Raw genomic sequence first — 72089 nt, 5'->3', positions numbered from 1 at the left:
TGCAAAGCCTGTCCCATAGGGGAACAGTAAAGTATATAGTCAGGTTGGTCTACACAACATGGTAAGCCATATCAGAGAGCTGACAGACCCTCCCTAAAGTAAAGAGTCTCCAATATCTATTCTTAATACCTGGTGCAGAATGTCAGAAAAAAATATGATTGAGATGTCATATGCCAAATAGTAGGCTTGGAAAATACAGTAAGTAGACCCAGAACTCCCAAGACTGTACTCGTCGTGAGAAGAGACCTCTTAATGCAGGCATGTCCAAACTTTGGCCCTCCAGCTGTTGTGAAACTACATATCCCAGCATGCCCTAACACAGTTTTGCTGTCAGTGAATGCTAAAGCTGTGTCAGGGCATGCTGGGATGTGTAGTTTATCAACAGCTGGAGGGCCGCAGTTTGGACATGTCTGTCTTAATGCAAGGTTTATGTCCAGCCCATATGTACTTTACTTTGTACACATTTTCTGCAAGGAGGCAAGGTCATACCTGATACTGCAACAGGAATAGTTTGAAAAAGGTATAATAAACAGGGAAAGAAATTCCTTTTAAAAATATGAACTCTTCCTACTCATTAAATATACATGTGATTCAGGGCCGGTTCTAAGACTTGTGGCGCCCCGGGCAAAATATGGGGGCGTGGCTTCAATTGGGGGCGTGGTCACGAAGCTGCAAGAAAAAAATAAAATAAATAAAAAGTATACTTACCATCCCCGTTCCTGATCCAGACCCCCTCCGCCGGCGGCGCCGCTCTTCTCCTCTCCTCTCTTCTCTTCGATCTATGGGAGAGACGTTATTACGTCTCTCCCATAGAACAGCATAGACACTAGAGGTCAATTATGACCCCTAGTGTCTGTGCCACTATGCTGTGCAGTGCGCGATGACGTCATCGCGCATCGCACAGCAAAGGTCCTCTACACGAAGGGAAACTAGACCGTAGCGTCTAGTTTCCCCTCATGGAGAGGACCTTTGCTGTGCGGTGCGCGATGACGTCATCGCGCACCGCACAACTAAGGTCCTCTCAATGAAGGGAAACTAGACGCTATGCGTCTGGTTCCCTTCAAAGCGGGGGGGCACAGCAGGGCATTGCGGGGGGCACAGTGGCGGATCTTGCCCTGGTGCGGCGCCCTCCGGATGGCGCCGGCGCCCTCCGGATGGCGCCGGCGCCCTCCGGAAGGCGGCGCCCCGGGCAAAAGTACCGCTTGCCCGTGGCAAGAACCGCCACTGATGTGATTCCATCTATCCAGGTCTTGTGTGAGAGTCTTAATCATTGGAACATAATAGAGGGAGGAGTAGGCTTTAGCAATGAATACCCTAGGTGTTTAATGTGTTCCATTATACAATGTAAACCATGGAGAACAAAGACCATTGGTCATGGAGCTTTCACTGCTCACATAAATTGACCTTGAAAACAAAAAAGTAGATAATGTAGAAAATAAAAAAGGCCAGGATCAAATACTTTCTTCTCAAGGACAGGACAACTGAGGGTAGTTTAGTAGGATTTATATGGTGAATCACAATGAAGCTCGCTTTGTTAGGGTCAACTAGGAAACTAAACACATCATTCAGTCTGGTGGCTAAGATTTTGGCAAATAGTTTAAGGTCAGTATTCAATAATGAGATGGGTCATTAGTTGGCAAAGAGGTAAAGGCACTTACCTGGTTTCAGAATGGCAATAATCCAGGAGGTAGTCAAGTCGGAAAGAAATGAGACTTCATTCATAGTTTTGTTAAAAAGTTGGATCATATAGTGATATCTGTGCCAAATTATTTATTCTATACCATAGGATAACCATCTTTACCTGGCACCTTGGATGAATTACTGATATTTGAATGCAGCTTCTTGTTTATCTACTGAAATATATGTGTTTAGCATTTGGCAAGAATCTATGTTGATTTGTGGTAACTCACAATTTTCTAAATACCTTTGACTTTCTTGATCATGAGCAGGATTATATAATTCTTGATATTATTTAGAATATATGTCATAAATTCATTTGTGGTCATATGTAGATTGCCCTTTGCAGTCCCTTATGAAGTGGATAGCTTGGGAAGCACATTAATCTAAAAGTTTGTTACTAATATCAGACAACTTTTGGTTAGTCCAACGTAGAGAGTGTTCAACTTTCTAAGCCAGAAGGGATTATGTGGGCCTGGGAAAGGTGGAAGATATTTTTTTCCGAATGGGTGCAGTTGTGTACCCTATCCAAGATTTCAATAGTGGAAATCAAAGAATAACTGCATTGTTCCTGCTCCTTTTTCTTACAGGAAGCGGCGTATTGAATAATAGCCCTCCATATAACATGCTTTTTGGGCCTCCCAGATTGTCCACATGCTACATTCACCAGGAGCATTTAAAGTAAAATACTGTAGTCTTGGATTTTGGCTTTAATCAGTTCTTGGACCTGAGGGATTTTTAACAAAGTTTCACTAAGCCTCCAGGGAGGTCTACCTTCTTTCACTTCTAAAAGATTTAAAGATGCCACTAAAATAGAATGGTCTGAACAAGTGTTTGGAAAACTAGAGGAGTGATTAGCATTCTGCAAGAGGGAGACTCAACAGGACAACAGATCTTTACAGAAATAGATATTGTGGTGGTTAAATAAAATGTATCATCTTAGGTGGTTGGGTAAAGGGAGTGCCAAAAGTCAAACAGACCAGCCTTAGCCAAACACCTGTGGAGTGTGGAGGAATTAATTGCAGCATCACTTCAAGAGGGGTAGCCTGAGCAGTATGATGAGGAGTGAGGACTGTGTTAAAATCACCACCTACCAGTGTTTTCAATTTGTAGAGGTCAAGTTCATGGAAAAAATGATGTAACAATTATTTCTGGGCAGTGTTAGGGGCATACAGGTTAGGCAATGTAACTGCCTCTCCATTCTTACAATGTATCATAACATATCTGCCTTCAGCATCTCATTTTGAGTCCAGGAATTGGAACAGAGGAGGGAACCACAAAGAAGTATTCCCCCCATTACATTTAGAGACATGTTTGGAGTACCACACAATTGAAAATGTTTTGGATGACAGTGAGGGATGGGTATCTTTTTTCATGTGAGTTTCCTGTAAGAAAATCTTCCTGCAATTTGTAATGGTCATATTGAGAGGTAAATGCTTCTGAGGGGTGTTCAGGCCCTTTGCATTTATGGTTATGAATGTGAGTGGCATAGCAATAGGTAATAAAAGGGCCACCTACAAAGTGAAACAGTACCACGGACTCTGCATCTAAGAAAAAGAAAAAGAGGAATGTATGGGACAGACCAAAAGCAATAGGAGAAGAAAATGACTCCAAATAAGAATAATAAGTGGCAAGAAACACCCATATTACCTGGCATACAACCACTAAGTTTGAGCTTCATGGAGATAGGAGCTCATGTATTAGATTAACGATGATACATATCTAAGGGCTCACTATGGAGACACATCAAGAACAGTAATTCCTATACTGGGGAGTGGAGTGGCCAGAGGAAAACCTACTAAATCCCACCAGAGCTAAAACTAGGCTAATACTAAATACTGTACTGTTAAATATCAGATGATATTTATACTAAAGGTGGAGTGGGAACATAGGAAGGAATATTAGAGAATGGTAGGGGAAAAAAATGACTACTGTTCTAATTATATTAGTATGATATGTAAACAGGCAAGCAATGAAAAACAATAAAAATCAGCACTAAAAAAACTATTACATTAGTTATGTAAGTCATATATGGCATAGCGAATGGAGCCAACAGCGCAGATACATCAAAGAAAGAAGAATACAGAAGCACAATAATACATAAAACAAGTGTTAGATATCAAACCTGAGTCAGAAACAAGTCAGGTGGCTGTGGAGGCACCAGATCCTTCAGGTCAGAGAACAGAGGATGGAGTGAGGCAAAGCTTGCAAAGCAACTGTATCCATTGGTCTACTAAATGTATGTTATGAATGTGACCCCCACTAATATTTATTGCTAATTGTCCTGAAGTACAGTAGTGTCCACATAAAGGTCATGTCTCTTGGTTATGGGGGTAAGTGTCAGGACCTGATAAACCTGTATCCAGGAACTTTCAAATATAATAGAGGTAGCTATTCTGCTGGCCATTGTGATCTGATTCTTGCTTTGAAAAGAGGAGTTTTTAGAACCATATCACATGGGGGGAGATTTCTTGGGTTTGGGCCACAATGTTTGATGGGCCCTATTATATTTGATTTGAATTGTAACCACAGTCAATGACAGTACCAGAGAGTTAAATAGTCTCTTAAATTATGATTCCAGGTCAGAGGCAGAGGCTGATTCATGCACATGACATATGAGCAGATTGTTCCACCTCTCATAGTTTTCTAGGTCCTCTGATTGTCTTGGAGGAATACTACTTCACTGTGTTTAGTCCATGTCTTGGCTGACCCTCTCTTCAAACTCTTGATGTTTATCCACATGAATTTCCAAGGATGAGATGCAAGTGTCCAGGGTGGCTAAATCAGATTTGAGTTCTTCAATGGCTGACTGGAGGGCAGTGGTGAAGGAGTTCTTAAGGTCCAAGATCATAGCTTGGAGATAGTGTATGCCCTCTTTGGTGGAGGGAGCAGACATAGGAGAGAGTTCTGAGTGATGTCTTGTGTGCCGCCTTTATTGACTCATAATATCTTATGAAAAGGTGCCAGATTAAGATAAAACAACAAATATAACCCAATTGATCATGCTATTAGCTCTGGGGTAGGAATACCATCAGATAGGGAGTCATATCACATCTGTTACAATTAATGCAGGAGGTCCAGTAGATGGTGTGCAAACTGGAGCCTATAGGAATTTACACCTCATTGATGTCAGGGAAACCCCAGGTGTAATAATTGTGTTCACCAATACAGCTCTTGTCTGTGGGATGATAGCAGTAAACACAACTTATAACAATCTCTAAACAAACATAGCTATACAAGTGGTCAAAGGTCAACTTGTATTTACCAGGGCCTCTGGGTTACCATGAGGGGAAGGTGGAAAGAAGCACAGACAATAAGGCAGAGATGATAAAGTTTTCTCCAATTGGGCATAAAAGAGACTAAAACTCTGTAGGGGGTAATAACTGCTATACCCTGTACAGTGCTGGAGCAACATGAAGTCCAGAATAGCTGCTGGGGAGATGTGCTGAGTGTCACTGTCAAGCATATGAAGCAGATAGTCCAGTTAATCAAATGGCCAGGTACAACAAGGAGAAAAAGTGGGTCTCGTTACTGCTGTCAGTGTCTCCAAAATGGCAGATCTAATACAGCACTGCTGTGGGAGCGGTCACAACATTGAGTGTCAGCAGTGCATTATTTCCTACTAGAGAAGCTTCAAGGTACAGCCAGGAGTCAGAAGCCAGTATAAGCTGTGAGAGCACAGTCAGAGTTATAGCAAGGCACTGCAGCATCTGTAGGGACCAGAGCTGGCAGGTCAGGCTCTCGAGTCACATTCTCCAGCTTGACACCTGGGATCAGAAGCAGATGACAGTGGCGGGCAATGGGAGCATGCACCAGTATCCCTAGTAATTGTAGACAGCATAAGGAACTGACAAGCAGATCCAACACATGTGCAGGGCAGATTTATGGCACAAAATGCTCAGAGCCCACAGATGGTGCAACGGCACAGATGACTATCCAAGACACTCCCCCATGTACCATTTGTTTTAATAAAATTACATTGATCTTTAATGATTTAACACTTGTTTTTAATTGTAAATTATATTTTTATAGAGATAATAATAGCAGCATTTGTTTGTGGTTTATTCAATGAACTTGACAGTAAATACCTTAAACTGAGAAATTTCTGTACTAGCATTGCAAAGGGAAGGAAATAGAAGTTCAGAAGACACACACAGATTGTATAAGTTTGCAAACAGCATTATTCTCTTGTTTAGTAGCATAGTTGTCAAGTGAAATAAACCATAAAATAGCAGAACAGTTCTAAAACAGATATGCATATCTAAACGACTTCTGTGCCACTGAGTAGCACAAAGCTCCAGAATGTTACAAGTTGAATGTATGAGACATGGTGGTGGTTTGAAAGATAGCAACAGCCCAGAAATCTTCTACTTTTCATCTCCCATTTAAAGTCAAATCATATTTTGCTAGCACTGAATTAATTGTGCATTGAAAACAAAAGGATGCATTAATTATATTTTTACATTGTTCGCTTTCTGCATGCTTGATATTACTTATCTTAAATTCTTTAAAGCTTTCCATAATCTTTTATATGCTGATAACATGAGCCTAACTTTTAGAAAATACTGGCATACAATTTATCTAAATGACATTGGTAAGCGCTGAAATCACTTAGAAACACAAAATGTATAGCTCTTTGGCAAATAAAAGACAAGTAGCTCATTTTGATGTATAACACATTACATAACATTATACTGATTACATAGCACTGAATTATAGTGCAATAATTTCTTTCACATTTTAACTGTTAGATACCAGAAAACAGCAACTCGAGTAAGCAAGGCTAATTAAAAAAAGTTCTCAGTTTCATTTTTTATTGTACTGTATCAGTCTTCCAAAAAAAAAATATTCCTATTAAAGATCAAATGTTATAATACAGTATACAATTGCATTCTTTCTATACAAGAAACATTGTCATCACATTCTTGGTGTAAGACATTTAAAATGTATTTTTAAAAAGCATCTTAAAATGTTATTTAAATCATCTATGAAGTTGTATAATACAATTATTAAGCCTACTCTTAATATAAGCCTAGCGTGTATAGGAGCCCAAAACTTTTCTATGGTTTTCCAACAGGGAGGGGGAAGTGCAATTATTTTTAAATCTCTGTTTTTTTCATGGATTTCTTGGAAAAGTGAGCTGTCAGTTGTATTAAATACATAGGGCCTAATTCAGCATGAGTTGTAGTTTTGCAGGAAATTACAAAACTACAACTCTTTTCACTAGCATGCAGAGGGCTGCCCAGCATAGGGCAAGGCCTCCTCGCATGCCGGGTCCCCCCCCCCCCCTCCCTGCTGAAATGCAAGTGCATTTCTAAACAGCAATGCGCTCGCATCTTAAATGTAGCCTCCTGCCTTTGCAGCCAAGCTGCGAAGGCAGTCGTCGGGCTGCCAAGTTTTGTGACACAGCGGCTACGTGTGTTCTCACGCAGCCACCATGGCCCATCCAGCAAACAGTGCAGACATGCTTCCATTGTCTGGACCACACCCCCAACACCACAACTTCGCCCACAAAATGATGTGATGCCGCCTCATTGCCACGCCCACCAGGACTTAGATTGTGATCGCGTGCAGGGGTGATCCTCATGCATGTGCACAGCGGTGTGCATGAATAGCGATTTCCGTACTTCTGCTAATGATGCTGAATCGGGACCATATTTGCTAGAAAGTTGCCAGAAAACTGATATCCAAACATGACTGAGCTCAAATCATCATCCTGATTTTTTAAGTGTTCAGAATAAAATGTACAGATGGGTCCACGTTTATCTTGACCATTAATAGGATTAACTGAGACTGGCCAGTCAGACTTAATCCCCTGCTGTAATGATTTAGGGGGTAATTCCGACCCGATCATTCTCTGCAGTTTGTCGCAGCGCAGCAATTGGGTCGGAACTACACATGCACCAGCAGAAACCGTCGCTGGGCGGGAGAGGGCTGAACGGCGGCGCTTAGCCGCCACTTAGGGGGAGCAGTCCGGCCAACACAGGGATGGCCAAACCGTTGGGGGGGCGGGCTGCGGTGGCTGTGTGACGTCTCACGCAGCCACTGCGGCCAGTGGCAGTGACAATTTACTCCCGGCCAGCCGCAGGAGCTGTGCTGGCTGGGATTTACTCCTCAAATTCAATGGCATCACCGCTGTGCGATGCTTTTGTATTTGTGCGGGGGAAGGGGGGGCGGCACTGACATGTGGGGCAGGCTAGCCCTGTGCTGGGCGTACCCCAGCATGTCAGGGAAGATGATCGCATCACTGCTTAATTTAGCACAGCTACGATCAACTCGGAATGACCCCCTTAATCCCCTGCTGTATTGTTCTCTGTATTGTATTGCAGCTGAGAACAATATATGAAGGGTTTATGCTAATAAGTCATGTTGTACCTAGGTGCAGAAAACTAGTCAAGATAACCATGGACCCATCTGTACAATGTAATAAGCTGCAAGTTAGCAAATTGGGGGCAAGCACTCCAAAATAAAAATGCTGAACAATCAAAATCCTACAAGTATGGACTGAAAGTTATGTAATTGTTAAGGCCCTGGAGTTTGATTGGATCCAGTAAATATACCCACTTAGTTTCTAACTGCAATATTTTTTTTATGACTAGGGCCACCTCTCCTGTCTTCTGGGTATATGGTCTATAATAATATGTCTAAATCTAGATCGAGCCTCACTCACAGCAATCTTCATCTAGCACCCTTCATCCAGCACAGCACTCTTCATACAGAACCCTTTTCCCAGTACAAAACCCCTCACCCAGCAACACGTATCACAGCATCAGCGAGCAATACCCACCACTAAGCCAACACATAGCACCCCTCACAACAGTTAGCTCAGCCCTCATTACTCATTCATGCTGAGCTGACTTAGTCAAAAACTAACTCGTAGTAGCTGACAGGCTGCCTGTGACGCTAATTGCTGAAGCACAATATAAGAATGCAGTGTCACGCTCTGGAGTTTGAAATTTAACTTTTTACGTTTGCGGTGTCTATCCCGGCTGGTGATGAGATCAGCTCACGCTTCACATTGCTCCCACCTGGTAGTAAGTTCTGTTCATGCTGTCACTGCTCAGCACTCCCAGCTTTCTGTTAATTATCCGAAGTGTGTCTTTATCTGAGACTCATCATTCTGCTGCACAGATTGAATTCCAGAGTTCCCTCCAAAACACCAGTATGGGTGAAGCCATGTTGGAATCAGTCATCTGACTCTCCTCAGCCACTCAGAGTGCGGCTCCCAGACCAGCTGATCACAGCTTCCAGAACTCACAGTGCTATAAAGGGGACTTCCTGACTGGCCCAAATTATCAGTACAATGTTGCTTCTGCTAAGCAACAGCTCTGTACTGAGCTCCCTGGTACTTTGTATCAGCACTGTTCCAGTCCATACAATTCAGTTCCAGTATGGTTAATTTCAAGTCTCATCTCTGCTACTGCTTACAGTTCCAGTCTGGTTATTCAGGTGACTTGTTCTCAGCAATACCTATCTGGCTGCAAACCAGTCATTGTCTTTACAGTTCAGTCACCTATCCAGTTCCAGTTTGGTCATCAATCTGGTCCCAGTCTGGTTCCAGTTACTATCAATCTGGTTCCAGTTACTAAACCAGTTCCAGTTTCAGTCATCAATCCAGGTTCCAGTCCAGTTCTGTTACCAGTCTATTTCCAGTTCAGTTACAAATCCAGTTCCAGTTCAGTAATCGACCCAGTTCCACCCTACTCCAGATCCTGTACATTAAAGTTTATAGTTATTTTCTTTTCATGCCTGTGTTGCAACAACTGCTAGAACAACATTACTTCTTAATTCCACTAGCTAGCAGTTTCTACAGTCTTCCCTAAAGCTCCATGAGTAGGAGCTGGATTGAGCCTCCCAGCTTCTTCCACATTACTTCAGCTCCAGCTTCAGCTTCCCACACCTACCCAAGCCAGACCCAACTCTCAGGCATGACATGCAGCTGTCATGCATCAGCCCCTGCAGTTGTTTCCTGGTTCCAAGTCCTTCCTGTGCTTGGTGGCTGGCAGGCTTCAGGTAGTCAGTACTGCCTGCTGTACCCCACAGAGGCCTATGGGAGAAGTAGCTGCTGGGGCTGGTCAAGTGCAGCAGCCCTCCAGAGTCCAGTGACCATTTTAGTTGCTTCCCACTGTCAGCCTCCCAGTTTCCGCAGCTGGCTGCCCGCTGCATACTGAGCTGCCCAAACAGATTTAATCTCTGACTGTGGTAGCCCAAGCTGCCAAAACAAATCGGGTACCTGGTGCCCCCAACCACTGCCAGTCATAGAGTTGGCTTACTGCTTCCCATTGTCTGCTCCCTGCTGTCAGCTGCATGCTGAACTGCCCAATGGGAGCTTAATGTAATTATTGAAGTTATAAAGCCTGGACAGTACCACTCTAATTGGAAAAATGTTTAAGCCCATAAGCATGCAGCACAGCAATAGACACCATTGGGGAGAGTGCTGACTGTTGGTTATGTGAGTGATCACCAGCACTCAACTACATCCAGCTATTTTCTGCACTGATGTCCTCATGGTTACATACATAATAAAACATATCCAGTGAAGAGCCAGCACTCAATGGATTTTCACAAAAACAATAAAACAACAGCCTGTGTCCCTTGTTTGACATTACAGTTAGTGAAGACTTTTATCAAGAACATTTAACCTATATTATTGATAAAAATTATCACTGACTGACACGTCAAACAAGGGGAACAAGCTGTCATGTTATTCTTTTGGTGAAGGTCCTGTGAGTGACTCGTTTACAGTAAAATGGCATGGTATAATGACAGAAACTCACTAACATGATTGGACACAGTAGGTCATGTGCAGTGGCCCTGAAAGGGGGGGAGAGGGTACAAATTACCCGGACCCAGGTCTGATGAAGGTACCAGTGAGGGCCCAGAGTGGGCCCCGGGCCCCCTCCCCTTACCTGGCAGCAGCAGCTGCAGCTCTTTTCCTCAACCCAGCACATGCTGCTGTGTGCTGGGCTGCAGTGTGGTCATGGAGGTGCTTAAAATCCCTTTTTTTCAGTATTTTTTTCTAAGGGTGCATAACCACACCACTTGTGATTAGGCCACTCCCCCTGAAAAGTACCTGGTCCCAGGTGGGCTCTCAATTGCCTGATCATGTGACAGTGCAAAATTTCCCAACCACATTTTCCAGCGTAACTACACACTGGAACTAATTACAACTGTCTGTCACCATACCTTCTGTAAACAAATCCAACTGTATACACTAGCATAACTCACAGAGACACTACTATCTCACAGAGCAAGCGCATCCCTGTCTCACTGACAGCAGCACATTACTCACTAAGAAATACATATTTTATTCATTTACACTGTTATCCAGTTTAATATTTTTTTCATTAACTGTTAACTATTAAATGTTTTTTCTGAACTATATCTCCTCCTATTCTGTATCTGTTTCACCATTTTGTCACAACACATATTTCTAAGCTAGAAATACAACTACAGCCTTGTGCCTACATCAGACTACACTTAAGAGTAGTATATCTATTCCAGGTATGCGGACAGATCCCCACGGACGGAATCCCGGCGGTCGGAATACCGACACCGGGATCCCGACCGGCACAATCCCGACATATTCTCTTTCTGTGGGTGTCCACGACACCCATAGAGGGAGAATAAATTAGTGTGCAGAGCATAGCGAGGCACCGTACCTGCAGCGTGGTAAGTGCAACAAGCCCACAAGGGGCTGCGTTGCACTCGCCCCCCTGTCAGGATTGTGCTGGTCGGGATTCCGGTGTTGGTATTCCGACCGCCGGGATTCCGTCCGGCGGTAATACGTACTGATCCCATATTCCACATGTGTGTGTTTGTTTGTCACAATAATATATAAATGTATTACTGGAATCAGAAAAATATTTTAATTAAGTGAATAATATTACATTTAATAAATAAATAAATAAGCAAATTAATATTTATGGGTCAAATTTATAAATTAAGTAACAAAACCAATGTATTTGGGCCATGCTAATTAAGTAATGCTAAAGTTTGATCTCTCCACAAAAACAACACTCCATTACATATCCCCTGAAATCTGTAATTAATAGGTATCATTTACACAGCATTGAGACTCTTGATATCTTTTGATTAATTTACTCTACTTTTTTTTCTTCTTAATTTGCTATGAAAATGAAACTAATGGGGAAATTCTATGAGTTAGCCCTCTTTATGATATCTTTTAAAAATTATGACAGTGCTATCTTATTAATTTTAAACATGATGAAACATAATTTTTAAAACTCGTCCATTTTTGGTGCATTTAACATTCTGAATATACAAACAGAGGTAGGTGGTTGTATTGTTTTTGACAAGACAGGTGAAATTGTGTTTGTGGGAGCCATTTTACTTTTTCAATATTTACCACATTAATACATACCTCCCAACTTTATTCTTGGCAGGCGTGGCCTCGAAAAGGTGCGTGGCTTCACGGTAATGCCACAATTGTAAACCATGCCTCCCCTGCCCATCACTGAAGGGGGCATGCTCAGCGCTCTGTGAGCTGCTGGCATGCCCCTTCTCCCTCTGTCACTCGTAAATAGATGCTATGCGCATGTGATCAATGTCTATTTACCGCTGCTCTGCAAAGCAGTGAATGACAGGATCCTCCCAACTGACCCCACCGGCCCCCACTGCGGGACACTGCGGCCCGCAAGTGGGACAGTGGGACAGTCCCATAAAAACGGGAAATATGAAACAGTCTTATAGACATGCATTACATAACACCACATATAAGATACTCCTTTGCCCATATCAATTCCCTTATACATCATGGGGCTTCAGGGTTGTATTTACTAAAGTGCAGGTTTTCAGATGTAGCAATGTTGCCCATATCAACCAACCAAATTCTATTTGTCATTTATCTAGCACCTTCTATAAGATAATGGCCTAACTGATTTGTTGCTATGGGCAACATCTCCAGATCTGAAAACCCGTACATTAGTAAATATACCCCTCAGAGTGTATCTTGCATGCAGTGGTGGATCTAGGCTTAACTTTTAGGGGGGCTGTTTAAGAATTATGACTGCTCCCCCTAATCATAGCTCCTCCCACTTAGAAATGCCCCTCCCGGTTGCTTCTAAAATTTCCTATTGTTGCCGTTACTAATAAAATGTTGCCAGTTAGTGGAAAGAACCCTGCGCACTGGTGATACAGACTGGTGAATCGCCATTCCAGCATGGATCTGCACATTCGTAGATCACACATGCACAATCATGCAGCCCATGAGAGAGAAAAAGGTGAAATAAATTTATTTTATCAGGAAAAAATGCCGTATATAAATACTAGTTTTTTTTAATAGATCCTGTGATGGCATAAGTAATAGGACAATAACACATGGTATGAGCTGAAATTCACATTATAGCACACAAAGGGGGTAATTCCAAGTTGATCGCAGCAGGAATTTTGTTAGCAGTTGGGCAAAACCATGTGCACTGCAGGGGAGGCAGATATAACATGTGCAGAAGGAGTTAGATTTAAGTGGGTTATTTTATTTCTGTGCAGGGTAAATACTGGCTGCTTTATTTTTACACTGCAAATTAGATTGCAGATTGAACACACCACACCCAAATCTAACTCTCTCTGCACATGTTAAATCTGCCTCCCCTGAAGTGCACATTGTTTTGCCCAACTGCTAACAAAATTCCTGCTGCGATCAACTTGGAATTACCCCCAAAATGAGCCAAAATTCACATTATAGCACACGATATGAGCCGAAGTTCACATTGTAGCACAAAGAATGAGCTGAAATTTACATAATACCGCAAGGTATGAGCCGAATTTGACATGAATGCACACAGAATGAGCTGAAATTCACATTATAGCACACAGAATGAGCCGAAATTCACATTATACCACACAAAATGAGCCAAAATTCACATTATAGCACACAGTATGAGCCAAAATTCAAATTATAGCACACAAAATGAACCAAAATTCATATTATAGCATACAGAATGAGCCAAAATTACCATTACAGCACACGGTATGAGTCGAAATTCACATTATAGCACACAGAATGAGCCGAATTTCAAATTATATCACACAGAATGAGACGAAATTCACATTATAGCACACAGAATGAATCGAAATTCACATAATACCACACAGAATGAGCCAAAATTCACATTATACCACATGGTGTGAGACGAAAATTCACATTATAGCACACTGTATGAGCAGAAATTCACATTATAGCACACAGAATGAGCCAAAATTCACATTATAGCACATGGTATGAGCCGAAATTAACATTATAGCACACGGTATGAGCTGAAATTCACATTATAGCACATGGTATGTGCCATAATTCACATTATAGCACACAGAATGAGCCAAAGTTCACATTATACCACACAGAATGAGCCGAATTTCACATTATAGCACACAATATGAGCTGAAATTCACATTAGAGCACACGGTATGAGCCAAAATTCCCATTATAGCACATGGTGTGAGCCTAAATTCACATTATAGCATACAGTATGAGCCAAAATTCACATTATAGCACACAGTAAGAGCTGAAATTAACATTATAGCACACAGAATGAGCCGAAATTCACATTATGCCAGATGGAATGAGACAAAATTCAGGGAGAGTGACATCAGGGACATAGGGACAGGGAGAGTGACAGGGAAAATAACAGCAAGGGCATACAGTAGGGATTAGGGAAAGAGAAAGGCAGCAGGGTAAGATTATATATGGAGAAATAATTTGCAATCCTTTAAAAAGGTAGAAAAAAGGAGCGCTAGTGGTATATTTAAATAAAATACAATTTATTCACATAATATAATATAATACTTGTTTAGCAACAATTTTAAAACAGCAGTTATATCAAATACAGAGAATCAAAAAGCTGAATAATAGTCCGTTAATTTGTGTATACTCATTTAGGACAAAACCATCTCATAAATGGTCACAGGCACAGTCCATGTTTAGATAGATTATGTTAATAGCCACCGATTGGGTACGCTATGCTACTACCCTTTATATAGAAATTATTCTCACCAACAGGAGCAAATTGTAGAGCTGTCACTGTGAGATATTAGCAGCATGATGTGGAGTACATTCTCCAGCAGCGGGTGCCGGCTGACAGCGTCTAGCCGCTTGCTGAGCTCGGGTGCTGACAGAAGCATTGTGTGGAGTCCGATCACGGACAGCAATTAGCGAGCTTGTTGAATGAGCTCCAGTGGTGTGGAGCAGCCGCACATACAGGGATGTTATTACCAGCAATGGTGCAATGTCCTGATGAGTAGCTGCCATTTTGTGTGCAGTGGGGGAGGACGGACCCAAAGGCAAGGATGGCTTATTTTAGCAATTTAAGCATGGACATCAGCTTCAATTCAGTAGAGCCATTTTTTCAACGCATTTCTCCGCTATTGGCATCAGTGGTTTTCTCAGGAGATTACCTATTTAGCAGCGGCGGTGCTGAGGATGCTGTGGTCTACTGTACATTGGATAAGGAGGCTGTGGTTGGCATGGTGCGGAGGAGGTGGAGGTGCAGAGAAGGACTGAGGTCAGTGGTGGGGCACAGTTATTAAAGTTACAAATTCAGCCTGTGAGCATGAGGAGTCAATTGTGTTCTTTCTGTGGTTGTGAATTGGTATCACCGTGCCCACTCCTCTGATGCTGTGAAAATGGAGCTTGCCCCTGAACTATGTCCTCAAATGCCTACTGCGCATGACAGTATTTGTCTGCGCAGAGGCATGATAACAATGAGCATGAGGAGGAGCGGAAAAGGCCGGGGAAGGGGATCCGGGCAAGGAGAAGACAGTGAGTGACACACTGCTTGCCCCAGCCCCCAGCGCCTTTCAAGTTGCTCTCAGACTCTCAGCGGTGGCGGTGGTGGGATGTCAGCACCATGGTGGATGGTCAGAATTGAATGAATGGTCATTACCCGGCCGGACAGTACTTCAGCCCACCGTTGCCTCGATGATCATCTGCAGCAGCCACAGCCAGGCAGCACACCCAGCTGTATAGTATTTCTGCCTGCCGTGGCCGCGATGATCATCTGCAGTAGCTACAGCCAGGCAGCACCTCAGTGATCTAATTACACACAGAAATATTAACTGAATGTGGTGCATGTATTTTATTTATTCTTTACAATTGTGAGGAGAGTCATTGTTAATCTTAGTAGTTTTATTGTTTTTATTATAATAAATTGTCATATTACTCAATATTGTTCTACTCCAATCACTTCATCAGTAGTGCTTCCTGTACATTTTCTGTTTTCTGAGCACCTCAGTGCTGGCTGCAGCTGCCGATCATCGTGGCGGGCGCCGGGTGGAAGTACTGTACGGCCGGGCGTGCTGCCTGGCTGCAGCTGCCGCAGATGATCCTAGTGGCGGGACCCGACCATCCATCCAGGAGCCGGTATGTGTAGGGGGGTGTCCCTAATCGTCACCCCTGCTAAATCCACCACTGCTTGCATGTTTCTACACAGCTCACGCTTCTTCACAATCAAGCCATTTTAGCCTGAATTTAGTGCAAATGCAGCGGCAACAATGCTCATGCACAAAATATCAAAGTGCAATCACATCCCGGACGGATGCAATCGCACTTTGATTGACAGCGGCGGACTGTTTTCAATGCTGCTGCGTAAAGTGACATGCAGCTGCTCAAATAGAGAAAATGGCAGTGGTGCGGCTGCATACACAGCCATGCTACTTTTGCAGGGGGGCATACGCAAGTCCCAGTTCAGCGATGCAATTGCAATTAGATTGCGATCGCAATGCTGGGTGGGACTTGGAATGCTGGATGGCCTTGCCCTGTGCTGAGCGGACCCAGCATGTGATTGTACTTAGTATCAGATTCTGGGCCTAATTCAGCATAAGACAGATCTACGATGCATTTGCATGCTGAAGCCCCCGTGCAGTGTGCTTTTCAGGGTTGCATTATCGGCTCCCATTACATATCAGCCGGTGTGTCTACTGAATACCCCCAAACTCTCATGCTAATTGGCTGTTATATACCTTCAGAGATTCTCTAAGTTTATCTGTTTGGAACCTCTCCACACACTTCAATCTTACCTACTGTGTATTCACCAGCCCTAACTGGTAATCAGTGGTTGTTACATTGTGCCTTACAGATCTCTATTTGTTCTGCCAGTATAAAATAATCAGTTACATTGCTTATATGAGGAAAACTCATATTAAACTACCTAGTTTTCACAACATGGCCTCCAGCCATATTCAGGCCTCGGATCCTGCTCCAAGTGGATGGAAAATATTGTGGTGACAAAGTGTGCCCAAGATTTTTGGTAATTACAGTTAAAATTCTTTCTCAGAGACAATGGGGACAATAGGATGCATACCTCTTTTGCTATATGTGAGATTAATGTGATTTCTGTCAATATTTTTCTTCATCCTATCCTTGGGGATTTTTAAGTTTAAACTGATGAAGGAGTTGGAGTTAAGGAGTTTATATACTAGAAAAGAAGTTAACTTAGTAAGTGCTAGTTCCCCAATCCTCACTACACCCTGTAGTCAAGAACAATGGGGTATATTTACTAAGATTCGTATTAGTACCGATTTGGAGTGAGAATCATCACGAATGACATCGAAAGTGTATTTGTGCAACTTTTTGAATTTGTTACGCCTCATTTACTAAGCTGTCGTATTTGTATTTTTCGTGTTTTACGATGTCGATGTCATTCGTGGTTTTGTAAGGTATAATGCGGCCGATTTTGAGGTTTGTCGGCCGTGTTCTGTGGATTTTGTTACGAATGCGTCACATTTCGGTTACAGCAGTGTTTGTCCGTTCACTGGCGCGTTTTTTTCCTAAGTTTCGTTTTTGTCACTCAGCCGTGATTGGTTAGATTCGTGATGGAGGAGTGTATGTGCACATTACTATAAAAACGCCCCAAACCGGCAGCACCTCGTGGGTTTAGCTAGTGGAGAGGAGAGAGGAAGGTGTGTTAGGAGTTGGAGAGTTTTGTGGAGTTTGTGGAGGATTTGAGGCGGAGTTTTGTGATTGTTGAGTGCTGTACTGTGTGTGTAAGTAGTCTTGTCATACTAGTTGTGTAGTTATTTAAAAGTCTGTCTATTTTATTGTCTTTTTTTTTAGTTACGTCTATTGTCATTGTTTGTGAGTGAGTGAGTGAGTGTGTGGGTGTGGTGTGTAGTGGTAGTGGAGGAGTGTGTTATTTGTTTTATTTTCTCTGTGTTATTTGTGGTTTGTTCTGATTATGTCCCAGTCAGAGGTGAGTGTGGTGGAGGAAGTGAGTGAGGTGGAGGAGGTGAGTGAGGTGGAGGAGGTGAGTGAGGTGGAGGAGGTGAGTGAGAGGGAGGAGGTTAGTGAGGTGCTGGGGGTGAGTGAGAGGGAGGAGGTTAGTGAGGAGGAGGGGGAGGTTGCGGCTGCGGCTTCCACTAATAGTGATAGTGATGGTGTTGTGGCTCCGCAGCCACGCACCACTACAAAGATGGGCCGCAATGTAAAGTTCAGTTACGCTGAAAATATGGCTCTGGTACGGGAGCTGATGAGGCATCATCGCCAGTTGTTTGGGTCTGATGCAGCAAAGGTGTCGACCCGCAGGAAGACTGTTCTGTGGGGGAAGGTTGTTGCTGCTGTGAACAGTGAGGGTGTGGTGAGGCGGACCGAGGACACCTGTCGTAAACGCTTCTACGACATCAAGCGCTGTGTGAAGGCGAAGATGGTGAAGGAGGCAAAATCTGCCTGTCAAACCGTGGGTGGACACCCCTTCCGAGCGTCTTATAAAGATTGGGAGGAGCCTATGCGTACGCTGATTCCGCCTGAGGTGGTTTCTGCCACTCATGTCCGTGATTCGGACCGCCCAAGGCAGGATGGTGAGTTTTTAATATTTCTGCCTTTATTTGATACATCTGTGCTTTGTCCTTAGTTGTGTGAAAATTATTTACGCTAATTGTGTTTGTAATTTCTTTTTTATTTCTAATGTGTTGGTGATGTAGTGCAGGCCTGGCCACCCTGTGGCTCTCCAGCTGTTGTCAAACTACAAGTCCCATCATGCCTTACCACAGTTTTGAACTTAGTGAATGACAAATGTGTTGGTGGGCATGCTGGGATGTGTAGTTTCACTACATCTGGAGAGACACAGGTTGGGCCGGGCTGGTGTAGTGTGACTCTTAATTATGGTTTTTTAGCCATTATGTATTGTCAATGTTTCTGGTTGTGTTGGCCATTTTCTGCTGTCTGCTTTTCCAAGTAAATGTTATTTGGAGTTTATTAATGAAGTGTGATGACTCTGTTTTATGCATATGTTTTTGAATATTTCCATTTTCCATGGATGTATGCTTATTTTGTGTTGTTCTGGGTTTTCATTTGTGTTGATTATGTGTATTTGCATGCATTTGTAGGTTTGTTGTTTTAATTTTAGTGCAGATATTTGTGGCTACTGCATTTTTTTTAGGCGTTAAAAATTGGTAACTGAGCATGCAATATTGTGGCTGTGTAAAGCTACGACGTATGTGTTTTAAGTAGTATAATATTGCCCATTATTTGCATTTGTGTATGTATTGTATGGTTATTTTGTTTTGCATTGAAAGTATACACAGCCAATGTAGTCATGCATTCAAGGCTAAGCATCGCTTAGTTTAAGTCACAGCAGCTACCACATATGTTTTCATCCCAAAAAGAATTTCGCATAAACTTAACAACCAAAGAGTATGTTCATATCGACATACTTCTTCTTTCTACAGTACGCCAGAGAAGCAGCACAGCCAGGCCACAGCCAACACTGCCTAGAGCTGATGATGGTGGGAATGCAGGTAAGATTTAACTGTAACCACATATTCTGCAAACACATATAAAAACAAAATGATAATGAAGATATTATCACACAGGTTCTTCGTATGTTCCGCCTCCACTAAGGCGCCCATCACAGGGCAGAGTTACTGTGGCTACAAGGCCACCCAAGAGGCCCCGTGTTCATACTCCTGCTCCTGCACCAGCATCACCACCCCAAAGGCGCATCTCTGTAGTGTCTGCCGTGCCACCACTCGCTCTTTTGGCCAGCCCCCAAAGTGAGGATCCACAATCCCCACAGTCTGGTGAGTAATTTTTTTTTATAGAAAAAAAAAACTTAGAAAACAGTGGAGTAGATTTAATAACCAGGAGAAGGCATAAGGAAGTGTAAAAACACTGTTATGTGCAAGATGATAAAGGCAGCAGTACAAAATTTAAAAAAAATGTGAAGGTACATTTTGGAGCTGCTTGCCTTGTGCCTTTACCACCTTGCACATATCACTGGTTTCTCACTTCCTTATGCCTTCTCAAGATTTATACATCTGCACCACTGTTAGTACTGTAAAATCAAAACTCAAAATGACCACTCATACTTGCAATAATAAACAACTGCAAGCAGATGCTGTTAACGTAATTTTAGGATGTTAATGGTCAAATTTGAGGATGCCCATATCAACACATTTACGCAAATGTTTTTTTGCAACCTAAATAAAATAAAAAAAACACTGATAAATAAATAAAAAACAGTGACATGGGCAAAAAATCCACTTCTAAACATAGGGCACCTTAAAAAAAGTAAATAACATTGTTAATGTGTACATTTTATACCACTATATTAGTAAACATTTTCGCCAGACCACTGACTGCCTTGACCAATGTATGATTGTATTGTTCCACACATTTTTTGATTTTTGTGTGTTGGCCCAAAGGAAGCTTCATAATCCGAAAGAAAATGTAGTACTTTGATTTTGTTAGAGTACATGGAGTGTAAACAGTAATTATGACTCTGAATCCTCCAATTTCCAAAAAATTTTAACAACTGAATAGTATACGTTTGGAGCCACATCATTTAACTAAAAGGTGACCAACATAGTTAAGTTTATTCAATAATCTATTTAGCTATTACATTAATATTATGAAGTAATGCATGTTGATGAAAAACTATCGTAAGACCAATGCGACATATGTACTAAATATTGCCTGTGTTCAACCCCATACAGACCCAGCCATCATGAGCGACGATGTCCAGCAGGACCGTGCCCAGGAGACTTTTACACTCCACCTGCAGCCCATCGATCCAACACAGGCAAACATGCCTCAGGACATACCCCAACCACCTCAAACATCCCAAAGCCCCCAAATGAGCACAACACCAGGCCCAACACAAATGGACCAAGAGTTTTGGTCAGGTTGGGCCTCACAACAGGCACAACACTACGCGTGCCTCACCACCCAAACACAATACCTGTCAAGTCTGCCGCATCATTTGCCAAGAGTGAGTCGCAACTCAGGCAGACTCATAGTGCAGGTGGGCCTAATTGCGAACACTATGGAGCAGATGAGGGCAGACAACACCCAAATGCAGGCTAACCTTCAGCGCATCTTGGATGATCAACAGCGGCAGCAGCAAACACTAATCCAGATGATCCAGCATAACCAATTAATCAATGACAATCTGTCTCGAATGATTGGAAACAACACTGCCGCTTATACACAGCTAACGGCAAGTTTGAACATTCTAAGCCAAAATCTAAGTGTGTTGGGCCCACACCATGTGACCTCGAGCTCAGGGACAACAACCCCAAGCCAAACCCCAGTTCAATCCCCAGTTCGACGTTCAAGTCGAAGCCGCACCCACGAGCCACCACAATCCTCTGCACCCAGCACACAAAAACGTAAAAAATAATATTGACTGGCCAGAATATGGTGGCCATTTAATTATTTAAATTCTCTGTTATGCCTAAATTGGTATGTTGTTAAAAATAAATTGTTAACACCAAATATGTGTATTGCTTAATTAGCTTCCAAAAAAAAAAACACATTAGTGTCTAGGGCCAGATGAGTATTGGTTTAAATATATTGCCTGCCCCTAGGTGTCCTCAGCTCACCGTATGTCTAATCCATGACACCCAGCACATTGGCCATGGCCGCAAGATCACATAAAGCTACCCTGACTGCAGGCCACTGCGACTCCTGGTTAGGGAAGCTGAGAGACGCATCTATGTAGCCAGCCAAGACATCCAAAACCTGAGTGGCCCATCAAAAAATAAAGGTGAGTGTCATGACCTGTAAGCAAGTCCAAATTGAGTAAAATTACATTACAGAAGCAACACTTATACGTAGACGTGTATGTATGTTTTCAATCACCTGAATTACATATTTCTAGAAGGTGGCCTGTGAAATACTCATTACTTTGAAACTCACAGGCTGGAAGCTGCCAGTAGCCATAAAGTGCAACACAGGAAGGAGTTTGTGCAGGCCTGAGACAGGGCGAGAGCGTGCTGTCTAAGGGTCTAGGGTCAGTTTGACCAGATCATACAGAGTGAAATTACTTATAACATTTAGTCTGAGCATCTGTATAACATGGTCATCAGCAAATTTGTTTTAGTTTAAACGGCCACTAAAAAATAAAGGCATGCCCAGCCTACGCGGAACATGTACAACCTGCTGACCCTGTTGATTTTCCTGACCTGGGTTTATTTTAGCCTCATGGAGCAGTGTCAGGTATCCCACAGCAAACAATACAGCAGTACGACACACAGTAGCAGCCATTTCAGATTGAGAGTGTTGAGAAATGTGTTGGGGCCCCTTTTAAAGGTCTAAAACGACAGGTGTGAGTAGTGTATAATTGACAACACATGTAAACACGCTTCTCAAAAGCAGGTCTACTTTTTTTTTAGGCTTTTTGTACGAATAGTAAAATATTACGACCGCAAATCCATTTCCACGGTAGAAAATACAAATACGAATGCTTAGTAAATGACCGAGTTCTATATCTAATCAGCCGCGTTTGACCGAGGGTGTATTTATTCGTACTTTTACTACACAGCCGTAATAAAAATAGGAATGCACTCTTCACTGCCGTGATTTGAGTTTAGTAAATTCACGAGATGACACTTCGAAGAAAAAACATCATCTCAGTCAAAATCGGGACCTTAGTAAATATACCCCAATGTCCCTCCAGATAAACAAGTGCCAAAAAATTTAATTTTTAAATAGAGATGTGTGGCTGGCACTTTTTGTGTTTTGTGTTTTGGTTTTGGTTCTAATTCCACTTTCATGTTTTGGTTTTGGCTTGGTTTTTCCAAAACCACCCTGTCGTGTTTTGGTTTTGAATCTGGATGATTTCTGAAAAAAACAACCACATAAAAACAGCTAAAATCACAGAATTTGGGGGGTAATTTTTATCCTGTGGTATTAACCATAATAACATTCATTTCCACTAATTTCCAGTCTATTCTGAACACCTCACACATCACAATATTGTTTTCAAGCCAAAATGTTGCTCCAAGGCTGCTGTATGACTAAGCCAAGTGACACAAGTGTGTGACACAAACACCTGGCCCATCTAGGAGTGGCACTGCAGTGTCAGACAGGATGGCACTTTTCAAAAACTAGGCCCCAAACAACACCTCATGCAAAGATGTAGAAGAGGTGCAATGAGGCAGCTGTATGTCTAAGCCAAGTGACACAAACAATTGGCCCATCTAAGAGTGGCACTGCAGTGGCAGACAGGAGGGCAGATATAAAAAAGGCCCCAAAAAGCACCTCATGCAAAGATGTAGAAGAGGTGCACTGAGGTAGCTGTATGACTAAGCCGAGCAACACTAACAATTGGCCCATCTAGGAGTGGCACTGCAGTGTCACACAGGAGGGCAGGTTTAAAAACAAGCCCCAAACAGCACATGATGCAAAGAAGAAAAAGAGGTGCACCGAGGCTGCTGTATGACTAAGCCAAGTGACACAAGTGTGTAACACAAACACCTGGCCCATCTAGGAGTGGCACTGCAGTGTCAGACAGGATGGCACTTTTCAAATACTAGGCCCCAAACAACACCTCATGCAAAGATGTAGAAGAGGTGCAATGAGGTAGCTGTATGTCTAAGCCAAGTGACACAAACAATTGGCCCATCTAAGAGTGGCACTGCAGTGGCAGACAGGAGGGCAGATATAAAAAAGGCCCCAAAAAGCACCTCATGCAAAGATGTAGAAGAGGTGCACTGAGGTGGCTGTATGACTAAGCCAAGCAACACTAACAATTGGCCCATCTAGGAGTGGCACTGCAGTGGCAAACAGGAGGGCAGATGTTAAAAAAAGGACCCAAACAGCACCTCATGCAAAGATGTAGAAGAGGTGCAATAAGGTAGCTGTATGACTAAGCCAAGCGACAGAAACAATTCCCACTGGAATTATAAAGCAATATCACTGGAATTATATGGCAATATCACTGGAAATATATGGCAGTACCACTGGACATATACAGCAGTACCACTGGAATTATATGGCAGTACCACTGGACACATACGGAAGTGTCAGACAGGAAGGCGTTTAAAAAAAAAGTCCCCAAACAGCACATAATGCAAAGAAGAAAAAGAAGTGCAAGATAGAATTGTCCTTGGGCCCTCCCATCCACCCTTATGTTGTATAAACAGGACATGCACACTTTAACATACCAATCATTTCAGAGACAGAGTCTGCCACACAACTGGCCTGAAATGATTGGTTTGTTTGGGCCCCCACCAAAAGAGAAGCAATCTATCTCTTCTTGCACAAGCTGGCTCTACAGAGGCAAGATGACGACCTCATCCTCATATTCCTCACCCCTTTCACTGTGTACAACCCCCTCCTCACAGAGCATTAATTCGTCCCCACTGGAATCCACCATCACAGGTCCCTGTGTACTTTCCAGAGACAATTGCTGGTCAAGGTCTTCCTGGAGGAATTGATAATTAATTTTGTGGAAGTAACCTCCTACGCCGATCACTGACAAGGTTACCGGATGCACTAAACACTCTTTCGGAGTACACACTGGAGGGGACAACTTAGGTAAAATAAAAGCCAGTTTGTGCAAGGGCATCCAAATTGCCTCTTTTTCCTGCCAGTATACATAGAGACATGCCTACTTGGATGCTGTAACTCATATAATCCTCCACCATTCTTTCAATGGCGACTGAATCATATGAAATGACAGTAGACATGACAGTAATCATTGGCAGGTCCTTCAGTCTGGACCAGATGTCAGCTTTTGCTCCTGACTGCCCTGCATCACCACCAGCGGATGGGCTAGGAAATCTTATCCTTTACCTTGCAGCCCCAGTGGTGGGAGAAATTGAAGGAGGTGCTGTTGAATGGTCACATTCCGCTTGAGTTGACTATTTACTCACCAGCAGGTCTTTGCACCTCTGCACACTTGTGTCTGCCAAAAAGAGAGGTACAACATAGGCTTTAAACCTTGGATTAAGCACAGTTGCCAAAATGTAGTGCTCTGATTTTAACAGATTCACCACCCTTGAATTCTGGCCAAGCGAATAAAGGGCTCCATCCACAAGTCCAACATACTTTGCAGAATCGCTCCATCTTAGCTCCTCCTTTAATTTCTCCAGCTGCTTCTGCAAAAGCCTGATGAAGGGAATGACCTGACTCAAGCTGTCAGTGTCTGAACTGACTTCATGTGTGGCAAGTTCAAATGGTTGGAGAACTTTGCACAAGATTGAAATCATTCTCCACTGCGCTTGAGTCAGGTGCATTCCCCCTCCTTTGCCTATATTGTAGGTGGATGTATAGGCTTTAATGGCCTTTTGTTGATCCTCCATCCCCTGAAGCATATAGAGTGTTGAATTCAACCTCGCTAGCACCTCTTTGCTGGTGCTCCAGTTTTTGGTACGCAGTGGCAGAATGTCGAAAGTGGCCCCCAATTTTTCAAGCCACCGACAGCATCTCCTGTACACCCCTGTAATTTTTCAAAAAATTCTGCACCACCAAATAAATTGTATGTGCAAAACATGGAATGTGCTGGAATTTGTCAAGTTGTAATGCATGCACAATATTGGTGGCATTGTCCGATATCACAAATCCCCAGGAGAGTCTAAGTGGGGTAAGCCAAAGTGTGATGATGTTCCTCAGCTTCCGTAAGAGGTTGTCAGCAGTATACCTCTTATGGAAAGTGGTGATACACAACATAGCCTGCGTAGAAATGAGTTTGGATTTGGGAGATGTTGCTAGTGGTGCCGCTGCTGCTGTTGTTGCTTCTGTAGTGCAATACATCTACCCAGTGGACTGTCACAGTCATATAGTCCTTAGTCTGCCCTGTTAAGTGGACAATGGATACAACCGCATTTTTTAGGACACTGGCGACACTTTTTCTGATGTCTCTGTACATTCTCAGTATCACCTACCTAATGAAGTGGAATCTAGAAGGAATTTGGTACCTGGGACAAAATACCTCCATCTATTGTCTAAATCCCACTGCACTAATGGCTGATACCAGACGCACATCTAACACCAGTGTCAAGGCCTCAGTTATCCACTTTGCAACAGTATGACTGCTGTGATATTTCATCTTCCTGTAAAAGGACTGTTGGACAGTCAATTGCATAGTTGAAGTAGTACAAGTGGTCTTCTGACTTCCCCTCTGGGATGACGATCAATTCCCACCAGCAACAACAGCAGCGGTGGCAACAGCAGCAGTAGGCATACCACTCAAGGATCCTCCCGAGGAATCTCGGTTAGGAGAGGACTCGTCAGTCTTGCCACTGACATGGCCTGCAGGACTACTGACATTCATGGCAGAAGTTGACATTGAGGGATGTGGTGGTGTGGCTTGCAGCAGCTTGGGTACAAGAAGAAGAAGGGATTTAGGTGTCAGTGGACTGTTTACGCTCTTACCCAAAGTTTCACAACTTGACACTGACTTATGATGTATGCGCAGCAGGTGACATATAAGGGAGGATGTTCCTAGGTGGTTAACGTCCTTACCCATACTTATTACAGTTTGACACAGGCAACACACAGCTTGACACCTATTGTCCGGATTTGTGGAGAATTAATTGCTCACCGAAGAGGTGGCTTTTTTGTATTTTTGCCCAGGCATCACAAAGGGCTTCTTCATCCCACGGACAACAGGTGTCTACCCTGGTGTCTGACTAAGACAAACCATATCAACATCAGAATCCTCATCGTCAACTTCCTCATCAGCGCCAGCAACACCTATATCCTCATCCTGTTGTACTTCAACAGTGACATCTTCAATTTGAATATCAGGAACTGGACTGTGGGTGCTCCTTCCAGCACTTGCAGGGGGTGTGCAAATGGTGTATGGAGCCACTTCTTCCCATCCAGTGTTGGGAAGGTCAGGCATCGCAACCGCTGACACACTTGGACTCTCCTTGGAGTTTTGTGATACCATCTTAGAACGCACAATGTTTTGCTGTGCTTTTGCCATCTTAACTATTTACATTTTTCTAGCAGGAGGATGAAGGCTTCCATTGTCATGTGAAGCTGAACCACTAGTCCTGAACATAGGCCAGGGCCTTAGCCGTTCCTTGCCATTCGGTGTCGTAAATGGCATATTGTCAAGTTTACGTTTCTCCTCAGACCATTAAAATTTCTTTTTTTGAGTCTTTTTACTTAATTTAGGCTTTTTGGATTTTACATGCCCTCTACTATCACATTGGGCATCGGCCTTGGCAGATGACATTGATGGCACTTCATCGTCTATGTCATGACTAGTGGCAGCAGCTACAGGACCAGGAGGAAGTGGTTCTTGATCTTTCCCTATTATATCCTCCAAATTTTGTTCTCCATTATTTTTCTGGAGTTATATAACACACTATGTGGCACAGGAGAGCGTACCCCTACACTTCACAGGGCAAATCCTGTAAAAATTATTTGGATTAAATATTAATAACCCCTTTATTTGGAGTAAATAATATATAGCACAGGACAGCACCACTGATTTTATATGGCAGTACCACTGGACTGGATTTATACAGAATTATATGGATTTATATGGAATTATACGGCAAGATCACTGGAATTATATAGCAGGATTACTGGAATTATATGGCAATATCATTGGAATTATATGGCAATATCACAGGGATTATACGGCAATATCACAGGAATTATACACAAGTATTCTGAGAATTACACAGCTGTATCACAGGAATTAAATGGCAATATTACAGGAATTATATGGCAATATCACAGGAATTATATGCCAGTATTCCGAGAATTATATGGCAATATCACATGAATTATACCCCAGTATCACAGGAATTATATGGCTGTATCACAGGAATTATATGGCACTATCACAGGAATTATATGGCAATATCACAGGAATTTTACAACAGTATTCCAAGAATTATACAGCAATATCACAGGAATTATCCACCAGTATCGCAGAAATTATATGCCAATATCCCAGGAATTATACAGCAATATCACAGGAATTATACGCCAGTATTCCGAGAATTATACATCAATATCAAGGAATTATACGCCAGTATCACGGGAATTATATGGCACTATCATGGGAATTATACGGCAATATCACAGGAATTATATGGCAATATCACGGGAATTATACGGCAATATCACAGGAATTATACCCCAGTATTCCGAGAATTATATGGCAATATCACAGGAATTATATACCAGTATCACTGGAATTATATGCCAATATCTCTGGAATTATATGGCAATATCACAGGAATTATACGCCAGTATTCCGAGAATTACATGGCAATATCATGGGAATTATACGGCAATATCACAGGTATTATACACCAGTAACACTGGATATATGACAGCAGAGGACACCACTACTGAGACTGGGCACTAGACTGATGCTGCACAAGAGAGACACTACCCCTAGTCTGAAGCAAGACAACACAGCAAAACTGCAAGGGACTTATACAGGAGCCAGCAGCACTGGGGACATATAGCAGCAGAGGACACCAACACTGTGACTGGCTGGACTGATGCAGCATAAGACACTGAATTCACTGGACTGAGCAGCACAAGACAGCACTAGAATCGCTACCCTACTTTCCCGCCCACACAGACACTGAGAACGGAGAAACGTCCTCTCACTACACTCTCCGAGACTGGAGTGAAAATGACCATGATGCGCGGCTCCTTATATGGAATCAAAATCCTGTGAGAATCCGACAGCGGGATGATGAGGTTTTGCCTCGTTCTGGTTTCAGAGTCAGGCGGGAAAACCCGAGCCTGACTCGGATCCAGACTTGGGTAGGGAGACTTGGTAGGGTTCAGATCTCAGGTATCAGATCCCGCTCATCTCTATTTTTTTGGTTAGTGTTGATATTTTTTCACTCAATAAATGATGCCATCAATGTCAGCACTAAGTTGTATTAGAGTTATATTTAGCAGTTTAAGTTATTTACTTCAATTAAATATTGTATAGTACAAATATAGGCCCATCAATGTTATGTTACATAATTAAATTATATTTTGTTTGGTTAATACACTCCTTAAGGAAAATTCACAACTGTTGTAGCTAGCCTCATCCAGGATACAAATTATTGCACCCACTAGGTCCGTAAATGTGGTGGTGCAGATGGTGTCTTGCTCACTGCACATTTGCCATTTGGGTACCCTCACCACAATCCCACCAACTGCCTGCCAATGTGTTTGACCGCACTGTTCATATTTGTAGTAGGCAGCGCTGGGCAGACATAATATCTCCCCATGTGCTCCACCCCCACTTCCTCCTCTCCTGTAGTGTGTGAAATGGGTTTCTGGGTACAGGAGCCAATGGATGGTACAGGAGCCAGCGGGTGGTAATGGAGACTGTGGTGAGCACAGGAGCCAGCAGCAGGCACAGGAGGTAGGCACAGGAGCTGTAAGCTACAGAAGCCAGGAGCTGCATGTTGACTAGTGCTGCTGAGTATATGGGACAAGTAAGGATCACAGACTCACATACAGACACCACCACCCCCACTACAACCTGTGGTGGGGGAGAGAGGGAGGAATAATGATGAAAAGGGTGAATGTGCAATAGGGGCTCTACTGTGGAGTAATGTGTATAAGCATCTCTACCTTGTATAATGTATAAAAGGGTCACTACCTGACATTATGTGTATAAGGGGCTCTACCTGGCATAATAGGTAAGTTGTCTCTACCTGGTATAATTTGTATAAATGGCTCTACCTGACATAATGTGTATAAGGGGCTTTACCTGGCATAATGTGTATACGGGTCTCTTGTGGAGTAACATGTATAAGGGGCTCTACTGTGGATTAATTTGTATAAGGGGCTCTACTGTGTGGCCTAACATGAATAAAGGTCTCTATTCTGTGAAGTAATGTGTATAAGGGGCATTACTGTGTGGAGTAATGTGAATACGGATACAACTGTGCATTGTAATGTGACTAATGGACAGTACTGTGCGTTGTAATGTGAATAACGGACACACCTGTGTAGTGTAATGTGAATATCAGACACTACTACTGCCAATAGTGGTTTGTCTAGAGCCACTGCTGGTGTTACTGCATAAAGAGCTCTGAAACTGGGAGTCTCAGGGTTTTCACATTCAGTTGCATGCTAGTACACAAGTTTTACTCAACCTCACCTGTGCTGGATGCATTACAAACTATGAGGCAGATGTATTAAGGCTGGAGAAGTGATACAGCAGTGATAAAGAAGTGATAAGTGGAAGGGGATAACTCACCAGCCAATCAGCTTCTTTCATTTTTCAAACCTGTAATAATTGGCTGGTACATTATCACCTGCCACTTATCCCTGCTTTATCACTTCTCAAGGCTTAATACATCTGCCCCTATGTTCCAAAATGTAGTTTGCAAATATGTATTCAGCTTTAACTAATGGAAAATACAATCCCAACATTCACCTAAGTCACATTCATCTTCTTGAGAGTATAGACATACAAAAGCAAAAACTCTGCAAAAAAGTTGTAGAAAGGTGAATGTAATTTAGAAACTATTGATTTAAGGACTTTAGTTCAAGTTTAGAAGAAAGAAGCATATTCTTCTGTCACCATTGTGGGTTTGCTGTATAAAAACAGGAAACAGCTTTAATTCAGCAGCATTAAAATGTTTAAATATAAATGCTATTGTGAAAATGTTTCCAGACAGAATGAAGAAATAAAACACACCCAAACAGCTGACCCATACTACTGTATGTGGAGAATTTTATAAGGCTTAAAATAGCAAAATATATATTATTTAAAAAAAAAATCTATAACTTGAAAGTACTATGGAACACACTATTAAAGGTCTGTAGACACTAATAGCTAGATATTTATATAGCAGATGTCTTGAGAATAATTGTCTTACAACAATAACTAAATTGAGATTACATAGGAAAGAACAGGGTTTGAATCAGAATATAAAATACGATCAGTTTCAAAGAATGTGTATAATAATAATAATAATAATAATAATAATAATAATTAAAAAAAAATAACAATATTATCTGGAGATATGAGTGATGTTGCAGCATCATTTCATGCAAATCAAAGGTCATTTAGCAGAGTGCAAAAGGGATATTACAATGTGCAGTACTAAAAAAATTGTAAACCCCACATTTGAAAATTTGTGAAGCTTTAGGAACAGCTTGCTTACAATTAAAGAAATAATTCCCTCCAATCACAACCTGAGTGATTGGACACATTGCAGCAGGAATATCAGGCCCTGCTGCACTGCCATTAGTGCATCATCACACTGTCATTATTCCATTAGGCTCTGCCCTGGGACACAATCAGTATTTGCAGACCACCTCTAACCTGGTCTCCAGGCACTGCCTGCTCATAAGTGAGGTTTTATTTAATAAAATAAATGCACTCAATTTATATGGTCACCAATGAGTGGCTTGTATGCCTCCTAACACCCACTGTGCTCTTTGTGCCTATTAACACTACCTAATGAGTATTCCAGACCTGTTAACAATGACATTGCAAAAAATAGTACATTGTAGTATGCAGTGTTCACTGGGCAGATATACAGTATATGGACAGCACGGATGGTATAATGATTATCATTACTGTCTCGCAGCACTGAAGTATGGGTTTACATTCCCACCACTGCCCTATGTGGAGTTATTATATTCCATATTTTTTATTTGCGTGGGTTTACTCCAGGTGCTCATGTTTCCTCCCACACTACAAAAATATACTGGAAGGTTAACTGGTTACTAACAATTTTTATTTTATTTCATAACTAATAATTAACTGCAAATATATAATAATGAATAGGATAAGTGTTTGCTCATTTAACACATTATTATTTTCAGTAATCTCTTGAGTTGAGGCCTTGATCTCACTATTTTCTCCACTGGACAAGTCATGCAGAGTTGGGAGCATTGCAAAAAAAAAAAAAAAAAAAAAAGAAACACATTTTTACCTTTATCATGGGGGGCTCACAATGCACACACTGAACCTATGTTCAACTACTTACCTGTCCATAGGACCGCATTGGCATTACTGCTGCAGCAGATTTACTTGGAAACTGGTGCAGCGCCTACTTTGTCTGGTGATTCGCACATGTGCAGTAGAGATTTGTCACCGGGAACATGGCAAGCATCATGTTTCCGGAGACCTGCATATGTGCAATAGAGATTAATCACCGAGAACATGGCCGGCGCCATGTTTCCTGATACCTGTGCATGAACAAAGTCTACTGTGCTGTAGAGAGAAGGGGGCCTGCAGGGAGTGTGCAAATAGGCCTCTTGGAGGTGGGTTAAAATGTATGAGCTGACAGATTTACAGTTGGGAAGGGAATGTTTGACTACTATATAGCTCATTACAATCTTTCTGTGTAAAAAACAAAGCTTTCCAGCATTTGTGCCATACTGTACATGCAAAATGGCATAACTGGTAGCGAACCTTGTCCCCATGGCAGTACCTATGAGCTGTAAATAATATTGGTTATTGAAAATAAAATAATTGTGTAAAAGAATAAACATGATGCATTGTATAAGAAAGTCTTGGTGTTGTTTATCCAAAGTTTGTGTCCTATTAAATAATTTGGAAATAACTTGTGAACCCATGATGTGGGGGATATTAGTATAGAGTGCTTGTACATCCAGTGTCAGGAACGCATATATTTCCTTCTCTGTTCTGTATTTTATTCAAAAAATCTTTAGTGTCTCTTAAGTGTGATCTTAATAGAGATACTTGTGGTTGAAGAAATTAATCAATATAAAAAGAAACCTTTAGGCTTCCATAAATGTGGAAAGAGTAGATGCACTATGTGTCACCATATGGAACGTAAGACTACCTTTATTTCAATCCCATTTTCTAATGAAAAATATTATTTGAAATCTTTTCTAAACTGTGACTCCAAATTCGTGATATATGTGTTGACATGTGGGTATGGTTTGAATTACGTAGGACGAACCACAAGATCGTTGCATACACGATTCATGGAACATCGACGGAACATAATACGCAAATATATGGCCCATAGTGTATAACGACACTATTTTTTGAACACAACAACAATCCTGCTTGTCTCTCAATAACCTGTCTTGAATATATTGCCCCCACAGATAGAGGAGGTGATAGGTTCAATAAGCTCTGTCGGAGACAAGTCTTCTGGATGTTGAATTTTAATTCTTTACATCCAGATGGACTTAATGAAGCAATTGAATTAAATTCGGTTCTCTAATTAGAGATGTATGCTCTTGTTCTGGTTTCAATAATTGGAGTTCATATATCTCTTCTGGATGTAGTATTAAAATATAAAGGTTGCCTAAGTATACTAAAAAAGGTAAAAGTGTAGTCTGATCTATATAATAATTCTTTTGACAAATAAATTGGATTAAATTATATTATTGAGATGATCATTATTATAAGAAATGTAGTCCTATGTATACATATATTTATTATAACTGATAGATTGGGGTCGATATTTATAAAATATCGTTCTCTTTATATATATATGTATGTATGTGTATATGTTTATATATATATATATATGACATCTGGAAAGTATGTGCTCTCTGAGAATTGTATACTCACTGACTGAAAACTATATACATGCTGGTATTTTCAAATGAGTTTATGTGTTTATATGATTTATGTATACATGCAGGTCTCTATAGAGACAGCACTTTCGGTGGAGACACATATGCACATATATATATGGGCACATAGATATGCTGTGTACATCTGTGTATGTGTGTATATATGTCTTTTCCCCATACTGTTGCGATAAACCTCTCTTCACATCTATAAGCATACCTGTATGTATGAGGATTTTGGCTAGATCAATCATTTGCCAAAAAGAAAGCGTCAACTGACACAAATATTGATGATCGAATGTAGGGGACTATGGGAATGATTTTAGTTATGGTATAAATTAGTTTCAATATATTACATACAATGCATCTATTTTAGGGATTGCGGTCACGTGATCGGGGGATTTGGGTGACATGTAGGGAATACATAGGTATATAAAGAATGTCCAGTACTCTATATGAAGGGGATTTATGTCCGTATCACGTGACTCCCGTCATGTGGCTAAAAAGGACCAATGGGATTGTGGTGACGTGATTTAGTAATCGAGTCACGTGTGCTAAGAACATCCCTCTAAACTCTAGAAACAGCATCTAGTACTTCCCAAGAAGGGAATAACAGAATCTCCGATCACGTGACCGGGATCACATGCTTCAGTCGGACCAATGGGATTGCAGTCTATCCGGATCACGAGCTACATAGTGTCACGTGACCGGCTTTACTTGAATTTAGTTTTATGTTTATTCATAGTATTAATACTCGTTTTAGGGTGAGATTAACCTTGATGGAAAGAGTAGAATGTTATGATATTAACTATGTTCTTAAATGTATATTTTTAGACGGTTTGCTGTGTTTTTAATTAAGCACTGAACAGGTGCAGGATATCAATCTATTAAGTAGGGTATAAATAGATACCTAATATACACTGAATTTATGCTCCTGAGGAAGCTGGATCACTCTGTTGCCAGCAAAACGCGTTGAGCCTATTCACCGACTTGGACACCACTCTCTAATATCATACCGGGACTCTGACACTTTGGGCTACAATTGGACACTGTTCCTATCACTGGGAAATTACCACAAAAAAAGACAGATCCACATCTGCAGCTAGCAATGGACTTTTCCTAAAGCTGATGCCATCATATACGTCTAATGTGGAACTGGTAACTATTTCTGCTACAGTGAGTGCTATCTGGAGATTGTCCTAGCCTTTACAACACATGTCTCAGAGAAGAGTGGACTTTTAATACATCTCTCCAGGGAGAGATTATGATTACAAGTGTTATCTATCAGATAATAGGAATCGATTCCTGTTTTTTAATGGTCTAATAAATTGTATTTTATATTCAGCAAACCATCTTTTTATAATTTGTACAGCCAGCGCTGGTATCCTGTGTTTTTTCTTCTTTAGTTTATTGGGGAACTGACCATCCCCTTACCAGCTGCTGCTGACTGCGCACTTACATATTCTCTATTTCTTCATATTGTTCGGTCTGTAAGTGCTGCAGCCATGAGCTGTTTTTCTAACGTTAAAGAACGTAATGATAGAAGACAATCCTATTGGTCTGATTTGGGGGACTCTAATGCTAAATCATTTGTACCCGATAAACCAGATTTGACTAAAGACTTCCATAGATTAGAAAATCTTCTCAAAACTGAATCTAAAAATTGGTTGGATAGTGTTAATTTACAACAATATGTAACAATAAAATGATTCCTAGAGGTCTCTGACTCTTTAAATCATCTATTTTTCATGACAATCTTAAATATCAGAAGGAATGGGACCAATTATTGGATAACTGTTCCCTGGAACTAATGAAATTAATTATCAGGTACAGGGATGATAAGGTATCCTTGATTGAAAAAGAAATAGAGGAACTTAATAGAACTATGGATAAATATAAAAATGAGGAACCATTTGAGAGGAAAGATAGAGCTGTGAATGAGAGTTTTTCTAAAATTTGAACAAAGTCTCATGGAGACAAAACAAAAAAAGTTCAAACGTGATTTGTATGATTATGAGAACTATTCAGTTCGTACATATAGACAGAAACAGAGATCTATAGAAAACACCCTTCAATACAAACGGAATGCCTATCAGGGCACCTATAAAACACAAGGACGAGATCAATACACCCACAAACAACGGGACTTCACACATTACAATAGATTTCAGCCATTGATGGATGCACGAGATAGCGATATAGATTCACCCATAAGACCAAATATGAAAAGATATAGGAATACTAGATTAGAGACGGGAAAGGGCAGTGAGAGATACATTCCCAGAGCCACTGAGAATTATGAACAAAAGGGTGCTTTTTTAGGAGCACGCCCCAAAACCAATGTGAGGTGGACAATGGACACCGAACAGCGAGCCACCCCCAAAAGAAACAGAGATTTAAGTATAGAGGATGTAGAGGAGGAGGAGGTAGGACACAAAAATCCAAGGAGGTTTTAATTAACATTGAATCTAGATCTAAGCCTACTGTTTTTAATTTATCGGATAAAATTTTGTCTAGATCAGAAATCTCTTTATTAGAGAAAGGACTCAAATTTTCTCCAACAAGTAGACCTAACATTTTTGATCTTTATGTTGACCTTAATAGGTACATTCGCACTCTTTGTAGTAAAAGGTATTTTGCTAAGAAAAATCTAATACTTAAGGGAGATGATTCTTTACCTATTATTTTGGACAGTTCAGACTATCCTTTGCTCACAACACTGGAAGAACTGTGGGAGGAGAATCATGTTCCAATAGACTCAGGTGGGAATGAGATAAAATTATATGATATAAAAAAAAGAGAACTCTAAATTTAAAGGGAAGTCGGAATTTTTTCCCATTTCGGCTAAGAGCAGTTGTATAGAATCATTTTATAAGATCACATTGGAAGACTTCAAAGAATTGGTAGGACAAAATAATTCTAGACCTTTATCAAAATTTTCTTCTAATCTTACTAGACAGAAAAAACGAGCCATTAAAGAACTGACACAGGATACATCAATAACAATTAAAGAGGCAGATAAAGGCGGAGGCATAGTTATCATGAACACGTCATATTATCTGAAGGAATCCTTGAGTCAATTAGGAAATAAACAATTTTACAGTATTCTTGCTCAAGACCTTCTGAAGTTTACACAGGAACTCAAAACACTATTGGATTATGGCCTTGGCCTGGGGGTCATATCCAGGGAAGAATTACGGTTCCTGTTCCCGCACTTCCCCACCACTCCTACCTTTTACTTTCTTCCTAATATTCACAAATCTCTCACTGCACCTCCTGGGCATCCCATTATTTCAGGCATTAACACTCTCACCTCTAATCTTTCTTTTTATATTGATTCATTTCTTCAACCACAAGTATCTCTATTAAGATCACACTTAAGAGACACTAAAGATTTTTTGAATAAAATACAGAACATCCAGTGGAAGGAAACATATGCGTTCCTGACACTAGATGTACAAGCACTCTATACTAATATCCCCTACATCATGGGTTCACAAGTTATTTCCAAATTATTTAATAGTACACAAACTTTGGATAAACAACACCAAGACTTTCTTATACAATGCATCACGTTTATTCTTTCACACAATTATTTTATTTTCAATCACCAATATTATTTACAGCTCATAGGTACTGCCATGGGGACCAGGTTCGCTCCCAGTTATGCCAATCTGTACATGGGTGACTTTGAGGACACCCATGTGTGGTGTGCAGACTGGGAAGCGAACCTGGTCTTCTATGGTAGATACATAAATGATTTATTTATTATTTGGGATGGGAATTCTCTTTCTGCTTCTTCCTTTGTCACCAGTCTTCAATCCAATTCACACAACCTTACCTTCACTCACTCCTATGACAGGAACCATATGAACTTTCTGGATGTGACCCTTTAGATCAAGGACAACCAAATAATAACATCCAATTTTGTCAAACCAGTTAATACTAACTCTTATCTACATTACAAGAGTGCCCACTATACACCATGGAAAAATAATATACCCAAGGGGCAACTAATGCATCTCAGACGCAATTGCTCTGACATAGAGACATTTAAATTACAAGCTAACGAACTTTTAGAATCTCTTAGAAATAGGGACTATCCACCCAATCTTTTGAATAAGGCTCTAGACGAAGTGATTAATATGAATAGATAAGATCTACTTCGCCCACCCTCCTCTAAAAAGATAGAGAAACAGGACACAAAAGAGAGAGAAATGGCCTTTATTTGTAAATATAATAATTGTGCGAAAGAGATCAAAACCATAATTGAAAGAAACTATAGAGTATTGAAACATGACAACATCCTTGGGAGTCTTTTACCTAATAAACCACAGGTTATATAGAGAAAAAAATGGGCTTTAAAAACTATGTTAGCCCCTAGTTACTTTAAAATTCCAACAATAGAGAAAAATAGTGGAGGCACAAGTTGGTTGACAAAGAAACCTTTAGGCTTCCATAAATGTGGAAAGAGTAGATGCACTATGTGTCACCATATGGAACGTAAGACTACCTTTATTTCAATCCCATTTTCTAATGAAAAATATTATTTGAAATCTTTTCTAAACTGTGACTCCAAATTCGTGATATATGTGTTGACATGTGGGTGTGGTTTGAATTACGTAGGACGAACCACAAGATCGTTGCATACACGATACATGGAACATCGACAGAACATAATACGCAAATATATGGCCCATAGTGTATCACGACACTATTTTAATGAACACAACAACAATCCTGCATGTCTCTCAATAACCTGTCTTGAATATATTGCCCCCACAGATAGAGGAGGTGATAGATTCAATAAGCTCTGTCGGAGAGAAGTCTTCTGGATGTTGAAGTTTAATTCTTTACATCCAGATGGACTTAATGAAGCAATTGAATTAAATTCGGTTCTCTAATTAGAGATTTATGCTCTTGTTCTGGTTTCAATAATTGGAGTTCATCTATCTCTTCTGGATGTAGTATTAAAATATAAAGGTTGCCTAAGTATACTAAAAAAGGTAAAAGTGTAGTCTGATCTATATAATAATTCTTTTGACAAATAAATTGGATTAAATTATATTATTGAGATGATAATTATTATAAGAAATGTAGTCCTATATATACATATATTTATTCTAACTGATAGATTGGGGTCGATATTTATAAAATATTGTTCTCTTTATATATATATATGTATGTGTAAATGTTTATATATATATATATATATATATATATATGACATCTGGAAAGTATGTGCTCTCTGAGAATTGTATACTTACTGAGGACTGAAAACTATATACATGCTGGTATTTTCAAATGAGTTTATGTGTTTATATGATAAATGTAAACATGCAGGTCTCTATAGAGACAGCACTTTCGGTGGAGACACGTATGCACATATATATATATGGGCACATAGATATGCTGTGTACATCTGTGTATGTGAGTATATATGTCTTTTTTCCCATACTGTTGCGATAAACCTCTCTTCACATCTATAAGCATACCTGTATGTATGAGGATTTTGGCTAGATCCATCATTTGCCAAAAAGAAAGCGTCAACTGACACAAATATTGATGATCGAATGTAGGGGACTATGGGAATGATTTTAGTTATGGTATAAATTAGTTTCAATATATCACATACAATGTATCTCTTTTAGGGATTGCGGTCACGTGATCGGGGGATTTGGGTGACGTGTAGGGAATACATAGGTATATAAAGAATGTCCAGTACTCTATATGAAGGGGATTTATGTCCGTATCACGTGACTCCCGTCATGTGGCTAAAAAGGACCAATGGGACTGTGGTCACGTGATTTAGTAATCGAGTCACGTGTGCTAAGAACGTCCCTCTAAACTCTAGAAACAGCATCTAGTACTTCCCAAGAAGGGAATAACAGAATCTCCGATCACGTGACCGGGATCACATGCTTCAGTCGGACCAATGGGATTGCAGTCTATCCGGATCACGTGCTACATAGTGTCACGTGACCAGCTTTACTTGAATTTAGTTTTATGTTTATTCATAGTATTAATACTCGTTTTAGGGTGAGATTCACCTTGATGGAAAGAGTAGAATGTTATGATATTAACTATGTTCTTAAATGTATATTTTTAGATGGTTTTCTGTGTTTTTAATTAAGCACTGAACAGGTGCAGGATATCAATCTATTAAGAAGGGTATAAATAGATACCTAATATACACTGAATTTATGCTCCTGAGGAAGCTGGATCACTCTGTTGCCAGCGAAACGCGTTGAGCCTATTCACCGACCTGGACACCACTCTCTGATATCATACCGGGACTCTGACACTTTGGGCTACAATTGGACACTGTTCCTATCACTGGGAAATTACCACAAATAAAGACCGATCCACATCTGCAGCTAGCAATGGACTTTTCCTAAAGCTGATTCCATCAAACACGTCTAATGTGGAACTGGTAACTATTTCTGCTACAGTGAGTGCTATCTGGAGATTGTCCTAGCCTTTACAACACATGTCTCAGAGAAGAGTGGACTTTTAATACATCTCTCCAGGGAGAGATTATGATTACAAGTGTTATCTAGCAGATAATAGGAATCGATTCCTGTTTTTTAATGGTCTAATAAATTGTGTTTTATATTCAGCAAACCGTCTTTTTATAATTTGTACAGCCAGCGCTGGTATCCTGTGTTTTTTCTTCTTTAAGTGGAATACGAGGTTTAATATAGAGAAATGTAAAGTTATGCATTTTGGGACTAAGAACAAACATGCAATTTACAAATTAAATGGGGAAATAGTAGGGGAATCGGTAATGGAGAAAGATTTGGGTGTGCTCATTGACAATAGCCTTAGTAACAGTGCCCAGTGTGAGTGTGTAGTAGCAAAAGCAACTAAGGTATTACCATGCATAAAATGGGGGATTGAGACAAGGAAAGTCATTTTAAATCTGATACTATATATAAATCATTGGTATCACCACATTTGGAATACTGCGTACAGTTCTGGGCACCACACTTTAACAAATACATATTGGAACTTGAACAAGTTCAGAGATGAGCTACAAAATTGATTAACGGCATGGAATCATTGCACTATAATGAAAGGCGATCTAGGTGTTTACATTACAAAAGCGGTGACTAAGAGGAGATATGATTAATATCTACAAATACATTAAAGGACAATGTAGGGAATTATCAGGCCACCCCCTAAGGTTAGAGGAGAGGAATTTTCATACTCAGCAAAGGAAGGGTTAATTCCCAGTGAGGGCAGTAAAGATATGGAATTCTCTGCCGGTGAAGTTAGTAATAGCTGACTAAATTGGTAAGTTTAAGAAAGGGTTAGACAAATTTTTAGCAGAAAAAGAAATCCAAGGATACAACCTTTAACAATGAGATTGAATATAGGTTGAATTTGATGGACAAATTGTCTTTTTTCAACCTCAGTAACTATGTTACTATGCACAATACTGTATTGAAATCACAAAGAAACATAAATTCTAATGAATAGCAATATCCTAAAATTCACTATATAAAAATAATATCATCCATAATAATATCATCAATATGATATCAAGTGCTGTTTTTATTGGATGGCTATGAAATGCCAGTGGTCAGCATCCCAATGGTCAGGATCCCAAAAGTGGAGTCCTGACTTTCAGAATGCCAACTTTATTTTAAACCTACAATAGCACTAACCCTAACCAACCCTTTCCACAGCCTAACATTATTGTTCCCTCCCACCTCCTAACCATAACTATCCCCTCCCGCAATCTAACCCTACATACCAGTACTTGTCTGGTATTCAAAACAGGTGTTCTTTAATGAGGATTTGTGTAGGGGAAGCTGGAAGCAGTCCCACTGGTTGGTGGAATACAGGAATGGCTGCTGTTGTCTGAGCAAATAACAGGGGACTAATGTCTGTATTGCAGTATGCACTGCAGTTCTCTAACTAGTTTCACCACTATTAGGATGCTTTACCAAAGAGTAATGACACTCTCAGCTCCTGTCCTTATATACTCACTCCGTTACTGCTTCATCAGTTCCATTACAACTGTTCATATAGGTGTGTTCATTAAATTGTCTATCCTTTTTTCTGACTCTTAAGTACACAATCAACATGAAAAAAACATTATACAACTCTAAAAATAATATTATTCACTTTAGCATAAATGATATAGGACAAAAAACATCTGGTATTCTTATACAGGTTGAGTATCCCATATCCAAATATTCAAAATACGGAATATTCCGAAATACGGACTTTTTGGAGTGAGAGTGAGATAGTGAAACCTTTGTTTTTTGATGACTCAATGTACACAATCTTTGTTTAATACACAAAGTTATCAAAATATTGTATTAAATGACCTTCAGGCTGTGTGTATAAGGTGTATATGAAACATTACTGAATTGTGTCAGTGTACACACACTTTGTTTAATGTACAAAGTTATAAAAAATATTGGCTAAAATGACCTTCAGGCTGTGTGTATAAGGTGTATATGAAACATAAATGCATTCTGTACTTAGATTTAGGTCCCATCACTCATTATGGTATGCAATTATTCCAAAATACGAAAAAATCCGATATCCAAAATACCTCTGGTCCCAAGCATTTTGGATAAGGGATACTCAACCTGTAATTTAAACATGTGTATATAAAAATGTCTTGAGTAAAACACAATAAATAAATAAATAAATAAATAAATATACGTCCAAATAATTTTTTCACCCCTGCTGGGAATTCAACCATAACTTCCCTGTATGTACAAACACCTTAACACCTTAACCATTGCTTTATGCAAGTTTTTGATTTATTATGTGGGTTCTGTTAACTAATATCATTGTTTATCTAAAAGTGCAAGCACATTACTGTATATACCAATAAGAAACATTTCTACATTTAGAAAATAAAAAATCCTTTGAGATCTTATTATAAAATAGAGATAGGAATAGAATTAATGTGCATATTATAACAAACTCCCTTAACTACATTCAATTAAATTCCAGGTTGGCATACAGAATTAAAACTTTTTGTTAGTCATAACATCTGTTTTCTTATTTAAGTGTTAGTTGATGCCATTTGTAATGGAGAATGTCATCTTAGATTCAATATAACCCCCCAAAATTGATGCAGATGTACTACGTTTTGAGTCTAATACAGACATTCCCATGCTGGCTACATGAATGGAACACACTGTACCTGTAACTCGATACACTGGGAACCAGTACCACAAGAGAGTCCCAAAAAATCACATGTAACTCATTATACAAATTAATATATATTCTATCAAAAGCCAAATTAGGTTTGTTATCTTAAGCTAACAACATACATTATTGATTGGTCATGAAAACTGTATAATTCAAGAATGATTAATATATTGGTACGGTATCTATTAAACCACAATAATTTTACAAGTTCCAATTGGGATAACTGAGGAAAGCATTTAGTCTGGTACCCAAAGCAAAATACTGGACATCAGTGAACATCATACTAGTATACCATGACTTCCTAACTTCACTAAGATGAATATATCATACTGTAACTACTGTATAAGCTGAGATGTTGCCTATAAAAAGACAAAGTTGAATCCTTGTTGGAACTAACTATTCCTTATGGGTCAGGTATGTGTAACCGGCAGTCAGGAGACTGCCGGTCACAATACTGACACCGGGATCCTGGCTGTGAGATGGCCTGCTGCGGAAGTGCAACAAAACCCCTTGCAGGCTTGCTGCATTCTCCATGCAGCGGGCTTGGTGGCTCGCTGCACTCGCCACATGTTCTGTTCCTACTCTATGGTTGTCGCGGGCACCCACGAGTAGGAATAATCCCTGTTGGTCAGCATGCCAGCTGGCAGGATTTTGAGTGGGCGGGACGTAGTGGTCGGTATTGTGACTGCCGGTCACATAACTACATCCCATTCCCCACCTATATCAATGTTCAATATTCTGTATTTAATTAAATATTTTTCAAACTTACAGATATTGAGAGCAAATCGGACCACATAGGTAGTGTGAAAAAATACAAAAAGTCAGGAACAAGTGAATATGCATTTTTTGAGTACAATCAGTAAAAACATAATTCAAATGTTTCCCCTTGTGTTTCATCTAACCCCTATACTGTATGGAAATTCTGAAAGTTTCTATAACAAATTGACCTAATCACAGCAGCAGTGAGGGGGGGTCTCCTCCAGAGGAAAGGACAGCAGTAAAGTTGTGGGAAGGGGGGGTCTCATCCAAATGCATTGGTATATGCTGGATTCATAGGAAGGAGATTTTCAGATATGTGAGAAAATTCAACAACAAAACACACATATTACTACAATTATATACATACACACTCATAGACATTCAATTAAACGTCCCTCCGCCATCTCCATATAGGAAAAAAAACCTGCCCATCAGGGTATAGAAGCAATGAAGGGTAAGCTCCTCTCGTGATGTGGCCCCCCTTGGAATGGGGCCAAGAACTTAGCGGGGAAAGCCCTGGCTGTAGAACAAATTGAAAAAGGGAGGGTGAAATCCTTAATGGCGCTTCTAGTAAACCGATTGCTGCCTTCTTGGTCCAACGGTGGACTTATCCCAGGTAGTCCAAAAGTGGAGCAGAAAGAGTTGTGGTGGTGTGGACTAGATGGCGCTATCGCTCAAGCGGTGATGGTGAATATGAGAGTGCTCAAAAAAATACTTAGCTGTGCCATCTCCGGACGGAAAGTCAAGGGTGTTCAATGTTCAATTGTTGATAGAGAGCTCAACCGTGTTAAAAAAATAGGAAAATGAAACAGAAGTATACAATTTGTAGTATTGTCGCGTGAAACAAAATGAGGCAATAACATAGTCTACGGTTTTTGCCGATAGGCTAGTAGGCTTCACTAGGCAATGTGAATGGTCAGAGAATTGTTGATCTTTTTAAACCAACAAATTGAGACAGTGTTCTCATATAAACATGCCTGACTTACAAAAAGACAGGTGTTGACATGCCCATAAAGGTATCTTTTCAAGATGTGACGTGCTCTTTATCAATTGGTGGTTGAAGACCAGGATCTAAATGGTATCTGCTATTGTGAGAGAAGGGCGTACCTAACACTCACGTGAGGGACGGTCGATATCCTCATATAGCGGATTTCTTTCAAGGACATCGTTCCAAAGGGGTTATCATGGTGGTTAAATATCCGATGCTGGAATACTCGACTGCAGCTCAATCTCTGTAAGTTTACAGTTCACCATTCATCGAGTCTAGCAATGTTACAAAAGGCATCCGGAGTACCATAGCGATGCTCGCCGAGAGCTGCAGGAACGCACAGGAATATATTTGATAGGGACAATCATATATTATTCAATATCCTCAAATATTTATGAACAAGCCTGAATGCCTAGAGGTGGCGTAACATCCCGTGCATCACAGCACAATGTCTAATTCCCGGCCACAATCTGCAGTAACGCATGTCTCCGGTTCTGGTCCCAGCAGCCTTCCTGTTAGCTGGCTGGTTTGGCTGCGGCGGATAGGAGCTGCAGCAGCAAGGTCCTCCGGTGCGGCTGCTGGGTGTTTGGAGGCTGGGGTCCCAGGTCCCGGACCCCGGCCTCCAAACACCCAGCAGCCGCACCGGAGGACCTTGCTGCTGCAGCTCCTATCCGCCGCAGCCAAACCAGCCAGCTAACAGGAAGGCCGCAGGGACCAGAACCGGAGACATGCGTTACTGCAGATTGTGGCAGGGAATTAGACATTGTGCTGTGACGCACGGGATGTTACGCCACCTCTAGGCATTCAGGCTTGTACATAAATATTTGAGGATATTGAATAATATATGAGTGTCCCTATCAAATATATTCCTGTGCGTTCCTGCAGCTCTCGGCGAGCATCGCTATGGTACTCCGGATGCCTTTTGTGATATTGCTAGACTCAATGAATGGTGAGCTGTAAACTTACGGAGATTGAGCTGCAGTCGAGTATTCCAGCATCGGATATTTAACCACCATGATAACCCCTTTGGAACGATGTCCTTGAAAGAAACCGCTATATGAGGATATCGACCGTCCCTTACGTGAGTGTTAGGTACGCCCCTCTCTCACAATAGCAGATACCATTTAGATCCTGGTCTTCAACCACCAATTGATAAAGAGCACGTCACATCTTGAAAAGATACCTTTATGGGCATGTCAACACCTGTCTTTTTGTAAGTCAGGTGTGTTTATATGAGAACACTGTCTCAATTTGTTGGTTTAAAAAGATCAACAATTCTCTGACCATTCACATTGCCTAGTGAAACCTACTAGCCTATCGGCAAAAACCGTAGACTACGTTATTGCCTCATTTTGTTTCACGCGACAATACTACACATTGTATACTTCTTTTTCATTTTCCTATTTTTTTTAACACGGTTGAGATCTCTATCAACGATTGAACATTGAACACCATTGACTTTCCGGCCGGAGACGGCACAGCTAAGTATTTTTTTGAGCACTCTCATATTCACCATCACCGCTTGAGCGATAGCGCCATCTAGTCCACACCACCACAACTCTTTCAAAGCCCTGGCTGTGCAGCAATTCCCAGCAGAGCACAGGGAGTCACTGCTCTGTGAGGGGAAGTCTGGGCAGGGCTGAGTGGTTGTTGGAGGCTCCATCTCCGGAGAGGAGGAGCCTATCCTGCTGAATGCATCCTTTGCCTCTTCTCTCTGGGAGAACTGCTTTCCTGAGGGGATGATCTGGTCTGCTCTCTTGTGGACTTAGTGACTCCCACCTACCATGGGATACACTAGCCTTGGCTTCAGTGCAAGATACAGGGTCCTGGTGGTGGCAGCTGTTACCAATTGTGGCAGCAAGGAAGGAGGGGGCAAGGATGTGGAGGGACTTCAGTTACACTGTCCTCCTTGGCGGCATGGTCAAGATTAAGACTGAAAATCTTAATTTTTCAACAGGCGGGAACAGCGAAACGCCCCTCAGGTCCTGGCGCCAATAGGCAGCTGCCTAAATTTACCTAATGGAAGCACCAACCCTGGTTGCCTTCTTTTTTAGTGTTTTAGATTTCCATTCAATAACTTTAATAGTTTTTAAAATAGGGATGGTATTTTGGATATGGATTTTTAAAACAATAACTTTTTTTGCAAAATATAATAAACTGATAAATTAGAAGTGAGGGACCATACACCAGAAATGATGTGTCTCCAAGGAGATGAAGTGAATGATTTATGCATTTTAGACATGTTATAATATATATGTGTGATATGGATTGCTATGTACACAAATGAAAATTTATTCTTGGGTATTATAACTAGAGATATATGGCGGACACTTTTTCGTGTTTTGGATCTGGCTCTGTATCCCAGCTCGTATTTTGGATCTGGATTGGTTTTGCCAAAACCATTCTATCAGGTTTTGATTTTGGATCTGGATGATTTTTTTAAAAAAAAATATACAAACAACTAAAATTAGACTTTGGGGATAATTTTGATCCTACAGTATTATTATCCTCAAAAACATTAATTTCCACTCATTTCCAATCTATTCTGAACACCTCACACCTCACAATATTGTTTTTAGGCCAAAAGGTTGCACCGAAGTCGCTGGATGACTAAGCTAAGTGATACAAGTGGATGGCACAAACACCTGGCCCATCTAGGAGTGGCACTGCAGTTGCAGACAGGATGGCAGTTTTAAAAACTAGGCCCCAAAGAGCACATAATATAAAGAAAAAATTGAGGTGCAACAAGGTAGCTGGATGACTAAGCTAAGCGACACAAGTGGGCGGCATAAACACCTGGCCCATCTAGGAGTGGCACTACAGTTGCAGACAGGATGGCAGTTTTAAAAACTAGTCCCCAAAGAGCACATACTGTAAAGAAAAAAAAGAGGTGCAACAAGGTAGCTGGATGACTAAGATAAGCGACACAAGTGGGTGGCACAAACACCTGGCCCATCTAGGAGTGGCACTACAGTGGCAGACAGGATGGCAGTTTTAAAAAATAGGCGATAAAGAGCACATTATGAAATGAAAAAAGAGGTGCAAGATGCAATTGTCTTGAGCCTTCCCACCCACCCAGGACCCTCTCTGCCACCCACCCATATGTTGTTTAAACAGGACATGCACAGTTTAATAAACCCATCATATCAGCGACAGGTAGTCCCCTCCTGAGCCCCACAGCAGCCCAGAATGGGGCAAGTTGAGTTTGGATGGGTTTGGTAAAGTACTAAGCATGACTGTACAGTAATTTTTTTTGTTTTTCAGCCCCTGCCCTAGTGGAGCTTACCACTCTACAGTCTAAACTCATTTCATACTATAAGTAGGACTGTGGGAGGAAGCAATGCTAACCTCTGTGCCCACAGCACGCCTCAGCCTGGCAAGCCAGACATATTCCTGGCTGTAAGCCACCATTAGACTCCATACTGGGCCTTATTCAGTAACTGTTTGTGTCTTACAGGAGCTTCTGACCCATCTAGTGCTGCAGTGCATTGGAAAGCTGATGCAATGCAAGATCATTGAAACTCTGTTCTTCTAACAGCCGCAAGGTCTTGTGATAACCTTATGCAGCCCTTAGGAAAAGAAGATCCCTGTACAACAAATGTCCATCTTCTAAATAAATAATCCCAAAATGTGGAACATCAATAATAAATTAAAATTAAGATTGACTAACTGGAGCCATTCATTTGAGTAAGTCCCTAACATGAAATAATTGAGAAGAACCTCTCTCTAATGATACGGCAGAAAATATCACTTTTACCTCTTCAGCAGTTGTGCTGGATTATGTTTTAGTCTTTTCTGAGTCACACTGACTTTGGCCACAAATGTGGTCTCTCACACTTTATGTAAAAACACTTCGGCAATTTCCATTTCCAGCTTTGTGGCAAATTTTCACAAATCTGTTTTTGATGTTGAAGCTTGTTTCATATCTGCTGTAAGCTTTTATTTAAACCTAGGATCAAGTACAGCAACACCCCTTGAATTATATGGCAGCACCCCATGACTTATACAGCATAGGCAGCACCCCTGGAAAATTACACAGCACAGCAGACAGGCAACAGCTACCCTGGACTTAAACGGTAGTGGGGCAGCACCCCTGGATTGATGGGGCAGAGGGACAGCACCCCTAATAGGGTAGCACCCGTGGAATGATGTGGCAAAGAATAGACGTGCAAGATGGAATTGTCCTTGGGCCCTCCCACCCACCCTTTTTGTTGTATAAGCAGGATTTGCACACTTTAACAAACCAATTATTTCAGCGACAGGGTCTGCTTCATGACTGTAGCTGGAAATAATGGTTTGCTTGGGCCCCCCCAAAAAAAGAAGCAATTTATCTCTCCTCGCACAAACTGGCTCTACAGTGGCAAGATGTCATCCTCAGAATCCCCCCTTCAGTGTTTACAACCTCATTCTCACAGAGAAAACTATTTAAACAAACAAACAAACCACTTCATTTAGGTGTCAGTGGACTACTTACGCTATTACTCAAAGTTTCTGAACTTGACAATGACTTATGATGAATGCAATGCAGGTAATATATAAGGGGGATATTCCTAGGTGGTTAACATCCTTAGCCATTCTTATTATGGATTGACAAAGGCAACAGATGACTTGACATCTGTTGTCTGGATTTGTGGAGGAATAATTCCACACCAAAGAGATGGCTTTTTTGGTATTTTGCCAAGGCATGACAATTGGCTTTTTCATCTCATGGGCATCAACTGTCTCCACTGGTCAAACTAACCAAATCACCATCAGAATCCTCATCGTCAACTTTCTACACAGCACCAGCTACACCCATATCCTCCTCATCCTGGTGTACTTCTACAGTGACATCCTCAATCTCAATATCAGCAACTGAACTGGCAGTGCTCTTCCTAGCACTTGCAAGGGGCTTGCAAATGGTGGTAGGAGCCTCCTTTTCCCATACAGTGTTGTGAAGGTCAGGCCTAGACATCACAACCGTGGACAGTGCCAGCGCCCCTGTATTTTCATAACACCCCTCTCATTTTACAGCATACAAGACAACACCAGTATACATTTATTTTCACTGCACCCCAGTATTTTTGCAGCATACAGGGCCAGTATACTTTTATTTTAACAATAGCACTCCTGAATTTTTACTGAATGCATGACCAGTGTACATTTATTTTAACAACAGCACCTTTGAATTTTTACAGCATACAAGACAGGGCCATTGTACATTGATTTTCACTGCATTCATAGAATTATTACAGCATACAAGACAAGACCAGTGTACATTTATTTTCACTGCTCTCTAGAATTATTACAGCATACAAGACAGGGCCAGTGTACATTGATTTTCACTGCACCCCTGAATTTTCACAGCACACAGGGCCAGTGTAATATTATTTTAACAGCAGCACCCCTATATTTTTTACAGCATACAGGACCAGTGAGCTTTTAATTTGTAATAGCTGCACCCTTGAATTTGTACAGCATACAGGGCCAGTGTAATATTTTTTAACAGCAGCACCCATAAATTTTACAGCATACAGGAGCAGTGTGCTTTTAATTTTTAACAACTTCACCCCTCAATTTTTACAACATACAAGGCCAGTGTAATGTTTTTTTTAAAACAATTTTATTGAGAAGTCAAATGAAACACAGAAACATCAATAATAATGCAATAAACATATAGGTATAACAGAATGAAATCCATGCTACATAAAATAGTCGGACAAATAAAAAATTGCAAATAAATGTGCAGGGCAGTATTGATAGATATTTGACAACTTTATTTTCAATTTTGCCAAGTCAAACAATGAAAACAACATAATGAGGAAGAAACAAAAAACTAAAACAGAGAAACCCGGGGACAGAAAACCCAGAGAAGAAAAGAGAGAAAGAGAAGAGAAAAAAGAAAAGAAAGGAGAAGAAAGGAGCAGAAGAAGCAGGGAAGATGGTGGCCAGTCCGCACCCCACATGATCCAAGTAAAAAAGGGTGAGATCTCCTCGGAACCCGATAAAATCCCCAAAAATTAAGCATATAAAAGTACTGTAATATGTTATAATATAGACAGAGTACAGAACATATACCAAGAAGCATTTTCAAAAACCTGCATTATTGATTCAGATTGTGAGTTTGGTAAATAATCTAAATAAAGACCCCAGCATTTATGAAAAGTAGTCACTCCTTTTTCAATTTCTGTCATGGCTAGGCGTCTGTCAAAATATAGAACAGAAAGCAATTCTTGAGTAATAGTGCTCAGCATAGGCGATTGTTTAGATATCCATTTCTGCAAAAGCACCTTCCTAGCCACAGTAATCAAAATTGTCAAAAATGGAATACGGAGGGAATAGGGGGACAGGAGGGGCCAAATAGTGAAATCTGCCAATCCAAGGGTTCCTAGGTAAAAGGTATACAAACCCCTATACTTCACTTAATAAAGGAATGAAGTTTAAACCAAAATCGCTGAATATATGGGCAGAACCAGACATTGTGTATGAATGTGTCTGACTGAGTATTGAACTTTGGGCACAGACCAGATTCTCTCACCACTACATGCTTCCTCTGAGCCTGTGAAAAGTAGGCCCTATTTAAAAATTTAATTTGCGTTTCCTGCAGTCCTGCAGATTGTAGGTATTTTAAGGACACAGGCAGTAGATGCAAGAAACGGTCAGGTTGGCCAAAATCAGGGAAATCATGAGCCCATGCGTTCCAGATTACTGACCATAATTTCTCAGTATCGTATCACCGGGGAGTAAATCGTCATAGATAAATTTTATCTTAAAAGTGAAAAGGGATGCTAAAGTGAACAATGGGTTCAGTGGGTGAGTAATGACAGGCAAACTACCGGGAATAGAGGGAAATTTACTAAAAGCGTGATGTCTAGATTGAAGATATAGAAAAAACTGAGAATGTGGAAGATCTTATTTTGAGGATAGTTGTTGGAAGGAGTAAATAGTTCCCCCCAGGTCGAAGATGTCCCGGATAGCAGGAATACTCTTCTCCTTCCAAGTGTGGTAATGAGCTATCGAATGAGAGGGTAAAAGGTCTGGGCTGCCCCAGAGTGGTATAAATTGTGAAAAAGTGGAGTATAATTTCATACACTTATTAATAGAGAACCACGCTTTATAAATATCCTTGAACAAAATATTCATCATAATACTTTTAGGATTCTTAGCATAGGGTAAATGCATAAGAGCTGCAGGGGAGTAGGGTAAAAAAAGCTCTTCTATCAGCAAATTGGTAAAGTGAGACAAACGTAAGCACCAGTTGGAGACATAATGAAACGCTGCAGCTTTGGAAAATGTAGACATATCAGGGAAGCCTACACCACCTCTATTCTTGGGGTGAATCAGTCTTAGCTTAGATATCCTGGGTTTCTTACCCTTCCACAAAAATGTTAAAAAGGACTTCATACATCTAATTTCATCTGGTTTAGAAAGAGACATCGGAAGCATCTGGAGGGGATATTTTATTTTTGGAAATAATTTGTTTTTAATGACAGCTAACCTGCCCAGTAAAGACAATGGCTAATTCATCCAGTGTAACGTAGATCGGGGCACTTTATCAATGATTGAGGGGAAGTTTGCAGAATACTTCTTATGTACGGAGGGAGTAAGGAAGATACCTAAACATTTCAGTTTGGACATGTTAACATGAAAAGTAATGTTAATAATAGGGCATTGCGGAAGCAGGTCAGGGCGTGTAAATGGGAGAACTTTAAATTTTTGTAAATTAGTTTTCTATCCCACAAAGGAGCTGAAACCGTCTATTTCCACCAAGATAGCTGGGATAGACATGGAAGAATTGTACACAAAGAACAGCATATCATCTGCAAAAAGTGACAGTTTCAATACCTGATTACCAATAGAAATGCCAGTGAAACAAGGATTAGAGTGCATAGAGATTGCCAAAGGCTCCAGAGCTAAAGCAAACAACAAAGGCGAGAGAGTACAGCCTTGCCAGATGCCTCTATGTATAGTGAAATATCTGAAACAAAGTTGTTAGCTATTATTCTAGAGGAGGGAGAGGCGTAAAGCACATGGAGAAAAGTGACAACTGAGGAAGGGAAGTCAAAATGAGATAAGGTTTCAAAGAGGTGATTCCACACTACCAGGTCAAATGCCTTCTCGGCATCAAGTGATAAAAGAACATATCCCCATAGCTCTAGAACAGAGAGAACCTTCCGGAGATTGGAAACTGAGTTCCTGCCCCAGACAAAACCAGTCTGGTCATGATGTACCAAAGTCGGTACAATACGTTTAAAGTGTTCTGCTATAATTTTAGTAAAATTTTTATAGTCTACATTGAGGAGCGAGATCGGACAATATGAACCCGGCAGTGTGGGATCCTGTCCCAGTTTAGGGAGTACCTTCAGCACAGCATCACTAAAGTAAAGAGTATGGCCATCCAAAATCTTATTGAAAAAAGCTGTAAGAAGAGGTGCAACTGAAGGCCATAGAATTCTGTAAAATACACCAGTAAGACCATCAGGGCCAGGGGATTTTCTGGTCTTAATGCCTTTAATTGCCGTGTTCACTTCCACCTCTGGGATAGGAGCAGTGAGTGTAGAGCTATGGGTATCGGAGAGTTGGGGAAAGGAAACACGTTCCCAAAAAGTCAGCATGGATTGAATCCTGGGAAGACAGGTCCAAGTAGAAGCGAAACAAGACATTCAAATTATCCAAACCATCATACACTAACTGCCCCTCACTATTACGCAGAGACAAAATGGCAGAACTAGGTCTATCCCCTTGTAACAAGTGAGAAAGTAGTTTACCATTTTTATCTCCATGAATATGAAAAACATATTTGTTACTACAGACCCTGCGGTCACCCAATTGTTGTACCAGAGCGTCGCAATGTATACGTTTTTCTTCATATAATTTTTTCTTGAGGGGAGTAGGAGAGTGACAAAGGGTCTGATATGCATCCGTTAAGTCAAGCTGAGCCCTGCGGATAGACTTCGACTGGAGCTTTTTGTTATGAGTAGTATAGGAAAGTATATCACCCCGCAAGACTGCTTTGGCTGCCTGCCAAAATAAAAAAGGGTCACTGGAGTGTTCAGTATTATTAAAAGCATAATTATTCCAAAATGTTTGTAGGGAATCTTTAAACTTTGCAGAGGACACTAAATACTAGAGATGAGCGGGTTCGGTTTCTCTGAATCCGAACCCGCCAGAACTTCATGTTTTTTTTCACGGGTCCGAGCGACTCGGATCTTCCCGCCTTGCTCGGTTAACCCGAGCGCGCCCGAACGTCATCATGACGCTGTCGGATTCTCGCGAGGCTCGGATTCTATCGCGAGACTCGGATTCTATATAAGGAGCCGCGCGTCGCCGCCATTTTCACACGTGCATTGAGATTGATAGGGAGAGGACGTGGCTGGCGTCCTCTCCGTTTAGAATAGATTAGAGAGACACTTGATTTACTAATTTTGGGGAGCATTAGGAGTACTCAGTACAGTGCAGAGTTTTGCTGATAGTGACCACCAGTTTTATTTATAATCCGTTCTCTGCCTGAAAAAAGCGATACACAGCACACAGTGACTCAGGGGCAGATTTATTAAGCCTGGTGAAGTGATAAAGTGGAAGGTGATAAAGCACCAGCCAGTCACCTCCTAACTGTCATTTTTAAAAACCCAGCCTGTAAAATGGAAGTTAGGAGCTGATTTACTGATGCATTATCACCTTCCACTTTATCACTTCACCAGGCTTAATAAATCTGTCCTTCAGTCACATACCATATCTGTGTGCACACTGCTCAGGCTCAGGCCAGTGTGCTGCATCATCTATTATCTATATATAATATTATATATATCTGTCTGACTGCTCAGCTCACACAGCTTATAATTGTGGGGGAGACTGGGGAGCACTACTGCAGTGCCAGTTATAGGTTATAGCAGGAGCCAGGAGTACATAATATATTATATAGTGAGTGACCACCAGACACACAGTGCAGTTTATTTAATATATCCGTTCTCTGCCTGAAAAAAGCGATACACACAGTGACTCAGTCAGTCACATACCATATCTGTGTGCACTGCTCAGGCTCAGGCCAGTGTGCTGCATCATCTATATATATTATATATCTGTCTGACTGCTCAGCTCACACAGCTTATAATTGTGGGGGAGACTGGGGAGCACTACTGCAGTGCCAGTTATAGGTTATAGCAGGAGCCAGGAGTACATAATATTATATTAAAATTAAACAGTGCACACTTTTGCTGCAGGAGTGCCACTGCCAGTGTGACTAGTGACCAGTGACCTGACCACCAGTATATATAATATTAGTAGTATACTATCTCTTTATCAACCAGTCTATATATTAGCAGCAGACACAGTACAGTGCGGTAGTTCACGGCTGTGGCTACCTCTGTGTCGGCACTCGGCAGCCCGTCCATAATTGTATATACCACCTAACCGTGGTTTTTTTTTCTTTCTTTATACATACATACTAGTTACGAGAATACTATCTCTTTATCAACCAGTCTATATTAGCAGCAGACACAGTACAGTGCGGTAGTTCACGGCTGTGGCTACCTCTGTGTCGGCACTCGGCAGCCCGTCCATAATTGTATATACCACCTAACCGTGGTTTTTTTTTCTTTCTTTATACATACATACTAGTTACGAGTATACTATCTCTTTATCAACCAGTCTATATATTAGCAGCAGACACAGTACAGTGCGGTAGTTCACGGCTGTGGCTACCTCTGTGTCGGCACTCGGCAGCCCGTCCATAATTGTATATACCACCTAACCGTGGTTTTTTTTCTTTCTTTATACATACATACTAGTTACGAGTATACTATCTCTTTATCAACCAGTCTATATTAGCAGCAGACACAGTACAGTGCGGTAGTTCACGGCTGTGGCTACCTCTGTGTCGGCACTCGGCAGCCCGTCCATAATTGTATATACCACCTAACCGTGGTTTTTTTTTCTTTCTTTATACATACATACTAGTTACGAGTATACTATCTCTTTATCAACCAGTCTATATATTAGCAGCAGACACAGTACAGTGCGGTAGTTCACGGCTGTGGCTACCTCTGTGTCGGCACTCGGCAGCCCGTCCATAATTGTATATACCACCTAACCGTGTTTTTTTTTTCTTTCTTTATACATACATACTAGTTACGAGTATACTATCTCTTTATCAACCAGTCTATATTAGCAGCAGACACAGTACAGTGCGGTAGTTCACGGCTGTGGCTACCTCTGTGTCGGCACTCGGCAGCCCGTCCATAATTGTATATACCACCTAACCGTGGTTTTTTTTTCTTTCTTTATACATACATACTAGTTACGAGTATACTATCTCTTTATCAACCAGTCTATATTAGCAGCAGACATAGTACAGTGCGGTAGTTCACGGCTGTGGCTACCTCTGTGTCGGCACTCGGCAGCCCGTCCATAATTGTATATACCACCTAACCGTGTTTTTTTTTTCTTTCTTTATACATACATACTAGTTACGAGTATACTATCTCTTTATCAACCAGTCTATATATTAGCAGCAGACACAGTACAGTGCGGTAGTTCACGGCTGTGGCTACCTCTGTGTCGGCACTCGGCAGCCCGTCCATAATTGTATACTAGTATCCAATCCATCCATCTCCATTGTTTACCTGAGGTGCCTTTTAGTTGTGCCTATTAAAATATGGAGAACAAAAATGTTGAGGTTCCAAAATTAGGGAAAGATCAAGATCCACTTCCACCTCGTGCTGAAGCTGCTGCCACTAGTCATGGCCGAGACGATGAAATGCCAGCAACGTCGTCTGCCAAGGCCGATGCCCAATGTCATAGTACAGAGCATGTCAAATCCAAAACACCAAATATCAGTAAAAAAAGGACTCCAAAACCTAAAATAAAATTGTCGGAGGAGAAGCGTAAACTTGCCAATATGCCATTTACCACACGGAGTGGCAAGGAACGGCTGAGGCCCTGGCCTATGTTCATGGCTAGTGGTTCAGCTTCACATGAGGATGGAAGCACTCAGCCTCTCGCTAGAAAAAAGAAAAGACTCAAGCTGGCAAAAGCAGCACAGCAAAGAACTGTGCATTCTTCGAAATCCCAAATCCACAAGGAGAGTCCAATTGTGTCGGTTGCGATGCCTGACCTTCCCAACACTGGACGTGAAGAGCATGCGCCTTCCACCATTTGCACGCCCCCTGCAAGTGCTGGAAGGAGCACCCGCAGTCCAGTTCCTGATAGTCAGATTGAAGATGTCAGTGTTGAAGTACACCAGGATGAGGATATGGGTGTTGCTGGCGCTGGGGAGGAAATTGACCAGGAGGATTCTGATGGTGAGGTGGTTTGTTTAAGTCAGGCACCCGGGGAGACACCTGTTGTCCGTGGGAGGAATATGGCCATTGACATGCCAGGTGAAAATACCAAAAAAATCAGCTCTTCGGTGTGGAGGTATTTCACCAGAAATGCGGACAACAGGTGTCAAGCCGTGTGTTCCCTTTGTCAAGCTGTAATAAGTAGGGGTAAGGACGTTAACCACCTCGGAACATCCTCCCTTATACGTCACCTGCAGCGCATTCATAATAAGTCAGTGACAAGTTCAAAAACTTTGGGTGACAGCGGAAGCAGTCCACTGACCAGTAAATCCCTTCCTCTTGTAACCAAGCTCACGCAAACCACCCCACCAACTCCCTCAGTGTCAATTTCCTCCTTCCCCAGGAATGCCAATAGTCCTGCAGGCCATGTCACTGGCAATTCTGACGAGTCCTCTCCTGCCTGGGATTCCTCCGATGCATCCTTGCGTGTAACGCCTACTGCTGCTGGCGCTGCTGTTGTTGCCGCTGGGAGTCGATGGTCATCCCAGAGGGGAAGTCGTAAGCCCACTTGTACTACTTCCAGTAAGCAATTGACTGTTCAACAGTCCTTTGCGAGGAAGATGAAATATCACAGCAGTCATCCTACTGCAAAGCGGATAACTGAGGCCTTGGCATCCTGGGTGGTGAGAAACGTGGTTCCGGTATCCATCATTACTGCAGAGCCAACTAGAGACTTGTTGGAGGTACTGTGTCCCCGGTACCAAATACCATCTAGGTTCCATTTCTCTAGGCAGGCGATACCGAAAATGTACACAGACCTCAGAAAAAGAGTCACCAGTGTCCTAAAAAATGCAGCTGTACCCAATGTCCACTTAACCACGGACATGTGGACAAGTGGAGCAGGGCAGGGTCAGGACTATATGACTGTGACAGCCCACTGGGTAGATGTATGGACTCCCGCCGCAAGAACAGCAGCGGCGGCACCAGTAGCAGCATCTCGCAAACGCCAACTCTTTCCTAGGCAGGCTACGCTTTGTATCACCGGTTTCCAGAATACGCACACAGCTGAAAACCTCTTACGGCAACTGAGGAAGATCATCGCGGAATGGCTTACCCCAATTGGACTCTCCTGTGGATTTGTGGCATCGGACAACGCCAGCAATATTGTGTGTGCATTAAATATGGGCAAATTCCAGCACGTCCCATGTTTTGCACATACCTTGAATTTGGTGGTGCAGAATTTTTTAAAAAACGACAGGGGCGTGCAAGAGATGCTGTCGGTGGCCAGAAGAATTGCGGGACACTTTCGGCGTACAGGCACCACGTACAGAAGACTGGAGCACCACCAAAAACTACTGAACCTGCCCTGCCATCATCTGAAGCAAGAAGTGGTAACGAGGTGGAATTCAACCCTCTATATGCTTCAGAGGTTGGAGGAGCAGCAAAAGGCCATTCAAGCCTATACAATTGAGCACGATATAGTAGGTGGAATGCACCTGTCTCAGGCGCAGTGGAGAATGATTTCAACGTTGTGCAAGGTTCTGATGCCCTTTGAACTTGCCACACGTGAAGTCAGTTCAGACACTGCCAGCCTGAGTCAGGTCATTCCCCTCATCAGGCTTTTGCAGAAGAAGCTGGAGGCATTGAAGAAGGAGCTAAAAGGGAGCGATTCCGCTAGGCATGTGGGACTTGTGGATACAGCCCTTACTTCGCTTAACAAGGATTCACGGGTGGTCAATCTGTTGAAATCAGAGCACTACATTTTGGCCACCGTGCTCGATCCTAGATTTAAAGCCTACCTTGGATCTCTCTTTCCGGCAGACACAGGTCTGCTGGGGTTGAAAGACCTGCTGGTGACAAAATTGTCAAGTCAAGCGGAACGCGACCTGTCAACATCTCCTCCTTCACATTCTCCCGCAACTGGGGGTGCGAGGAAAAGGCTCAGAATTCCGAGCCCACCCGCTGGCGGTGATGCAGGGCAGTCTGGAGCGACTGCTGATGCTGACATCTGGTCCGGACTGAAGGACCTGACAACGATTACGGACATGTCGTCTACTGTCACTGCATATGATTCTCTCAACATTGATAGAATGGTGGAGGATTATATGAGTGACCGCATCCAAGTAGGCACGTCACACAGTCCGTACTTATACTGGCAGGAAAAAGAGGCAATTTGGAGGCCCTTGCACAAACTGGCTTTATTCTACCTAAGTTGCCCTCCCACAAGTGTGTACTCCGAAAGAGTGTTTAGTGCCGCCGCTCACCTTGTCAGCAATCGGCGTACGAGGTTACATCCAGAAAATGTGGAGAAGATGATGTTCATTAAAATTAATTATAATCAATTCCTCCGCGGAGACATTGACCAGCAGCAATTGCCTCCACAAAGTACACAGGGAGCTGAGATGGTGGATTCCAGTGGGGACGAATTGATAATCTGTGAGGAGGGGGATGTACACGGTGATATATCGGAGGGTGAAGATGAGGTGGACATCTTGCCTCTGTAGAGCCAGTTTGTGCAAGGAGAGATTAATTGCTTCTTTTTTGGGGGGGGGTCCAAACCAACCCGTCATATCAGTCACAGTCGTGTGGCAGACCCTGTCACTGAAATGATGGGTTGGTTAAAGTGTGCATGTCCTGTTTTGTTTATACAACATAAGGGTGGGTGGGAGGGCCCAAGGACAATTCCATCTTGCACCTCTTTTTTCTTTTCTTTTTCTTTGCATCATGTGCTGATTGGGAAGGGTTTTTTGGAAGGGACATCCTGCGTGACACTGCAGTGCCACTCCTAGATGGGCCCGGTGTTTGTGTCGGCCACTAGGGTCGCTAATCTTACTCACACAGTCAGCTACCTCATTGCGCCTCTTTTTTTCTTTGCGTCATGTGCTGTTTGGGGAGGGTTTTTTGGAAGGGACATCCTGCGTGACACTGCAGTGCCACTCCTAGATGGGCCCGGTGTTTGTGTCGGCCACTAGGGTCGCTAATCTTACTCACACAGCTACCTCATTGCGCCTCTTTTTTTCTTTGCGTCATGTGCTGTTTGGGGAGGGTTTTTTGGAAGGGACATCCTGCGTGACACTGCAGTGCCACTCCTAGATGGGCCCGGTGTTTGTGTCGGCCACTAGGGTCGCTAATCTTACTCACACAGCTACCTCATTGCGCCTCTTTTTTTCTTTGCGTCATGTGCTGTTTGGGGAGGGTTTTTTGGAAGGGCCATCCTGCGTGACACTGCAGTGCCACTCCTAGATGGGCCCGGTGTTTGTGTCGGCCACTAGGGTCGCTAATCTTACTCACACAGCTACCTCATTGCGCCTCTTTTTTTCTTTGCGTCATGTGCTGTTTGGGGAGGGTTTTTTGGAAGGGACATCCTGCGTGACACTGCAGTGCCACTCCTAGATGGGCCCGGTGTTTGTGTCGGCCACTAGGGTCGCTTATCTTACTCACACAGCGACCTCGGTGCAAATTTTAGGACTAAAAATAATATTGTGAGGTGTGAGGTATTCAGAATAGACTGAAAATGAGTGTAAATTATGGTTTTTGAGGTTAATAATACTTTGGGATCAAAATGACCCCCAAATTCTATGATTTAAGCTGTTTTTTAGTGTTTTTTGAAAAAAACACCCGAATCCAAAACACACCCGAATCCGACAAAAAAAATTCGGTGAGGTTTTGCCAAAACGCGTTCGAACCCAAAACACGGCCGCGGAACCGAACCCAAAACCAAAACACAAAACCCGAAAAATTTCAGGCGCTCATCTCTACTAAATACCCCGGGAAGTGCCATGAGCGAAAGCTACCGAAGGTAATAGATGGTTTAATTGTGAACCAGATTAATGAATGTTCTGTGAGACATAATGGTTCAATAGCAGAGGAATGTATTCTGCACATGCTGGAATCAGATACCAAAAAATAATCAATACAGGAATATGACTTGTGAGGAGCAGAAAAAAAGTGTACTCATTTTCTGTGGGGTGGTGTAAACGTCAAATGTCAGTCAAATGCAAGTGCGTGCTTATGTAGTGGACACCCAGTTTTTTTTGTCTAAAAATAACAGAGAACTTCGATTGACAGACCATGAACCGAGAAGCAACTATGTTGAAGTCGCCACCAAGCACAATACACATGTCCTGATAAGAATACAATAAATTAATTATGGTAAGAAAAAATGATTTCTCATATGAATTGGGAGCATATATACAGTATTACAAAGGGCATATTGAGAACCAAATAAATCAACTACTAACAGTAGATAACGACCTCCAGGGTCTACCACCTGAGAAACTACTGTGATAGGCAGAGATTTTCTTGCCAGTATAGCCACGTCCCTGGATTTCGATGAGTAAGAGGAGAAATCCAGGATATTCTGTTGGAGCATGGAGAGTTTAACGTGCACTGAAGCAGTGAGATGAGTCTTCTACAGAAAAGTTAAATCAGCTTTCATTAAATTAAGATATGTGAGAAGCTTACGTCATTTCGCAGGGGAGTTAATGCCCTGTACATTCCAAGAGCAAAATTTAATATCAGACATAATAGGTAAATAAAATAATTAAGCCAGCAATGAGGCTGTCAGGTGGGAGACCCCAAAGCTAGAGTGGGAGATATAATACAAAATATGGCGATCAATAAAAGCATGTGACAAAGACGTTGAAGAAAGAGATGATAGGAAACAGAGAGAGGGGAGAGAAAAACGAAGGAGAAGAAAGAAACAGAAGAGAGAAGAAGCATAAGAAGAGAAGACATATGCAGTACACATAGCATGCATCATACTGCTATACTAAATAAAGGAGTACAGCAGGTCTGTATAACATTAGGCACATATAAACACCTGAAAAGAGAGGAAAAGGGCCTATATGACAAAAATTAATGGAACCTATCAGAAACTTCAAAGAATCAATGGGGAAACGATCCCAGCGTATATGAAACCAACAATGTAACGGTAACTGTGAACAAAAGGAAGAGCAGATATAAACAAAAAAACAAAACACAGTTTAACAGAGAGGGAGGGAGCAATAATACAGCAATCAGAAAATATGGCTAAGCATCAAAAAAGGTAATATACTTAACAAAGAGACACACAGCACTCTGAGCCCAGAGCTCTGCATGTCAAGTGTTGGAGGACGCAGAGGCATTTTCATTCAGATATGCCAGTGCATCTTGGGATGTGGAGAAGTCCTTGAAGTCCTTGCTGTCAAAGATACAGAAATGGGCAGAGAATAAATGGGCAAAGTTAGTTGGAGAACGAATCAATCTGGAGCATACTGGAGATACACCCTTTCTAGCCAGAGAAGCCTCTGCGGAAGAGTCTTGGAATAATAAAAGATGATGGGAATCTGAGATATTGGAAGTAGATTGCGAAGCAGGAAGATCCATCATAGTATATAATGCTTCCAGAGAGGTACTAGTAAAGTCAAAGTCAGAAGGATATTAGGGAGCCCTGCATCACCTTTCTTGGAAGCCCTAGTGTGAGATACCCTGGTTGGAGTCTGTGACGTAATGAATTTATCCATGGTAACAAAGGTAGCAGTAGAGTGCAAGTAACCAGACTTGTATGAGATAGAAGGTTCAGATAATTCAATGTGGTGGAGAGCAAACGAGCAAGAGGCAGTATAGTATGCGAAGCCAGTAGTAATCAGAAAAATCAAAGTAAAATACACAGAACACCGGGTCATATCCAAAGCAATAAAAGTCAGATCACTGATAGGGCAATGTTGAGATTAAATTGAGGACTGCTGTATGTCACATTAGAAGCAGCAACACATTGGGGGGTCATTCCGAGTTGATCGCACATAGCAACTTTTTGCAGCTTATGCTATCAACTAGATGCCACCTATGAGGGAGTGTATTTTAGCATAGCAGGGCTGTGATCGCTTGTGCAGCCCTGCTATGCTAAAAAAGTTTTGTGCAGAAGTAGACTAGCCCTGTAGTTACTTTTCCTGTGCAATCGATACAGCGATGTAGGTCCCGGATTTGACGTCAGACATCCACCCTCCAAACGCCTTGACACGCCTGCATTTGGATCTCCACGCCAAGAAAATGCTGAGTAGACGCCCCGGAATGCCTCCCCGCTGACAATCTTCTTGCGATCACGCTAGCGATCACTTTCTTCTTTCTTCTGTCCGCTACCCGGTGACAGCCGTGGCCGGCAATGATGCGTATGCGCAATGCGCACCGAAGCGATGAACAGCTGCGTGTGAACGGGTCGGAATTACCTCCATTATTAGTTGGTAATTGTAGCAGTGAACAAAGGAGTGGATAATAATTTGGTTCATACACAATGCAATATAAAAGTTCAATGAGCCTGACCTACAGCATGTGCAGACTATTGGAAGAGGCCGGTAGAATTAATGTGAAAACCTTAGCATGAGCTAAGTTTTGCAACAGGTGATGATGGAGGAGGATAAGAGGAGTTAAAGATGGCCACCACAGAGCACTGGTAGAGTTACAGGAAGAGGATGGGAGAGCATTGTCATCTTCTCCCCCCCCCATGTGCAAGGAGCAGAGACACCAATGGGCAGCAGCCAACTGTACCCGCCAGGTCCCAGCTCCAGTCAGCCGGCAGTGAAAGGAATGAGGAGGGGCCACGGGTAAATGAGATCCGGGCAGGAGAGCAGTGGGGAAGGCCACAGAGGATGGAGTGCTCTGGGTAGCGGTAAGTATGCTCCCGATGGCAGTGGGTGCTCACCTGGGGGTGCCCCAGCAGATCAGAAGGCAGAACAGCCAGAGAGGGAGACAGAGGCAGCTGTGGGGATGTTAAAAGCAGAGTCTCCAGTGGGAGCTCCGGCAGCCAGCAGCTACTTCTCTCAGTTTTCAAGCCACGCCCCTCTAGTGTAATGTTTTTTTAACAGCAGCACCCCTATATTTTACAGCATACAGGACCAGTGTGCTTTTAATTTGTAACAACTGCACCCTTGAACTTTTACAGCATACAGGGCCAGTGTAATATTATTTTAACAGCAGCACCCCTATATTTTATAGCGTACAGGAGCAGTGTGCTTTTTAATTTTTATCAACTGCACCCTTGAACTTTTACACCATACAGGGCCAGTGTAATGTTATTTTAACAGCAGCACCCCTATATTTTACAGCATACAGGAGGACAGCTACATCCATGTACAGCTGCAGCACTCGTAATAGCACATGAAACACCAGTGAAAGCCAGGATAGCCAGGACAGCACCCCTAACACAGCACAGGTACACAACAGTGACTGCAGCAGCACCCCATGTAGAGCACACACTAACCCCACCTGACACCATACCCACAGAGACACAGAGGTCTGTCTACATCACTTTCCAAGTCTGGAGTGAAAATGCTGGTGGCACGCATCTGTTTATATGGATTCAAAAACCCGCGAGAATCCTACAGCGTGATGATGACATTTTGCCTCTTTCTTGTTTCTGAGCCTGGCGGGATATCCCAAGCCAGACTCGGATCTGGGCTCGGCATGGGATGTTCAGGGGGGTTCGGTTCTCTGAGAACTGAACCCGCTCATCTCTAATTATAAAGCCTCAGAGAGCTTAATCCAAGAGAAATCTAGATTATGTTTAGAATAATATAGTAGGGTCTTTTGGATTTTTGCAATAAAATATCTTATCATTCATCTTTTTGTATTCCTCCTCTAAGTAGTTTTCTCTAGTCTATTAGAAATATTAGAACAAACATTTTTAAAATCATCAAGCTGGCTCTGATTGCAGATTTAATCCTACCCACCATAAGGGCTTCAGCATCTGCCATCTATTCTGATGTACAGGTATTAAGCATTGATGTCTTTAGAGGGAGTGGGTTAGAAGATGGTTGATGAATGTTTCCAGTACTTGACTGTTCTCTACTTGTTAATGTATTTGGAACTGATGGTGTAGATTTACGGAAGCTTCTCGGAACCACTGCTTTAGAGATTTTACTTTTTTGGAATGATTAAATTGCTTTCTTTTGTTTTCATCTTTCATTTTGTTTTCCTCCGTCTTACTCAACAGAAGTTAAAAAAATTCAGTGCATCTTCATATTATTCCCCTTTTTCAGCATTTAGGACCTTAAATAGGCATGCATGGAGTGTGCCACTGCACATACTGTAGCTCTGCAGGGTAGGGGGTGCTGATGGTGGCACTTGTCAATTATCTGTTTTAATTATTTTAACTTGCAGCTTCACCCCTATTTGAAGCCCAGCATCTCCTGACAGCCCTTGTCTCCTACCCTGACCCCTTTTGTCACTAATACCTATACAACATTTATAAACTCAACTTGAGAGCTCTTTGTTACTCAGTCATACTGTCCTATATTACTGTGCTTTTCAAGATGATGACATTCCCGGGATTGAAAACCATTGTCTGTATACTCATTTCACTCTATTAATTGAGCTATCAGCCCTTGCATAGAAAGCTGGAGAATTCTAAAGTAGAGTATTCTAACTATTTGAAGCTTACCTTATACTTTGTGTAAAAATGATCAGCAATGCAGTTGAGCAGATCTATGTAGTGTGCGGCTGGCTGCAAGGGATTGGATATGTGGCTGAACACTACATACAGTAGATCTGCTCATTTGCAAAGCTGATTATTATTTTTACAAAGTACATGTAGCTTTATATAGTTCTCATCATTTTTATACAAGATCAAATAGCTCAATGAGTAGGGTATTTGACTGCAATGCAACAGAATATAGATTTGGATCCTCGGTATGGTAGTATATTGAAATGTGGTATTTAATAAAGGGTATTGTAACTGAATAACAAGGAGCTCGCAAGTTAAGTGCATGAATGTGGTATAAAGAAAATTTGTGTCCAAATCCATTTTATGTATAGAAAATGTGGGAAGGGGTATCATAGCATTGGAGTCTTCTGGGATACATTTTGTCACGATCTTTCCCAATGAGGCATGCACCTTATGTCCCTTATGGAAAAATTGAGGGTGGGTGGGGGGCACCAATTCTCTTTTTGGCACAGGGCACAAAAAGTCTAGTTATGGCTCTGTCAGCATCACACTACTAAAATCTTAATAGAACAGAAAATATATAAATATTTTTAATTGATCCTGGACCACCAAACTAGGGCATCCTTTCAAGTGCCCCAAGGTTCCCTAGGGTGTCACATCACACAGTTTGGGAACCACTGCAATAGTCTATATACAGATGGACCCACACTAGTCATGGCACCATTGTGACTAAGTGCGCCCACCTGGGCATGCCTATCGCTGAGAGCATCCCCATCCAGCCGGGCACATGTGCCCACAATGGAGATGCAACCCTTTCATTTGAATGGAGAGCATCTCCGTCCACATGCCCGGACAGAGATGCTTTGAATAGGAGCGTCTCTGTGCACTCCCAGCGTAACTAAGCTGACGGATCATCGAGTCATGCCGGGAATGCATGTTTCCAATGGAGCTGCCTCAGATGAGCGTGGCTCCATCTGTATTAGGTCAATATTTTCATTATCTTAATTAAGTTGTCTATTAGTTTATATTTATTACGTGTCTTCCAAGATTTGCTGCTTGCAACTACACATTTCAACATGCCCTGACACATTTTTACAATGCCTTAGCATCAGAATTAATGCAGGATATTCTTGGATATATAGTTCCACAGCAGCTGGAGTGCCAGAGGATGCCGACCCCTGGTACAACTTTTAAGACAAGTTTAAATACTCTTCATACTGCAGTATCTGTGATTTTCCAAATGAAGAGTAAACACGTCAGCACAATTGACAAATTTATAAAGAGAATTTTTGCCAGAACAGCATATTTAATCTACTGTATATTTAAAAATTCATGAATTAATAGAATCCCACCTATTTGATATGTTCCTTTAAAATATTAATTAGAAACTCTTAACACAACGTAAGATGTATGTAATTCAAAATGATCTAGGTATAGTTTGCATGTAAACTAGATGTAATGTTACTTTAAGAATAAGCAAGCATTTGTTTGCTGGTCATAACTGTAAGGAAAAAGTACATAACATAGCTAGTGCTACTGACTAAGATTTACACTATTCAATTGCAATATGCTACTAACCCTTAACATAAAATTATACTTGGGAGAGTAAAAGCCTCAAAGGAAACTGCAGCCAATATTTATTTCATTATCAAAGTAGTCATACTGCAATGAATACATGATATAGTACTAGCATTGAAAACCAATTTCCTCTTGTCTATATTACAGAATAAAGCAATAAATTCCAAAGTGTATGTTTTTTTATTGAGAAAACATAAAAGGAACTGCAAACGTGGAATTAAATTCCTTAAATCAACTGGTTTAATGGACATGGAACTTATTAGTTAACTGTCATAGTGTCTGAAAAAAATATGAAGCTTACATCACTGTTCCTTATAGACCAGTAAAAATGATGCTTGACATACAAAAAAGAATTATTATATTAATGGAACTTATAACAGCTATAGGATATGTAATTATTCACAGAGCATTACAATTCGATTAATTAATATTTTTTATTGTACTATATCTTTTTCATTAGCTGTAATGCTGTTAACATACTGTATGACAAAAATAATTTAACAATGCAATTCTTTTCTTTTAACCATCGCATACTTTTTAGCTCCTTAACAAATTTCACAGTAAATCATTGTACATGTTTACTGTTTTAGCTGTTTTTCTACTGTATATAATTAATAAATGCTTTATTGATTTATTAAGAATATCTGAAATATACAGGTACTAATATTGTATAATAGGCATTCTTTATCATTTGAATCAACTGCTTTGTGTTAATGAGCATATATGTTATTAGTACATAAGTTATACTATATGTGCAAATCAATACCAGATAGGACTGGTAATACATTACTACATACTGTATGTGAAATGATTAACTTTTCTGAAGTTATGCATGTAATCATGTCTAGAACAACATATATACACTAGTCTAATTCTAGATAACTCTTAACATATAGTAAGATTGCACAAGTAAACTTATCAAGTTTTGGTCAAAGCTCTGGTTGTAATATTTGTATCTTCAGAAAGTATATATATATATATATATATATATATATATACATCAAGACTGAGTCAACCATCCATAATATTATATCAGTTATGCAGTACTTCAAATCTACAGAAACAACACAAGTGATCCGAATAGACTAATCCTTGCAGCCTCTTTTAATAGTAGTTACATAACCACCATTGACAAATAGCCAGTATCAGAATGTAAACATTCTATTGATTACTGATACTGTACGATGATCTACAGTATATGCATTGTTTATTTAAGAATTGTTTATTTAAGAATACTATTTTAAGAATATAGAATTTTAAGTTATTAGGGAAAAACTGAGTGCAATCACTAATCATATCTCTATAATGTTTATATTTCAGTCAATGTGTGACACAGCTCTTGAAAGAACACAGTTCTAATAGCAGAATATATTCAATCATGGATTTGTAGAAGTGATTTTTCACTTGAAGCTGAATACACCCACTGTTGCTATTTTTTCACTAGTGTATAAACATGCATTAATAGAATTGAATCTATATCAGTAACTGTAGCATAACAGCAGGAATAAGTATAGTGGAGACAGAGTATAGAAAGAGAAAAAAGTGTAATACTTGCAGACTGTCACAACTCTCACTGGGATAGTATTGTTGCTGACTGTACCACTAGGATCGGCATAGGCCCAGAACACAAGCACATGTTGGTGACCTTCATCAGGGGCCCCTACAAAGGGGTTTGTTCTTCACTGTTCCTGATATGCATGCAACGGCTCTCTGACTTGGTTCCTATGTATACTACATGTCGGTGGTACAAAGTCAAGCAGTAAGCGTGACACCAGGAGGCATACTGGAGCATAGTAAAAAAAAATATGGGTTAGAACCTGGCTGTTAATGTGTACTAGGGAACAGGCACAATGAAGTCAGAAGAATAGCCAAAGTAAGAACCAGGGAGACATTAGAAGCAGTTCCAAGGGAGCAGGCAAGGAGAATCATCAGACAGACCAGACTAGAACACAGTAAAGTATGCAGGGAGTTCAACAGGAACAGACACTAGAGATCAGGAAGTGAGCCTTATATTCTCTCACTGAAACTTCCTTAAATAGTGAATAGGTTTTAATTTTACACAGAATATAACATCATGTTTTCTGCACCTGACCATTTATATATAATAAACAAAGCAGTGCACATGTCTCTATGGAAGCTCCAGCTACCTGGATCCAAAGCTGCACTAAAGCAGCAGTCAGAAATAGGGAAGAGATGTCAGTGGTCCCATCAGTAGGACATTTCACTGCAGCAGGTGCCAACTGGAAAAGGTACAGAACTTTAAATACCACTCCCAAAGTGATTCATATTCACATATGCAACCCAGAGGCGGAACTACCGGCAGTGCAGGCAGTGCACTGCACTGGGGCCCGCCTCTGTCCAGGGGCCCAAGCATGTAATGAGTCAAACTGACTCATTACATGCAGCTGTGCGCTGCAGGCAACCGCTGCCCGCAGCGCACAGCCGCCCGGAGATAGGAGCTGAGCAGCGGTACAGACGGGGGAAGGAGGAGGGAGCCGGAGGACGGAGCCGCAGCAGCGCTTTGTTACTGGTGGAGGCGCTGCTGCTGCTGCTCCTCTGCTTCCCTATAGGCTGTCTTCCGAGAACAGCCTATAGGGAAGCAGAGGGGCAGCAGCAGCAGCGCCTCCACCAGTAACAAAGCGCTGCTGCGGATCCGTCCTCCGGCTCCCTCCTCCACCTCCTCTACTGCCCGGGAATCGTCGTCTGACGCAGCTGCACCGAGGAGCCTGAGGGTAAGTATAATTCTTCTTTCTTTCTTTCTTTCTTTCTTTCTTTCTTTCTTTCTTTCTTTCTTTCTTTCTTTCTTTCTTTCTTTTTTTCTTTCCTTCTTTCTTTCTTGTGCCTGCCTGCCGCAATGTGTAAAAAGGGGGGACTACCTGCCACAATGTGTAAAAAGGAGGGACTGCCTGCCGCACTGTGTAAAAAGGGGGGACTGCCTGCCGCAATGTGTAAAAAGGGGGGACTACCTGCCGCAATGTGTAAAAAGGGGGGACTGCCTGCCGCAATGTGTAAAAAGGGGGGACTGCCTGCCGCAATGTGTAAAAAGGGGGGACTACCTGCCGCAATGTGTAAAAAGGGGGGACTGCCTGCCGCACTGTGTAAAAAGTGGGGACTGCCTGCCGCACTGTGTAAAAAGGGGGGACTGCCTGCCGCAATGTGTAAAAAGGGGGGACTACCTGCCGCAATGTGTAAAAAGGGGGGACTGCCTGCCGCACTGTGTAAAAAGGGGGGACTACCTGCCGCAATGTGTAAAAAGGGGGGACTGCCTGCCGCAATGTGTAAAAAGGGGGGACTGCCTGCCGCAATGTGTAAAAAGGGGGGACTACCTGCCGCAATGTGTAAAAATGGGGGACTGCCTGCCGCTATGTGTAAAAAGGGGTAATCTGCCCGACGCAATGTGTAAAAATGGGGGACTGCCTGCCACTATGTGTAAAAAGGGGAATCTGCCTGCCGTAATGTGTAAAAATGGGGACGCTGTCTGCCGTAATGTGTAACAAGGGCACGCTGTCTGCCGTAATGTGTAAAAAGGGCACGCTGTCTGCCGTAATGTGTAACAAGGGCACGCGGTCTGCCGTTATGTGTAAAAAGGGGTAATCTGCCAGACGCTATGTGTAAAAATGGGGAATCTGCCTGCCGTAATGTGTAAAAAAGGGGGGCTGCCTGACGCTATGTGTAAAAATGGGGAATCTGCCTGCTGCTATGTGTAAAAAGGAGGAATCTGCCTGCCGTAATGTGTAAAAATGGGGACGCTGTCTGCCGTAATGTGTAACAAGGGCACGCTGTCTGCCGTAATGTGTAACAAGGGCACGCTGTCTACCGTAATGTGTAAAAAGGGCACGCTGTCTGCCGTAATGTGTAACAAGGGCACGCGGTCTGCCGTTATGTGTAAAAAGGGCACGCTGTCTGCCGTTATGTGTAAAAAGGGCACGCTGTCTGCTGTAATGTGTAAAAAGAGGAATCTGTTCGCTGTAAGGTGTAAAAGGGTCTCTACCTGGTGTAGTGGTGCTACTGTGCGGCGTAATTTGAATAATGGAGACTACTGTGTTGGTATTATTTTGTGGCCACACCCCTTCCCCACGAAGCCACGCCACTATGTATTTTTGCGTGCGCCTACGGCGCGCACTGCCCCCGGGGTGGACTTGGATGGGGGGGGGCCCAAAGCATTTTGTCGCACCTGGGCCCACCGCTTGCTTGTTCCGCCACTGATGCAACCTATACAGTGGGTCGAACTATTCACCAACGAAGGTGTTTCCTTATATTGGTTATACAGCTATTGTACAGTAAGTAAATGGAACTACTCCAACAGTATAAAAATCAACTAAGGGTGGGAAAGTAAAAAAAACAGTATCTAGTGTATCCCTACACATCCATTTGAAAATTATAATATTTTTTAAAAAACTGCTATTCTATCTTCTATGTTTTATGTGGTCCAATTTTGTGTTTTATACTGGTATTAGGATTAATATAGTAACATAGTTTCTGAGGTTGAAAAAGACAAATTGTCCATCAAGTTCAACCTGTTAGTGATCTCCTACACTGAAATATTTTTAAGACTAATTTTAACTGTGGTGAATGTTTAACCATGAACTAAAGACTCCTTTTTTATATTAGTATAGTACATTATTTACCCACCATAAACCTGTATATCGATTTAGAATTTATCTAGCCCATTCTTAAAAGTAATGACCAAGTCCACCATTACTTCTCTCTCAGGCAGGGAATTCCAAATACGTATTGTCCTTACTGTGAAGAAACCTTTACATCTCTGTGAGCAAAATCTCCTCTCCTCTATCCTAAGCGGGTGTCCATGTGTCCTTTTTGATGATCATACCAAAACCAACCCCCCCGCTAGCTCTGTGTATTGACCACTTAAATATTTGCAAATGTTAATCATGTCTCCTCTTAATCTCCTTTTTTCCAGTGTAAACATGCCTAGCCAATCAAGCCTTTCCTCATATTCTAGCGTCTCCATCCCCTTAATCAATTTGGTCACCCATATCTGAACCTTTTATAGTTCCAGGATATACTTTTTGTGGTAGGGTGCCCATAATTGTGCACAGTAATCAAGACAAGTTATTTATATAATGGGAGTATAACACTCTCATCCCTTGCATCAATTTACCACGTAATGCATGCTAATACCTTGTTTGCCTTTTTTCCTGCATTCCTACTTTGGGTACTACTGTTAAGTTTGTTATGTATGTGAACATCTAAATATTTTTCCTGTACAGAATACCCTAATTTCACCCCATTTAGTATGTAGGTAGTGTTCTTGTTCTTGCTACTGAAGTGCATTACCTTACATTTGTCTATATTGAACATCATTCTCCATTTTGAAGCCCATGCTTACAGTTTAAATAAGTCATTCTGAAGAGACTCAGCATCCTCCACTGAATTTATAACCTTACACAGTTTGGTATCATCTGCAAAAATTGACACTGTGCTTTCTAGACCTATTGTACTTCTAGATCATTTGTTGATCAATAGTGGACCAAGTAC

The sequence above is a fragment of the Pseudophryne corroboree genome, chromosome 2 (assembly GCF_028390025.1).
Source record: "Pseudophryne corroboree isolate aPseCor3 chromosome 2, aPseCor3.hap2, whole genome shotgun sequence".
Lineage (NCBI taxonomy): Eukaryota > Metazoa > Chordata > Amphibia > Anura > Myobatrachidae > Pseudophryne > Pseudophryne corroboree.
This window is presented reverse-complemented; position numbering follows the sequence as displayed.